Source organism: Haliotis cracherodii, unplaced genomic scaffold, assembly GCF_022045235.1.
Source record: "Haliotis cracherodii isolate W230 unplaced genomic scaffold, xgHalCrac1.p SCAF_7, whole genome shotgun sequence".
NCBI lineage: Eukaryota > Metazoa > Mollusca > Gastropoda > Lepetellida > Haliotidae > Haliotis > Haliotis cracherodii.
Genome location: NW_027266330.1, coordinates 3,830,859 through 3,902,947, shown reverse-complemented (window position 1 = coordinate 3,902,947; position 72,089 = coordinate 3,830,859). Strand labels below are relative to the sequence as shown.

At 40.9% G+C, this 72,089-nt stretch overlaps 2 protein-coding genes across 2 annotated transcripts; one reads left to right on the top strand and one right to left on the bottom strand.

Annotated features, from left to right (window-relative positions):
• Positions 1-793: 793 nt before the first annotated feature.
• LOC139448252 (hepatocyte growth factor-like) lies at positions 794-3,424 on the bottom strand. The gene is made up of 3 exons (XM_071229778.1): positions 3,128-3,424; positions 1,589-1,634; positions 794-1,104 (listed from the first exon to the last, which is right to left on the bottom strand). Exons 1-3 carry the CDS (start codon positions 3,422-3,424, stop codon positions 794-796), a joined length of 654 nt encoding a protein of 217 aa, XP_071085879.1.
• A 27,368-nt stretch (positions 3,425-30,792) lies between these two features.
• On the top strand, positions 30,793-67,423 carry LOC139447968 (pneumococcal serine-rich repeat protein-like). The gene is made up of 7 exons (XM_071229468.1): positions 30,793-30,883; positions 53,171-53,465; positions 53,785-53,817; positions 54,387-54,493; positions 54,835-54,908; positions 55,174-57,871; positions 58,046-67,423. Exons 1-7 carry the CDS (start codon positions 30,851-30,853, stop codon positions 65,897-65,899), a joined length of 11,094 nt encoding a protein of 3,697 aa, XP_071085569.1. The 5' UTR covers positions 30,793-30,850; the 3' UTR covers positions 65,900-67,423.
• Positions 67,424-72,089: the final 4,666 nt, after the last annotated feature.

Below are 72,089 nucleotides of genomic sequence, written 5' to 3'. Positions count from 1 at the left end.
CACGAGGCTGGTCTAAGGGTACGGGGGAGCATGCATTCGCATCCCACTGACCCGTCAACACAGGTATTGTTTTGGATTGTGCTGAAGATCAGGTTGGATCAGTAGAGTTGGAAGAACAGACCTCCATGTCCTACAACAGGGCGTGATGATATGTGTGCGCTACAGAGATGACATTCAGGGACATGTGGATGTGAGACCCTATACTGATGCAATCAGATCAGACCCAACGGGCGATAACACAGGACCTCGTTGTCCAAGCGTCCAGTGTATTATGTAACGAATTTCTATCCCCAAATGATAATGATTTCATGATATGTCATTTGCCTATAACGAGGTTACATTGTAGTGTTAAATGTCATGTAAAGAAGACTCAAGTTCTACATTTAAAGCTTTCGCTTGGACACTGTAAATATGGAAAAGGTCTTACAGCGGAAAAGGTCTTTGCGGTCATAAGTAGAAGATGCGCAAGACATACAGTTGGACGTGTAAAATTAAAGCTTTTACAAGTTTACAGGTATGATTTCTAAAGGCGAAAATAAAGTCACACATTAGATACAACAAAGTCACTCAGGGAAAAGCCCAATTGGGCAATATCCCGGTATGGATTCAAGGTTAACAACCTACGTGTATGGTGTTCGTAACTGCATTCAGTTATGTTACATTGGTCCCACGACTGCAAGGTGCATTCAGTTATGTTGCATTGGTCCCGAGACTGCTAGGTGCATTCAGTTATGTTACATTGGTCCCACGACTGCTAGGTGCATTCAGTTATGTTGCATTGATCCAATGACTGCTAGGTGCATTCAGTTATGTTGCATCGCTCCCATCGCTTGCTGGGATTTGTTGTGTAGCACCACGGTGTGTCCACTGGGTCAGGAAGTACAACACGGCAGTAGTTTGCTACTTCATCCATAGTTTCTCCAGTCCCGAAATGGCCAGGGGAGACGCCACGATCGTAATGTTTGTGGGGAGTGTGTGCAGCCCACATCTGACATTCTCTGCCTGAAAGGGTGACATTTGACGTGCCATTGTAGAAGGCTCTTGTCTTGACAACAGTCCCGTTTTGAAGCAGCTGTTCTGTGCCCGGTATGTAACACTCTTCCCCTGAGCAAAAGCATGACATATACAAAACAAAAGTCAAGGCATGTACACAGAGGTATGTATTTTCACGGTATTAAATCAATCGAATTAACAATTAATATTTAGCCGAAAGCCATGTCGGAATTTACCTTATTCATCCAAAGAACGATAAGGTATATTTATTTGTTTTCCGAAATCAACTTGAAATTAAATTCCGATGATATGTCAGTCTGATCATGGCAGTCTTTCTGTACAAAAACATGGACACAAAGTCAGTCTGCTGTGGAATTCTATGCAGAGTGGTAATAGTTCTCTTGGAAAAAGGAGGCATATATGGCCGTGATCTCTTAGACGCCGTTATTAACCCTTAATATGGTCCGAGTTTTGTCGGCATCATGCCTGTCCCTTTACTCTGACGTCAAACTGACAAGCAGTGATATAACTGAAATACTGTTTGAAGCAGCGTTAAAACCAAAATTCACTCAGTCACCCACATTTGGAAACATACCTGGCGTCAATACTGGAGTTACCGTCACTCGATCTTTTGTGTAGTTCTGCAAGAAGATAAATATAAAGTGAGCATTTTGAATATGCATAATAACGAAAACAAAAGGCAATCTCTGTCACGGTTTTGTACATGATAACGTAAGCAGGGTGTTTAATTATTCTTTTCTCCAGTCTCCCTTATTAAAGTTTCTGTCACGGACCGTTGCGCTGGGATTTGTGGGTTCTGTAGACACATTCTGGACAGAGGCTCAAATTTGTGGTCTGCGTGTTTGTATGTCAATTATCATTGTTTGTTCACATGATTTGGAATATATATTTTTTTTAGTTTTGGGGTCATATATACAATAAAGGCAACTTTAAACAGCTGGAGAAAACGAGACATCAAAAGGTGACATGTGAATGATAGTGGTAGTTTCACGTTCTGGAGTCATGTCAGAGGACGTCTGAGTTGAGTTGAGGGTCGCAGGATGCAATGTCAGTGCTACATGATTTGGATGCACTGTATGCACTCAATAAAAGGATTGTATAAATAAAGTATCATTTTCTAATTGCATGTGGTCAAGTTGTTCTATGGAACAGCCATGGGACGTCATGAGTGAGCGAGGAAATGAGTGAATGAGTTGGGTTTAACGCCGCTTTTAACAGTATTCCAGTTATATCACAGTGTGTCAGCTTAATGTTGGTGGAAAGTGATGCAGGTCTCAGACGTTTACAACTTCGGTGAAACCCACGAGCACGGGTATGGTTCTGACAAACATTGAAACATTATAGGGCCGAACCGGGATTCGAACCCACTATCATAGGTTTCTGGCGTGTCTGAGACGATTGGTGCACCCGTGCACCAGGCTGACAGGACTCTAATGGCAGCGGGGCAGAACCATTATTGTTCATGGCTCTGCTGTCGAAAATGCCGCTACACCAAAATCTTATGATTATGGTCTTTCAGACGCTTTTGTTTTGGCTTTATAAGCACTACGTCAGTACTGAGGTTTCACCAATCATGCTCACCTGCATCGTGTTGGGCTGTCAAACTGTCCATGGTATGATTCCGACAATCTTAACACAAATCTGCTTGTTAAGTACAATTGTGGCCAAAACATTCCAGAAGAAAGATTGCTTTGGTAAATAGATGTATTCACAGAAAGGCAATTCTGGCAAAGAAGTATGCCGTTAGCAGGATAACGTCGACAGGAAACATACTTTGGCAGAGAAACTGTGACATCAGCATGATATCTAGAGTCGCAGCAAAAACGATGTCGACCAAATGAATACACCAGCGAAAGGTATCTCAAATAACGATTATATCGAGAGGAGGACTTTATCAACTGAACAACTACAAGTATTATGACATGAGTACGCATCAGAGATGGAAGCATCAATATTAACAAATTCACAATTCTAATGAGAAACACACAATTGGCCACTTCCTGTCACTCAAATCATTACCTTTGTTTAAGGAATAGTTAAGAAAACAGGACAATTTGAGGTTCCGGACAACATCTTGTTGAATTGACAGACAGGTTATCTTAACATGACATACCTGCACAGTGTTCCAGTCGCTGATAATGGAGGTTACAACATCAATGACGTCAACTTTGTTGGGTGAAGAAAACTCAAACTGGGCGTACATACTGCAATTCCTTGTGTTCTTGTAAGTGAAGGCTTTGCATGTGGCCATCATTTGACATTCTCGCACACAGCCCAACATAGTCTCTACAGGCAGACCGGCCACCGTGTAATTGTTGTTCAGTTTGGGGAATCTGTTCACATCTGCGCAAACGTTTTGTCTTGACAGGCACAAGCAAGAGCATAATACGCCCACAATTATAAATAACATTCTGTTTGTAAACACCGTGGTTCGCAATGAATTAACCTGTCCAATCAGTGTTTAAAAAACATTCAATACCAAAACAATCGATACATATTTCAGTTGTCCATCTAATCGTGCCACAATTATGGTATTAACACCATCTGAGTACAGCCGGAATGGTTTTGTATCTAATTGTGTATCTCTTTGGCGTCATGGCAATATGTTAATACCTACAATGAATTGCAAAGAATGACTCTACAACACGAACGAGTCAAGTCGTCAAGAGAGTAGGTTAATGTGTCTGTTTACCCTCTGCAAATTGTATTATTGTTAGATGAATCAATAAAATCATCTGAATTAACACTGGTAAAACAAACAAGCTCATCACTATAACATGAACGTACAGCTTCAGGTTTGTGTGCCATTTGTTGCCACCACTTACAACCACCCTTTGTTCCCCTGTTTGGATGCCGGGACGGAATTGACTGCGAACAACCTGTGATAGTTGTTCAACACGCCACAATGGAACTGGTGTTCAGGCTAGATGTCACGGTTGATAGCTTCATTTAAACCCCAGGAGAACAGAAACTGATTGTGGTACATTGCTTTGTAAGTCCTTTACCTTTGCCCTATATGCTTATGTTAACATCAATATTGATGTATCAAGAACTAGAACACCAGATTTAATTCATGTTTCATGTCAGACCATCAAGTATAAAGTCTTTATCCAGCATACTACCTACCTGACGAACGTGTTACGATCTGTCTGCTGAATAAGTTGTCGAAGTTATGAAAGCAACTATTTTGAATGAGCGGGCTTGTAAAAGTAAAGCTATTTGACTCATTAACATTTGGTGCTCAACATGCATATGGCTTTCACATACACATAAGCTTCAAAACTTTTTTAAATATCATAAAGGGAATATAGGCTAAAAGTAAAATCCATTGTATGATTCTGACTATATCAAAAGCATGTGTTTATTAATCACTATCAAGTGGTGATTACACCAGGTGTTGGCTCAAGTGCCTATGGCCTTCATCAACCGCCTCATCCATGCCATATAACAAAGTTGAAAGGCAGTTATCTATGCACATGGCAGACACACAAGATACTGACTTGTGATGTCATTTTCTCAGAGACTAGTGTTGTGTTTCATTTTAAGAACATTTGACACAATAATTTCAACATTCTCATATACTGTTAGTGTACTGTTATTCCCAATGAATCTAAAAACAATTATATTTCACTTGTTTCCCTATACATGCTATTATCTGATCTCATTTATATTTTAGTTGCATGAAGATATGAATATTCTGGATGCATTGTAGAGCTTTTTAAACTATTTAGTGGATGTTGTTGATTGGTATGGGATTCACTCTAGTTCTGACTAAGAAAGCTGATGATTGATGGTGATTCCTAGGGTGTATCTAGAATATAGAAAAGTGATAAGCACTGTTGAAGTTACAACATATCTCATGCAGACGTAACTTACCCCTTATTTGCAGTTGGAAGTATGGCTGACGTTCTAAACCTAGAGGTCGATGAAGACGAGATGATGCAATTTTGAAGTTTTTATAGCTGTTCAAGACATGATTATTTATTATTGCATACATGTGTGTAAAATATATGTATATTGTATGTATAAGACCTAAGAAACTGTGATACATCTGACCGGGTTTCCGGTCTAGGCCAGCCCTTGGAAGCTTCTACCTTTTCTGGACAACATCTAAGGCCATTTGCTGAGACTATGTGTCCTAGAAAAGCAACATCAGGTTGAAAGAGCGTACAACTTATAGGTTATAAGCAGACTGAAAATCTGACCCAAAAATGATCACATTGTCCAGGTAACATGGACACTTTTTCCACTTTAATTTTCCCATACCCTGTCCAATAATCTCTTGAAAGTAGCTGGAGCGTTAGTGAGCCCAATCAGCATGACATTGAACTGATGGAGTCCTACATGAGTAGCCAAAGCAGTTTTAAGCTTATCTTTCTGATACATTTTGACTTGCCAATATCCGCTAGCTAAATCAAGGGTACTAAACCAATTACAACCACCTAACGTTTCAAGTGTTTCATCTATTCGGGGCAGAGGATAGGCGTCCCGTAAAGTGACGTCATTCAATTTCCTAAAATCAATACAGAACCTGCTGGATCCATCTTTCTTGGTAACTAGACAAACAGGAGCAGACCAAGGACTACTACTAAGCTCTAGAATGTTTTGTTGTAACATCTTGTCAATTTCCTTCTCTACTAACTGTTTCTTAGTTAAAGGAACCCTCCTAGCAGGTAATTTTATAGGGGCTGCCCCACCAGTATTGATGGTATGAGTAATCTTATTCATCTGCCCTAACAAACAATCTTCACTGATGAAAACATTGTGAAATTCTCCCACTAAATCAGACATAGACTGTTTTGGGCTTTCCCCAAATATGTATCCCCGCTAGCCTGTCTACTCCTTAAACCAACAGCATCTCCTGCAAAAGGCAGAAGTGTGTATGTTTTGTAGATTTTGTATACATATTTTGCCGAGGTGGTGGTAACTCACTTGTCAAATCGATAAGTGGTTACTGCCGATTACCACTGGCACTACCAAGAAAATGTTCATCATCAGTCTTGGACAAAACTGACCAATTTAAGCCTAAACCTTCAGTCATATTTTCACTTGAATTTTAATTTAGTTTTCAGAAGCAGACTATAACTAGAAATTGAAAAATATAACCCAATACTGACCTCGGGGTCCCGTCTATGCAATCAAAATGGTTTGGTTTCCTTGATCTATCAGCTGAATTTATATCATGTCCGTTCCATTTTGGAAAAGGGAAATCAGAGAGTTCGCCAAAGACATTCATGTTAACTGTACCACCCTATACTGAAGATGTGAAAATCAACAAACTCAAATCTGCTTGCATGTCAGTGACAACTTCGAACGATCGAAGGGCAAGGTCGCCACCGAAATAAGAAAAGACAGCTGCAATCCACTCACAGCGTTTTACGCTAGATATAGGGAATGTTATTGTTCACATTTGGAATGTTTGGGGCCACAAAATCAGAAGTCAGGCACACTTCCACGGAGATTTCGAATTATTTGTATCGGAACTGTGAACTTTAAGTGATCTGGTCGTGCTGTCGTGTTCGTTCATCCATGAACAACACTTATCTGTCCAGATAGTTTAAACAGACTTCATTTCACCACGCTTATCCTTTTACGTTAAATCAAATTGAAAGTTGCTCAAGGGACACGCTCGATCGGCAGTCGTACATTGTAAATCGATTTATAGATCTAGCTCAATTATATGTCTGTAGAAGCTCTATGCATAACTTATATAGAATGCAAACCGAATTTGATGCATGTGACTATCTTGTTTGGTTTAATAAAGTGTTTGTAAATATCTCTCGTTCTCATGAATTTCTTCAGTTCTGCCTTGTAATCGCAAAATGATTGACGTCTCACGATTTTTTATGAATAAAAAAAGTAGTTCCGTGTGACAGAGGTCACGGTTATCCAATCAAAACGAATAAAACTAGGTCAACCTTGTACGACACACGTGTGACGTACGGATTTAGTATCTTACCACCTGTGTCCTCACCACGTGGGTAATAAATCTGCATATACCCTGGTCATGTATAAATGTCCGCCTGTCATGCCTGTCTGTATCTCCGCTGATAAAATATATCCAATATATCATATTGACAGATGAATAACCACCAATGTATCATATTTAACAGGAATAAAACGACAATTAATGAATATGCATGACACCCCAACAGCCGACCGGCAGACTACGGCAAATACGTATTATAATTTGCACCAATGTTGCTAATTAAACTATTGAACTCGGACCCATGAAACCCAACGTGCTTAGTGCTAACGGACTAGATCTAATAATTACTTACAGTTGAATCTTGGTGTGTAAGACAGTTGCAGTTCTCAAACGGTGCATAACACACGTGTAACTAAAAGACACAATCACTGTCGCAAGTTAGGTAAACTGCCTGTGGTGGTGATGGTCGTGGTGAGAGTGGTGTAGTGGTAGTAGTGATGGTGGTGGTGATGATCGTGGTGAGAGTGGTGTAGTAGTAGTAGTGGTGGTGGTGGTGATGATCGTGGTGAGAGTGGTGTAGTAGTAGTAGTGATGGTGGTGGTGATGATCGTGGTGAGAGTGTTGTAGTAGTAGTAGTGGTGGTGGTGGTGATGATCGTGGTGAGAGTGGTGTAGTAGTAGTTGTTGTGGTGGTGATGGTCGTTTGTTTGTTTGTTTGTTTGTTGTTTAACGCCACACTCAGCAATATTCCAGCTATATGACGGCGGTCACATGATTCAACCAAGTCAGCGAGCCTGACCACCCGATACCATTAGTCGCTTTTTACGACAAGCACAGTCGCATTTTACGGCAAGCATAGGTTGCTGAAGACCTATTCTTTCCCGGAATCTTCACGGGTCGATGATGGTCGTGGTGATGGTCGAAGTGACAGTGGTTGTGTAGTAGTGGTGGTGGTGGTGATGGTCGTGGTGTCCCAGGTGTAGTTGTGGTGGTGGTAGCAGTAGTGGTGGTGATGGCCATGGTGACAGTGGTGTAGTAGTATTGGTGGTGGTAGTGATGGTCGTGGTGTCCCAGGTGTAGTAGTGGTGGTGGTTGTGGTGGTGCTGGACGTGCTGACAGTGGTGTACTAGTAGTGGTGGTGGTGGTAGTGATGATCATGGTGACAGTGTTGTAGTAGTAGTAGTGGTGGTGGTGATGGTCGTGGTGACAGTGGTGTTGTAGTAGTAGTAGTGGTAGTAGTGGTGATGGTCGCGGTGACGGTGGTGTAGCAGTAGTGGTGCTGGTGTAGTAGTATATAGACAGAATCTCGTTAGGGTTTTCGATTTTTACATTTGCCCAATGACCATAGGGGGTATTGCTGGGCATACCAAACGTAACAGTTTATTTGTTAGAGGTTGTGAGTACCTATACCACTTAGATAGGATATCTTTAGGATTTTAATCCTTCTTTGAGAGGCATTTAGAAGTTGGAGTACTACGTTAGGATAAGATTTATGGGTGACTTTAATCCTTTCTTTCTCTGTGGGTAATCCTTTCACGTTGATTGGAGGAAGTCACTCAACCAGGTCATGACAATGGTTATGCGCAAGGCTCGGGATCGCGAAAAGATCACTAGAGGTGTTGATGGAGGCTGGACATGCAGCATACAGCATTTCCTGTGTGTGAGGGAACCTCGTCTGTGTTTAAAACGGTACTTAAAACCTTAATACAGGGCTACGGCCACAACAAGGTTACGCCAGTCACAAGTGCATTTATCTATTTATATATATTATCTCAACATAGTAACGATGCTCACTCACTCACTGTTAATCTTCTGCAGTTTGCTGGAAAAAATGGGGATAAACCTCAGTGTCAAAGACGATCAAACTTAGTTCGAATCCATGATTATCTGTGACATCTCCCAAATGGTGATATTTTCATAAACTTGGCAAGTGATGATGAATTTTAAAATTATTTTATTATTGTTTATGAAATTGTTAATAAAACTTTAATAAAATTGTGCTTCACTCTCACGAAAAATATATTGTCTGTGAGTAAGTTGATTTGTCGCGTTACATCAGCATCATTCAGTGATATTGCGAAGAAATAATTACCAGATTTGGGGACTACATGAAACATGGCTGGTTTTACATTTCTGATACAGGTGCTTGATTGACTGAGTAGTGCATGATCAATTAGTAATTCTTTAAATCAGTCAAGTTTGCAACAACAGATGAATAAGTTGATACAATTGGACCGCAGTTACCGATTAACAACTTAAGACATAGAGACAGGGAGGAGATATATAACCAATCCTATGGTCCTGTTGAGACAGTTGACAGTTAGAACGTTGGATTAAATGACAGTAACTAATTTGAACATTCCCCAGTAATATCATAAAATACATCATAACTCACAACAGTCCTAGAGACAGCTTCCAGCTATATACTAGTATTGAAGGGGCAATCGCTTTTGACAGTTTAAGAATAAACTCACCTTAAGGTGCTTGGCAAGTCAAAACTGACCTCCCTGAATATGTTTTTTAAGTTTGACAGCAACTATGCTATGGATTTCAGAGATAGGCATGATTGGTTACCCAGATGTTATTACAATAAGCGAAAATGTCTTAAAAGTCCTCAGTTTGTTTAATAGTACAAATAGTGTACTATAGATCTATCAAAGTTTTCTTATATTGAACATAATATTTGCACTATATTGCTGTAAGCTGTAAGCTGTAAGCTGTAAATAATCTAGCCTGCTCTCCATCTAACTCTAACATATATTTATGTATGACCACAAGAGCAAATAAAGTTCTTTGGTATGACGTCTTTTATCCCTGCTGACGTTAACCTAATGTTCAATTTCAGTCTGCCTCACCAAGCGTAAGAAAGCATTGTACATGTGTTGATAAAGCACACTCATTCAATTAAGCAAATGAATATTGCTGTGGGCAAATATCTAGTTTGTATATATATTTGTAGATATGAAGCATTCTAGTTAATTGTGGATACACTGGGCACACATACATAACAAAAATGCTTGACAGGTGATTTCGTTCCTTGTCAACAAGACAGAATTGTGTTTATTTCCAGGCCATCCTGATCGTCGTTTACTACTATTAGGTGTATGGTTGGAGGCAAGATCAAAGGCGCCGCACAGCATATATTAGACAACAGACGGGGTCGTCCGTTTCGCTTTGAACAACCACCCCACTCTTTCTGTAGGAGTTATATAATCGGTGCGCAAATAACTGTGTCAAGTCCACTGCGGGGCTGATGCGGTGTCAGTGTCGAACGATTTTGTGATAGTTATGAAAATACATTCGTTATATATCGTATATCATTTGTTACTAACTATCCTCCTATTTGCTAAAAGAAAACGGAATTTACGGACAATAAGTCAGCTGACTGGAAGATCCACTGACTGCTACATTCCTTATATGGGCTAAACGGTCCTGTTTGTGTATACTAGACGTACCATCCGAAGACTAATAAAGTCAAGGTTAAGCAAGCACAGGCTATGGAACTGGAAGACAATATGTCCAGAGCGAATCTGTTGTATGTAATATGCACTGAAATGTTAGAACGTTAGATCGCGAGGGCGAAACATTAAAGTGGATACACGAGAATTTGGGACACTGGCTGTGTAACATCAAGACATGCGGGTAACAAATTAGGTTAATTAGATTCTAAATAATTTGAACACATGTATATCAACAATAAGTAAATATAACAAGTCCTTTGGTGTACTTTTTTTCCACTTTGACATAACATATGTCACACCAGAGTACGAAAAGGTTTGGGATTGAGTCGTTTGTTTGTTTGATGTTTTACGCCGCACTCAGCAGTATTCCAGCTATATGACGGCGGTCTGCAAATAATCGAGTCTGGACCAGACAATCCAGTGATTAATATCATGAGCATCGATCCACGCAATTGAGATCGATGACATGCTTCAACCAAGTCAGCGAGCCTGACCACCCGATCCCGTTAGTCGCCTTGTACGACCTCACCTTTACAATTACTAAAATAAACTGTTGTACTGAACACATATTTTTTTTATAATAAAATACATTGACTGTTAATTTCTTCTCTCATTTTCCAATGTAGTTCACTTCAAATGTCGGCTGTTCTTCTGGACTGTTAAGAAAGACGTTAATGAAGTAATGAGCCTGTTGAATGTTACCCTGTGAGATCTGTCACATCCGTAGATATTGCTTATTTAAGAGTTCATATCGCCGTTGGTGAAAAGCTTCACATCGGAATAAAGAATGCAATTCATCTCCCACAGCGATAGAATCACAGAGTGGACACTGGCTGTCTTCCCTGGGAATGTTCAGCCATCGACCAGTTTCATCGGGTTATTACTGGTTAGAAGTTCTGATATTTAATATTGGGAGAAATACTGATTTTGAGAGCAGTAGATATTTCTCAAATGTAGGTTGATTCTTCAGGTAATACGACCTTTGGATTTCCGCTTGGGCTCACTAGCTGCTGTGAGTCAATTTGCTCGCTAACAAGAGACAAAGAGAGCGTGACAAGAGACTGGGTTACCAGTCTGCAAGGACAGCTAAATGAACTTACGCATTTTTTAAAACTGATTGGTTACCCGTGATCTATGAAGATTTCAAAAAAGAGTGCATGGTAATTAAGCTCATCGGATGTCGTTATTTGGAAATACCCCTGATGGTTACAGTTTAATAATAAAAAAAGTATCCCTGAGTGAAAGCATTTGCGGATTTCGGATTGCGTGGATGATACAATTACTACTCCCTTGTTGTCATCCACATTTTCTGGTACAACCCTACACTTGTATATTTGTTATAATTCACTTGCTCCTCAGTTAATGAATTTATAACATGTATACTTAGTTGTAGCACCACTCAGATTACCCGATAAAGGTTCCAATTTGGTCTTTCTTGTACCTGGGGAAATTACTCAATCTAAATCCAGGTTTTAAGTGAGGTGGAATGTGAGTTATGTGATATGCACATGGCAGCCCAGCAAGAGATGTATGATCAGTTGCTTTACTTTTTTGTAAATCAACGGATCATTCCCAGCCATCAAAAGGTCAACAGGAAATACGTTGATTGATTAATTACTGTTATCTTGCACAGTGGATATGTAACAAATTAGTGTTTACATGTGAAGGTAGGTTTGCTAAACCCAGGGAATACACTCATATCATGGCGTGAAGTGCAGATGTAAAAACAACATACTTTGTTCAAAGGGTAACCGATAATACACTGACTGGTTGTTCATTGTTATCTAACTCAATGGATTTTTTTAAGAAACGTGGCCAAGGCTCGCTAAATACAATGTTTATTCCTAATACAGGATATTTACCATCCCCAAACACACAAGCGTGATAACCTCTTTATCATATAATGTCATTCTTTAATTCTGTGCTTCAAAATCGCTTTCCCTCTGTCACAAACATTACGAGTTTTCCTGGAATAGGCGCATTAATATTTAATACGTCACAGGGTAAGTGATGTGTCAGTGACAGTAGCCAATATTGTTCCAACTGAAATATGTTTCTTATACAGTGGCGAAGCAACATATACGCAAAACAACAATTGTTTTTTAATTGCCTCTCGCGGCAATCCATCAGTCTGTCCGCTAGAGTTAGTTGCTCTTTGTCAAAGGGAAGCTACTCTAGGCCTGGTCTATGAGACGTCACGGCCACGATCAGACGTTGTTGACTGTCGGTCTGTCCTGTCATAACGTCAAGAAGTGTATTCAGATTGAGTGAGTTATGATTTTACATCGCATCGGCAATATTGCAGCCATATCGCGATGAGAACAAGTTTATTATTATAAAAATACCTGTCGACAAAGGACAGTAAAACAGTAAGGTAATTATCACAGGGTAGACATAAAACTTACCTGAGCAATATTAAAACAAAGAAGTTTTCAGTGTATTAGTTATTAGAAAGTAGAACCAGGCTATAGACCACTGGTAACCAAAGCTAAACCACCTAACTGGGGATCATGGGGACTTACAGTACTTTTGCTTCCTGCATGATTCCCAGCAGGATTTATGTCATCACTTTGGTCACGTGTGGTTGTATGAAATATTAACCAATATTAAAAAATTAAAACACTAGTTGATATTAATTACTTCAGTATAGATGGAATTATGTGCCACAGTCAGGGGGACAATAATTTTACACTACTTTAACCCCCTGAGTGGCACCGCCTTCATACATTTCAGTTGACAAGAATATCCAACTATTCTAAAACAATTCAAAATTTATCAAATAATAGTATTTCTTTTAAAAATCCGATTATTAAATGAGCACTGGTATTATAAAAAAAGATCCTTTAAAGACGTTGAATGTTAATATAGTTGTCCCTTATGAGAGAAAAATCAACACAGTCAAGCAAAACATGCTTGACTGTGATTCTCTCATCACAAGGGACACAAAATGGAGGATCCTCACCTACTTGTGTGTACATCGACTGTGTCCAATACGACATCGTTGCAAAACAACTTCGTCATGTCTCGAATGGTATACCCTATTGTTGGTTTTATAGCATAAAGTTTGTTTATACCTACTTGGGTGTTCCACTTCTTTTGTATTATATCTTTGATGTAGCATCTAATTATTGGCCTGTAATCACTGTAAGGTAAAAGAAGTGGTGTGACTGATTTGTTGAGCGCTGCTGCCTTTGCAGCAGTATCAGCCATAGTGTTACCAGCAATTCCAACATGACTGGGCAGCCAGCAAAATACGATGTCGTATTGGGTGGTGGCGAGGGTATTATTCAATTCTAAAATATTAAGAATCAGTGGATGATCTGAAGAACAATTATGTATGGCCTGAAGGCATGACAAGGAATCAGAAAAGATGATGAACTGTTGAGACGATTAGTTTTGAATGTATTCCAATTCTATAAGAATAGCATTGGCCGCAGCTGTAAAAATAGAGCTAGTACCAGGAATTATCGAAGACACTCTTTTAGATCCAATGACAGTGGCACTTGAAACTTTGCCACCATCCTTTGAACCATCGGTAAAAATAGATCGATGAGAATCATATTTGGACCTTAATTGGGCATATTCTTGTTGATATACCAATGGGTTGGTGTCAGATTTCTTTAGGGTAGTTAGAGTGAGGTCTACCTCTGGTTTAACTAGTTGCCAAGGAGCTGTAGACAGTAGCCGGGAAGGTGAGATAATAGAAAGATCAATATTAGCTGCTGTAATATGAGGCTGAATTCTGAACCCCAGAGGAGGAACAAGTTTTGGTTTGGATTGAAATAATTTGGCATACATGGGATTAAACACACACTCATATGCTGGATTCGAAGGGTTTGAGTACAATTTAGTCACATATTGTAACGAAAGTTTGATTCGACGTTGTTTTAGAGATGGCTCATCGGCCTCTACATATAGGCTATCGACTGGTGAAGTTCGAAAGGCTCCAAGACAAAGTCTCAGGCCTTGATGATGTACTGAATCTAATAATTTTAAGTTGCTTTTACAGGCCCCACCATAAATGATAGAGCCATAATCGAGTTTGGAACGGATGAGAGAACGATATAAATGAAGGAGAGTAGTCTGATCCCCTCCCCATTTTGAATGAGAAACGACTTTCAACAAGTCAATTGCCTTCAGACATTTAGTCTTCAGATATTTAATATGTGGTACAAATGTTAGATGATTATCAAATATAATACCCAAGAACTTGGCTTCCTTAACAACTTTAATAGGAAAACCAGCCAAAATAGTTCAGGGTCTTCATGCGGCTTATATTTGCGGCAAAAATGGATACAGTTTGTTTTGACTTAAACATAAACCCATTCTCTAGACACCATTTCTGTATTTTATTGAGGCATAATTGTAGCTGTCTCTCAATAGTGTGCATATTTTTACCACGACAAGATATATTATTATCATCTACGAAAAGTGATCCATCCACTGCATCATTTAAAACCTTTGAAAGACTATTGATTTTAATACTAAATAGAGCAACTGACAAAATACTTCCTTATGGGACACCCTGCTCCTGATTATAATGGTCAGACAGGGTTGAACCCACTCGGACTTGAAATTGCCTGCCGGTTAAAAACTGTGATATAAAATGTGGTAAACGGCCTCTCAGACCAAACTCGTGTAAATCTTTTTAAATGCCATGTTTCCAGGTAGTGTCGTAAGCTTTCTCAAGATCGAAAAATATTGACACTGCTTATTGTTTGTTAACAATAGCATTTTTCACAAACGATTCCAATCGTACTAAATGATCAATAGTACTACGATTTTTACGGAAACCACATTGAATATTTGTTAGTAGGTTATTGGTTTCTAAGAACCAAACTAATCTATTATTTACCATTTGCTCCATGGTTTTACAGACACAACTGGTTAAAGATATAGGACGGTAGTTAGATGGATCTCTATGATCCCGACCCGGCTTTGGGATAGGGACTACAATGGCAATGGCCTAGAAGGAGGAAAATTCCCCGACGTCCATATTTGGTCAAATATATCTAATAGTGTTTTTAGACATGATTCAGGCAAATGTTTCAGGAGCTGATAGTGAATATTATCAGCACTAGCCGCTGTATCATGAGCTTGCCCTAGGGCTGTATGTAGCTCATGGAAGGAAAACACTTCATTATAGTCTTCCCCGTTATCAGAGTTAAAATTAACATTTTTCTTTTCCTGTTCTTTCTGATATTTTATGAATTCAGGGGCATAATTAGACGATGACGAATGTTTTGCCAATGTTTCACCAAGTTTATTGGCAATGTCTGATTTATCAGTTAATAACTGATCACCTTCCTTCAGATGGTGAACAGAAGATTTTGATCCTTTGCCTTTAATTTTTTGGATCATGTTCCATACTTTGGATATAGGAGTACGGGAATTTATTTTGGAGACGTAGGCCAGGTCCTCCAAGATTGACGCTTATTTTGTTTATAAGCCCGCCTGGCTTTTGCGTTTGTAATGTTTACTTGATCTAAATTATGAACTGTGGGTTGTCGGCGGAAGTACTTTTCCGCTTTCTTCCTACATTTCCGTGCCTGTTTACATTCGTAGGTAAACCACGGTTTGCGAATATGAGGAATTGCAGAGGACTTAAGAATTGTTTGATCAGCTATTTCATTGAGCTGATCTGAAAACAATTGAATCGGATCTTCAACATTTTGAAAATGATGAGGGGTTAATTTTGCAGTGCACAAAATTTCATATAATGACCAATCAGCCTTTTTAAAATTCCAATTTAATGCACAGGGCTTGGCATGACCAGCCGATTGATAAGACCCGGGCCCATCCTACCACCCGTCTAGGCGAATAAGGGTCAAAGTAGTGTGTTGGACAAAGGAACACTGTTCCTGGAACCAGTACCCTCAACTACCAGACTCCCGTCCTCCGCCGACACAGGGACGCAACCCACGGCAAACAGGTTGCCCAATTTTGTCGCCTCATACGACAAGCAATGGGGTGCTGTGGAAATATTCTGCCCCGTATCCACACGGGGGAAGAGCTATTAGCGCTACCCAGCACTCACCACGAGGAGGTTGCTGTTCATGAGTGCCAAGTGTATTCAGATGTACACACAGTGGCAAAACGAAACAAGGTAACAATTCAAACATATTTCGGCCAAATCCAACTATTTTAATTTGTGGAGAAGGTTTCAAGCCGCAGAGGTCTACAAGCACAGATATGGCTACTGATCCCGCTTGGCTAGACCTCTGCCCTCGCAAAAAAATTCGAAATTTAAAACTCCAAAGTTGCCAAACAATGCCTTAGCTACGTCACAGTTAGACATTGATTTTCAGTATATTAGACTGTTCTTTTGATAATGATAGCAATTATCCCTGTAGTTTATCCAGATTCCCGATGGTTTATTCTGACTGGATCGTGGAATGACGAGGGCGACGCCATGTTTGTTTATAAACAGTGAAAGTAGTCCCTACTTGACCTTTGATATTTGCATCTCTATCCGCATATGACCCCAACGGATATCGTTTTTTATCCGGTGGCTTTATCTTGCCGAGAAACCCACCCATTATATGATAAATATAAATATTTTCATATATTTCATATATATTCCAAATATTGTTTCCAAATAATTGTTATTTAAGTATTTGATTCTCACAGAGACATTTGCATCGAATTAGTATATTTGTACAGCTGCATACACGATGGATATTGTTTCTTTATGTTGATATTCACGGATACATTATAACTTTGGTAGGTTGTAATAACGATATTTGCATTTTGTTTTCATTCGTTCGCTGCTGATTTGAACAGAATGATTCTTGTTCCTTACCGTTTGGTTGGGAAGTTCTTCGATGCGCGATAGACGCTGTTTTCACAAGTATTTTTTTTGTAAGCGTGTATATGTTGCAGCCAACATGTAAAATATGATTCACTCAGGCAATTTATAAAATATCTAAAAATGTCAGTCATTTTACAAATTGACTGAATAGTCTGTCCATTTATTTAACCGAATGATTAAAAATGATTAAGACGATCAAAAGAGCTTAAACACATCACAGTATATTAATTATGCTAAGAAAAGAAGCCACACAATACAGAACTGTACTTGGGGATGATATTAAACATAAACAAATATTTGGAATTCGTTATCATATTAATAAAGATGGACATATTTTTAGTCAATTTGTAAAATAACTGAATATTTAGGCGTTTACTAAATTTCCTTAGTGAAATCTGTTTACATTTTGAGTGTAAACATATACACACGGTAAAATAAGAAATGCTCAGATGAAATATTTACTTAGTGTTGCAAGTCAAAACAGTGTACACGAAGATCGCACAATTACCAAGCAAGTGGATTATCAAAACTTCATCACCATTACCGATACTACCCACAAATATACCTACATTCCCAAAACTGTATTTCTTTTCTGTTGATCAATGTGACCATACGTCCTTCTACTATGAATAAAAATGTACTTACGAATGGCGAGCACAGGTCGCGAACAAGTCTAAATTTTTGCTATATCATCCGGGTACTCACTGGGAAAATAAAGAAATGTAAAGGCGACAACCACTCCCGCGGAATTGCTTTAGACCAGTGCTCCTTTGTACGTTGAAATACTATATATTGTGAATGCCAAAATGATGTATCAAGGATCAAGTAGAAGATACATTGACAATAGCGCTGGGAGTTTATTCAACAGACCCGTGAAAATAACATTGTTGTATCTTATTATTTATTTTAGATGACACAGTCAAAGCTTACTGTCCCAGTCATCATAAAGTAATTAGGGTGTGCTCCCATTAGTTCGACGTCCCAATAGTTAGACAGCTTGTAACAACACTTTAAACGGTTGAGTGCACACTAATCCTTATGCTTGTTATCTCAGACTTTAAGATGGAATAGTCCAGATAAGATCTGACAAACAAAGCAATGCAGCTTTAAATAGATACTTTAATATTATACTTAACATTTAATGACACTTTACATTTGATAAATTTTATACAGTTTGTAACAACACTTTGTGACAGTTTTTGGTAATGTACACTTTACATTTAATAACTTTTACAGTTTATTTATCCCAGAAGAAGCATGTGCAGGTTTGCCTCTCGCGGTTTCTGTTGTAAATATATCTATTTAATATCAACTGCTTACTTCCCCGCCGAGGGGTGATGTACTCTACTTTCCTTAAACCAGTCATATCGATACTGATAATGATACGTACCCCAAGATCATTTTTATTTGTTTGATGAGTAGATAATCTAACTTTCAACTGATCATACAGTAAGACAATTTTAGCTACTCCATAGTTTACATAGTTATTCTCATGCCTATTGAACCTGTGCTGAGAGTAATGTAATTTAGGTTAATTAATCGAAATTGTAACGGATATACTCCCTAAACTGTGAGTCCCCTATCCCTACTCAGTACTTTAATCTAATAAGGACTGATCCATTACACCTGTAGGTATATTTCCTATTTGCCTAAATAAAAATGTCTAAACAATTGGGACGTCTAACTAATGGGATATAACCGTAATTAGGGTCCAATAAAAACAATGCGCCGCCAAACCTCATACATATAATCCACTGAAAGTCGCACTACAGACGGTTAATGTCAAATCACAATAAAAGCATTTCAATGGCAATAACATGTACAAAAACTTAAAGCAGAAGCCAAACCTACCAAAGAACCAAATAATGATAACCTCGAAATAAACAAACCTTACTCAATGGAAGAACTCCTGTACGTACTCCAAAATAGGAAAAAGGGAACTGCCCCAGGACTAGACCTAACATCCTACCAAATAATAAAAAAAACTCTCCCCTAAACTGCTCCAGGCACTACTTAAATTATATAACCTAATCTACCAAAACGGACAGGTACCAACTCCCTGGAAACAGGCACTTGTCATCCCAATCCCCAAACCCGATAAACCAACAAATCAGGCTAATTCTTATAGACCAATATCCCTAACCTCAAACCTATGCAAAGTAATGGAATCTATGGCCAAAAATAGACTACAACACTACTTAACTCAAAATAACATCATTAACCCAGACCAAAGCGGCTTGACTCCTGGCCGCTCAACCCTAGAAAATCTCGCCCGACTAGAACACGACATTAAGACAGGACAACTCAACAAACAATACACAACAGGCATCTTTCTGGACTTCTCCAAAGCATTCGACATGGTTTGGCACAACGGGCTAATACAAAAACTTTAAAAAATAGGACTTAAAGGACAAATAATAAACTACATCCAGGTCTTTCTAAACGATCGTAAAATAACAGTGGGTATAGACCATACACTATCGGACCAGTGTCCCCTAGAAAATGGCACTCCCCAGGGCAGTATCCTCAGCCCCACACTCTTTAATATAATTATAAATGATCTCTTCGAGGGCCTATCCCCTAATATAAACACATCCAAATTCGATGATGACGGAGCTCTCTGGATCTGCACTAAAAGTATCAAAATATCCCCAAATCTACTTCAAAAATCCCTAAACAAAATACAGCAATGGGGTGACAAATGGGGCTTCTCCCTAAACTCGGAAAAATCAACAGGAATAGTATTCAAACACAAAAACATGAAACCGGCCACCCCGAATCTTCAGCTAAACAACAAACCAATCAAATTCCAAAAACAAACTAAATTCCTAGGCCTAATTTTCGATCAACATCTCTCATGGGATGCTCACGTAAAATACCTAACTACTAAATGCAGCAAAGACTTAAACACACTAAGATGTCTCATTGGCTCCAACTGGGGGCCTTAAAAGATGCCCTCTTCTCACTATACATTTCACTAATTAGATCTAAACTGGACTACGGCTGTGCCATCTACGTTACTCTAAACCAAACTCTAACCCAAAAACTAGACTCAATACAATATCAGGCTCTTAGATTAGTCACACGTACCCAACATGGCACCTCTCTCACTTCACTCCAGGCCCTTACAGGAGAAGTGCCACTAAATCTACGCAGACAACACTTAAACTTAAACTTCTGGGCCGCGTCCCAATCAAACCCCCTCATCCAAAACCTAATAAACCAAAATATCCGACCTCAAAACCATGCTCTAACTAGGAAACACCCTCTACATATACCAATATTCCAACGAATAATCAACTACCTAATCGGACACCAAATAAACAACCTAAAACAAAACTGCAAACAATCAAATATGTATACCCCAAAACTCAAAATCCCAAAAATAGACATATCTCTAGCCAAGTCAATAAATAAACAAACTGACCCAAACATAGCTAAATCCACTACACTAGCATACATACACGAAACTTGGCCAAATTGGTGTCACATCTACACAGACGGATCCTCTGATCCGATCTCCAGCCACACAGGTTTCGGAGTCCACATCGCACAACCAGCCAGAAATACACAATCCTTTCGACTCCCAAACAACCAATCTATCTTTACAGCTGAGCTAATGGGCATGGCCTCAGCCCTCCATAACCAGCAATCTAAAAAACATTTAAAAATCCTAATACTCACAGACTCACTAAGTGGACTGCAGGCCCTCCAAAATAAAAGCACCAAAAACTGCCCCAAAATCATAAACCAAATACTAAAAAGCGCAAACAACTTAACAGGGGCAGGCAAACAAATAGTATTCATCTGGATCCCCGCCCACGTAGGAATATACGGCAACGAAAACGCCGACAAAGCTGCTACACAATCCCTCAAAATCCCTGAAATAAGCTTAAAGCTACCCATATCCAAATCAGAGATCAAAAGTATCAACAAACGAAAAATCACCAAAAAGTGGCATTACCTCTATCTAAAATCAAATAGCCAAATTAAAAAAGTTCTCAAAAAACCCTTAACCAAACCAAAAACCCTTCATCCATCCAAAAAAATCGATAGAATAATCACTAAACTCCAAACAGGACACACCAACCTAAATAGCCACCTCAAAAATATTTAAAAAAAACACGCAACAGGAAAGTGCCCACACTGCAAACACCTAGAAACCCCAGAACACGCACTCATACACTGCATCCACTACCAAACACACCGAGCTACACTACAAACAACCCTCAATCTAAATAAGGCTCTTACTCTAGAAGCAATCCTAAACCCACAAAATAAAATAGAAAAGTTTAAAGCCCTAGTCGTATACTTAATTAAAACAGACCTAACTAAGCGCATCTAATATCCAACAAACTACCAAAACAAACCACATAAACCAACAATCACACCTTAATCAACTCCCTTAGTCCGCCCACCATACCCCCTTGGCATCTATTCCAAATCTAAAAAATTCCAAACTTTTCTATATAAGCAACAACTAAATTCCCCCACTGGGTTGCCTTTTTTCGTTTCCCTTTTCGGAAATACACTAAATGGCCCGGTCGGGCCCGTGTGCGAAATACGCTACAGTCGGAAAGCGCACGTAAAATTTCCAATGTAAGTAAGTAAGTAATAACATGTTCCAGGACCATGTATTCTCTTAACACCATCGCATTTAGAAGGAATGGTCGTATTAAACAAGACAGATCTATTTAATCACAATTGTATTTATGTTATTCCCACAAAATCACATCTAAAAAGGAGACATTAGCAAATACATGTGTCTTATCATTTTTCGTCAGGATAACAAAATTTTCTCTCCTTGTTATCACCTCCAGGTTCAGCTTAACACGGTGTCAGTGTCACGCGTTGCACACGAGTGCAGAAAGCTGCATCCCACGTCATCATCCCCGTGCGCAGTGGGGTACCTGCACTTGCCTCCATTAAAACCCATAGAAAAGCGGCATCCCCGCCGGGAGAAGGATTCAGTCTCACATTTTATGAGAAATTGAAATGTGTAGGCATAGATGTTAACATTCTTTCATGACGTTCATTTTTATTCAAAGGAAACATAACAGCAAATTGCATTCAGTGGGCATATTTGTTGTTTACATCTTCCCATCAGGCAGTCTCTCTCCATCACCAACTGGAACGCACGGATATGTTGTTTAACAACATTCTGCATCTGTAGCAAGGCGTATTAGTGAGTGAGTGAGTGAAATTTAAGGTCATAGAGGCAATATTTCCGCCATATTGTGACGAAACATTTATAATAATTACTTTGTGATCTAATAAAAAGCTGTCAACGATGGACAGTAAGATAACTAGAGTATCACAGTTTCAATTTAAAAACTAGTTTAGAACATTTAAAAGAATACATTTTCAATAAATAATACAATATAAAAATAGGCTATAGATCACCAGCAACCAAAGTTGGGCCACCTTATCAGGGACAGTGGGGACTGACATTACTTCTGGATATAACCACTAACAATCTAAGTTACAAATTATACATTACCAATATAAAATATAGCTATTTGCACAATACAAAATTTATCAATAAGTTCAATTTCTTTTAAAAAACCTATAATTAAATTAGAATTGATTCTATTAAAAAGATCCGTTATTGAGGGTGATTTGAAATATTTATCCCTTATCATGGAAAAATCAACACAATCAAGCAGGACGTGCTTGACCGTGATTCCTTCCTCACAAGGGATACAAAATGGAGGATCCTCACCTTTCAATAAATAATTATTTGTATACCTGCAATGGCCAATACGACTGACAACTCAAGTAGGTGTAGCCAAGAGTTGGTTTAATTTCATGTAACTTATTTATACCTACTTGAGTGTCCCACTTCTTTTGCATTAGATCACGGATGTAACATCAAATAAGGGGTTTAATCAGTGTATGGGATCAAAAGTGGTGTCACAAATTTGTTGAGTGCTGCCTTCGCTGCAACATCAGCCATTGTGTAACCAGTTATTCCAACATGGCTGGGTAACCAATAACAGACGATGTCGTACTGGCCAGTAGCTCGATCGTTATGAAGTTCTATGAAGTCACGTTCTAATGGATGCTGACAGGAAATATTCTTAATGGCTTGAATGCAGGAAAGGGAAAATTTAATGAAAGGTGTATGCTTCGATTGAGTATTTATATATTTGAGAGCTGTTAAGATTGCCATTAATTCTGCTGTAAAATTCGAACTGTCATTTGGTAATCTGGATGATATGGTTCTAGATCAAACGACAGTGGCGCTAGCAACTGCGTCATCATCATTGTATCCATCTGTAAAGATAGTGTTGTATGTATGATAGTTGTTTCTTAATTGATGATATTCGTGCTTGGACATTATTTCATTGGTGTCTGATTTCTTTAGTTTAGTTAATGAGAGTTCTACCTGAGGTTTTACCAGTTGCCACGGAGGAGACGGCAGAACTTGGGTGGGAGATATGCCACTGAGCTGAATTTTGGCAGCAGCGTAGTTTGACGGATGGTTCATCAGCCTCTACGTACAGATAATTAATTGGTGAAGTTCTGAAAGCACCAGGGCAAAACCTCAGTCCTTGATGATGAATTGTATCTAATAATTTTAAATTATATTTACAGGCTCCACCATAGACGATGGAGCCATAATCATGTTTTGATCGGATCAGTGTTCTATAAAGTTGAAGGAGCGTTGTCTGATCCCCTCCCCACTTGAAATTAGAGACAATTTTTAACAGATCTAGGGCCATCACCTATTTACTCTTTTAGTGTTTAATGTGGGGCAGAAAGGTCAAATGATGATAAAAACATAGACCTAAGAATTTGGCTTCGATTACAACTTTAATGGGAGTGTTATCTAAAATTAAAATTTAAAACCATTTTCTAAAGACCATTTCTGGATTTTATTAAACATAGCTACAGGTGCATTTCAATAGTACACATGTTTTTGCCACGACAAGAAATATTAAAATCACCCAAAAAGAGGGATCCATCAATCAGATCATTTAAAACTTTAGACAAACTATTTATCTTAATACTAAACAATGTGACAGACAAGATACTGCCTTGTGGACACCCTGATCATGATTATAATGATCAGACAGTGTAGAATCAACAGAGACTTGAAATTGTCTGTCAGTTAAAAATTTGGATATAAATTGAGGCAAACTACCTCGTAATCCAAAATCATGTAAATCTGTTAAAATACCGTATTTCCATGTAGTGTCATATGCTTTTTCCAAATCGAAAAAGATGGACACAGCATGTTGCTTATTTATTATTGCATTTTTAACAAATGATTCTTAGCGAAACAAATGATCGATCATACTTCTGTTTTTTCGGAAACCACATTGTATGTTTCTTATGAGATTATTGGTTTCTAAGTACCAGACGAGTCGATTATTTATCATGCGTTCCATGGTTTTGCAAACGCAGCTTGTCAATGATATTGGTCGGTAATTTGCTGGGTCAGTATGATCTCAACTGGGTTTGGATATCAGGACAAATATAACATCACGCCATGAAGCAGGAAACTTACCTGACGTCCAAATTACAAAGATATTCAAAAGTGTTTCTAAAGATACTGTGGTAAGTGCTTCAGGAGTTGATAATGTATGTTAATTTTAAGGTCGTTTTAAAGATTAATATCAGCTAGGAATAAGCAAGAACTCATGTTTTCTTCTACGTTGACGAATACGTCACTGTCACTGCTGTCAGATGTTGACTTGTGATGGTCGTCTCTTCACTTTAGTCGACTTCCTCGCAACACCATCCTCTGGATTCCAGGTAACGGAGTTTCAGTCTTTGATTTTTACGTTTAAATATAATGAAAATAGATTATTGCTTTCTGTATTATTCTTCAACTGGTTATAATACAGAAAACTATTGAGTGCCGGCACATATATTCCGTATGTCCTGTTAACACGTGTAGCAGAAACTGGTTTGAAAACGTGAACAAATCTTGAGAAGGTTATACGGGTTGGTGGTTCTGTGCTCAAAGAGCTCTACAACCAGACTGAGCTGATTTGTTTGGGTGTCTAAAAGTTTTACCCAAGTTTTGATTGGCTCGGTATGGATGCTGCGTAGCGGGTAGTTTGACTAGTCAGTTTCTCAACTAGTCACGTGACGTGCTGATTGTTCCTTTTTTCGCCCTGAATGAGACCTCTTGCTGTCGCAGAAACGCTCGACTGATTAGGCTGATAGTCTTCAGACAGAGAAAGGGACACTTATATCACTGTTGTTGTTGTTCACGTAGTCATTTATGTATGACTGTTCAGAGTATGTGTATTGCCAGAACAATATGAGAAGGTGCTAAGTAGTATAGACAATGAGGGTTCCGACACAACCCTACTAGAGCCAGATTTATATACCTAAACTTCTGCTACAGAGGGATTTTTTTATGCAAATATGATGATGTGATTCAACGATCGTCATGATTCGTATTAAAAGAAACATCAATATTAATTAATACTTGATAAAATTTACTATAGCCCACTAGGATATTGGAAAGGTATAGGAGCAATACAAAAGTTAGCCACTGCGATTTAGGTATCTAAGATGTGGAAAAGCATTGGCTAAAGAAACAAACGATGTGGCAAATATACTTACCAGCACGGCGTAATATACCGAGGAAGAAGTTTGATATTTTTACAATGAATGAAGTTCATCAGGCTGACCTCTTGTTTCTTCCCGATGATAGGGTAAGACACAAAACATATAAATACGCTTTAACCATAGTGGAGGTGGCTAGTCGCTACAAGGAGGCTGAACCATTAACCTCAAATGATTCAACAGAAGAAGCTAATGCACTGAGCTGTATATATAAACGCGGACCACTAAAATGGCCCAAGTTATCTCAAGTAGATCCTGGTCGCGAGCTTATGGGATCAGTATCTGAACTATTAACAAAGCACGACACCACAATCAGGCCTGGTGAAAAAGAGGCCCACCGTAGTCAAGCTATCGTTGAAAGATTTAACCGGACATTAGCGGAACATTCGTTTGGATATTAGTATGGGATTTAAATGAAATCATAATGAATAAGATCAACCGAATGGGTGACACGATTATCAGCTGTTGTATCAGCGCTAAATAGTGAAGTAATGAGATTAATAGGGAAGAAACCATCCGATATGATTAAAATCAAATCTGTGACTTCCGAATCTTCAGCACCGAATCTGCTGATGGCAATCCTTTCAAACTAAATCCTTTTGCTATCTCGAAAGGCATTCAAAGTGTCTGTGGAGAAGTAACCAATGTTACACGTCTTTGTTCTGGTTCCATTCTTGTGGAATGTGCACGGAGACAACAATCTGTCAATCTGCTGGGTCTACAGCAGTTTGTTAACAACCATGTTGTTGTTTCGGTGCAAAGGACACTGAGTTCAAGTAGAGGCATTGTCAGGGACTGCGCTCGCTGTCTTTCTGACATGGCAGAAGAAGGGATTGCTGCTGACCTGTAGCCTAGAGGTCCTTGTCAATTGTAGCCCTCCCTCCTTTAGTGAACATTAATAAACAACCGGTATTGATACATAACATGTTCTCTGGTCTCGAATCATCGTAACAAGTTAATTAAATACTGCGTAGCAATCCTATTTCAGTGAAGGAATGTTTAGAACAAGACGACAAAATGACTGCATAGTGTAATGTGTTTGAAGTCATTGTTCTATATTCTAAGCAAACACGATACCACAGGATATGTGAGATGTTGCTGACGAAGAAATCTGATCTTGTGTCAACTCAATTTAATTCTTTATTTCAATTCAAGTCTTTATTTTTCAGTATAAAGGCCATAGGCCCACGTACAAATACTCACTGAAAAATACAGTATACATGTAGATCTTGTGTCACGAATATATGGTAATCCTTGTTGCTCGCACAAACCTATCGATATCGTTCATATCTGTTGCTCTTCCGTCCTAATGACCATGAGTATTACATATGTTCTTTAATGTAAAAACGTCTTAAATGCCACTGGTTAACGCTACTATTCAATTGCCTGCACAGCTGAATCTGGCCTACTCCTACAATTTGCTGGAAGGTGGATTTCATCCTCCACGTTTATGATGTTATATAACGCATGACTCTTCCTGTTATTTCGTGCACCTGCTTAGCATTGTGAGTAGACAATGTAATTAACTATCCGAGTTGTCTCGCTATAAGTTACATAATAAACTGTGGGGTGTTTTTTTTTATTGGAGTAGATATTCTGAGTATATTCGTTGTGAATAATGTTGCAGTCTGGTTCGCTCTCGAATGTCTAGAGAATAAAGAATTCATCAAATCACAACTATATCTGCAGACCCCGCCACCAAAAACCCTAATCCTTTCAGATTCATTAAGTGGGCTCCAGGCTATAAAAAACTAAGACACAAAAAACGCCAAAAACTAATACAACAGATAATTAAAAGCGCCAACAATCTACTTAAACTAGGTGAAGACATAGAAATAGTACGGATCCCTGCCCACGTTGGAGTGTTTGGCAACGAACATGCAGACAAAGCAGCCAAATCTGCACTAAAATTAGAAGAAGTAAGCATCAACCTACCAATGTAAAAAGATTAAATTAAAAGTAATACAAAAGTGGCAAAAATACTATCAGAAATAACTAAACTACAAACAGGCGACACTAAGTTAAACTCCCACCTACACCAAACTAAAAAAACACCAATCCGGGAAATGCCCCCACTGCAACTTAAAAGAAACCCCTGAACACATAATACTATATTGCACACAGTACCAGCAACATAGAACAACACTCCAATCCACTCTAAACTGCAACAATCAAATGACACTAGCAACGGTATTAAACCCCTAAATGACTTACAAACCTTTAAAGCACTAGGCATATATCTAATCAATACAGGCCTACTCAGCCGCATCTAACAAAGTACAACAAACAAGCTGCCAATAAACCTTAAAATTCTAAATCTACAAAAACATACTTAGAACTACATCTACTAAAACTACATTTAGTCCAAGTTTAGCAGTAGTTTGTCTGATTAACGAGCAGAAACTCATCTTACAACTTACCACTATGTGGAACAGATAAACAACACAGTATTTGACCTATCATTTTAAAACCGTCTATGGATCATGTCTTTGAAAATCATTTACAAGTTCAACACATAAGGAAGGCATCTTTAATTTGGGGAACACAATGTTTTGGAGTGTATACTTACTCCTTCATCTGATGAAAGAGTAAATATTACTTCGAAACAGTGTGTTCCTCATAATAAAGTTACCATCCATAAATTCTCTTCCTTTCGTGTATGTATCATCCGTGTATCACCTGGTTTCTACTTCGTTTTGAGGAAAGTTATTCCGTTTTCATAAGCACATCAAAGCGAAATGTATTTTCATATATTTAATCCTGAATGCTAAATGCTAAACAGAGACTGTGATGGCCGCTGTTAACACTCAGCATTTCAGGCATTTACGGACGAACGCAAGTCCTTATTGTGTATGAATCAGATGAACTGAGGACCTAAATCGGGGTGAATCTAGAAAAAAAGTGTATTCAGGCACCACTGGGAATTGCGTTCTCATACACTACTCCCAATTCCGAAGACTATTGATAACTTATACAAATGAGTTACTCACATCAGGGAATATAAACATTTGTCCATTAATTTCTTATTGATTAATATAGAATAGGTCATGCATCCTTGCGGAAAAAATACAGTTTTAAGAACATAATTTATTATCCATGTAAAGCTTTATACTGTTAATGGACCTACGACCTACACCTCTTTAAATATAACACGAGCAACATGCTTATATAGCTCCAGGTTAGATTGAACATACATCCCACATACATGGGGAAGTAACGCACGACAGCATTTCTGAAGTGTACATGCAGTGTACCAATATGCCGCCACTTTCATGGCACTTTCACGGCACTTTTGTGCTACTTATGCGAAACTTCGCGGCATTAGCGTTCAACTTTCGCGGCATTTTCTAGGCACTTTCGCGGTATTATCGCGCCACTTTCGAGTCACTTTCGCGATACCTTCACGGCACTATCGCGAACGTATAGCGAAATAGTTTCGCGATACAGGGGAAGTGACTTTTGAAATGTAGTGTAGGTGTAACCAATAGAGAATTTAATTTCAAGTAATTTATTGTCTACTTGGGTGTCACGCTTCTTCTGCATTAAATCTATGATGTAACGTCAAATAACAGGTTTATTATCACTATCGGGCTTACGAAGTGGTGTCACAGATTTGTTGAGTGCTGCTTTTGCAGCAGCATCGGCCATTGTGTTCCCAATAATAACAACATGGCTAGGTAACCAACAGAAAAACAATATCGCATTGGCCAGTAGAAAGAGCATTTAATAATTCAATAGTGAGTGAGTGAATATTTAAAGTCACATTGGCACTATTTCAGCCACATCGGTACTATTTCAGCCACATCGGCACTATTTCAGCCATATCAGCACTATTTCAGCCACATCGACACTATTACAGCCACATCGGCACTATTTCAGCCACATCGGCACTATTTCAGCCATATCGGCACTATTTCAGCAATATCGGTACTATTTCAGCCATATCGTGACTCGAGCAAGTTAAACATTTAAATAAGATATAAAAATCCGTCGTCGAAGGACAGTACAACAACCAGCAATCTACATCACAGATTATAATTTTAAAAACTAGTTTTAGAACAATAAAATGATCAAATTATATCAGAGGACACATTATAAAAACGGGCTGTAGATCGCCAACAACCAAAGTTAGGCCACCATACTAGGGACCAAGGGGACTTACAGTACTTCTGCTACCTACATGGTACTCCAGCAGGATTTACACCATCCATCGGGCTACTGGCGATGATCAGAAAGATATGACAAACAGTTAAAATCAACAAAAATACTACAATTAAAATCACAGCGAGATGAAAAGATACCTTGAATGATACCGGACTTACGTACCTTCAGAGGGGGGCAATTGTTTTACGAAACTTCAAATCGACAATATTGTCAGAATGTTTTATGTTATTAGTAGGTTATAAGCACTGGATGTAATGTATTATAACATTAAAGGACAATGACGTCAGCTACACACTGGCGTCATATGTTTGTCATGTACACAATGTTTATTGAGTATTATAATATCAACGAGATAACACAAGAACCTGTAAATGCTTCTTATTAGCACATGAGGACGCGACACAATGAGAGGCGACTATTACAAATAAAAGAACCGGCCTATTTTCGTGATATATGAATCATTAAACAACGTCAGCGCTGTAAAAATATGAGTGAATGCAATATAATTTCTCGGATATCTGTAAACCAAAACCGTGACATCACAAACAGGACCGAGCCTTCTCACATTATTCTGGCAATACATATACTCTGTACAGTCATACATAAATGACTTCGGGTTCAACTATATGTACAACAACAGTGATATAAATGTACCTTTCACCTCGGGGAAACTCCTCCTCTATCTGAAGACAATCACATTCAGTCTTATCACTCGAGCGTTTCTGCCACAGCAAGATGTCCCGTATGTAGGGCTCAGTTGCCTGGAATCCTTGTGATCAGAGGACGGTGTGGCTAAGCGAGGAAGTCGACAAAAGTGAAGAGCCGACCATCACAAGTCAACATCTGACAGCAGTAACGGTGACGTACTCGTCAACGTTTAAAAAATATGAGTGCTTGGAGATCCCGCTTCCACGATAAGGTAAGAGTCAGTCTGCTCCCCCTAAGCTAGCCATGTGGACCTACTACTACCGCAGAGACCGGACACCCCCGTGGGTGATGCCCATAGCTTATGTTCAGGAAGCACCAGTAAGTACCAGAGATGTTCGCATGAACTGACAAAGATCACCGTTATGTTGAATTAACAAGACAACCATTCTACCAAAGTCGTTATGACAGTAATGTTTCCTTATATTACACATGTTGTCCAGCTGTTATCCTTACTTTTCTCTCTCTTTCCATAATTTATAATATGCATGGAACTATTTTGTTTCTCGGTGAATATTTGCGTATTGTATTTCATTGTAACAGTTTGATATTTATTCTACAAAGGTGATACCATCCCAGGTATATCAAATACAATATTGACAACATGGAAGGATATGAATGTCTTTTTTAACCTATACTTACCATTGTAATGTCAGCCGCCTGTGTTTTTAATTTGATATGCGATGTTAAACGTTCGTATGTTCGTATATTTTGTACATTTGTGCTATCTTGTCATTTTTCTATATAGTTTCATATGTAATAGAATATATAATTCATTTATTTGCGGACGCTCTTCTTACAAATTGAATGAAGAAACCATGAATGAATGAATGAATAATCTTTATTTCCTCCATTAGTATCGGATAGTACAAATATGGAAATTAATCAATCAGTATGTAAATGCACGATAACAGATATGTATATAGTCAGCCTACAGATAGAGAATAGACGTAAGCTGCCATGAGCTTATTTCTTTGCTGACTATGCTTATGAATTGAGCTCATGTATAGAGTGTCATCTCCTCTACAAGATGCGTAATGCCACCAAGTAGTGTCACAACTATCACTTCGTTGTCTGTACAATCTTCTATTTTAAGATGTTGGTTAAGGCACAGTAAATCAAACAGTTTCTCATAAAGGGCATATGTCTTTCTTGCACCAGACTGTAACAGTTTATTAACTGGTGCAGTATAACATCGTTACATTCTTCTTCACACATCATACATGTACATACACCAGTTGTTATGGGAATTTTTGTTAGTTTAACTAGGACATATATTGGCCTGCTATTCATGTTGTAAAGGTCACACATATTCCACAATCTGTGTGGAGCTAGCCTTTCATGTATCATATGGAAACGTTTCAGGTCTTGGCGAGTAGACACCTTTTCTATCCATTTTTGTCTTTCGAATCAAGCTACCATGTTATTAACGATTCCTTTCCATGTTGTCTTTGGTGGGAAATGCCCTTCAGTGAGATACGTTTCTATGAAATGGAAGAGCTTGTACTTCTTTGTAATGCCTAGCAGATCATGGACAACGGATGTATCTGAGAGAAAGTTGTTTAGGTACTGTCCAAGTCTAATGTAAAATAGGGTTTTAACAAAATAATCTGCTTTACATAGGCGAGTTTAGTCTTGTCAGTTACTGCTTCAATGGTCCAGAGACAAAGAGATTGGGTAGTTACATCAGTTGGGGATCGTTTGTGAAAGTTCTGTATTGATCTGGCAAAGTAGTGTTGCAGTAGTTCTAATTCACGGAGTTCATTGGATGACATGTTTGCCCATAGTTCACAGGCACAGAGGGCGCTTGGGAGATCAACACGCCGCCATATTTGAACACTGGTCAGCGGATTTAGACCCCAAGCTTTTAACCCAATATCTCTGAGAGAAGCATGCCTTAGCGCATTCTCATTCTGTGAAGTCATTAGAGAGCCGGCATATATAATCCTGGGTTTTACTGGCAGTTCAGCCCTGTGAAGTGTCAATGTAACGTCTTTAGCAACTTTGTGACCGCTTGTATATATGAGAACATAGCTTTTCCGTCCATTGTATGATAAACGCCATTGACAGGCGTATTGATGAATTACGTCAAGTGACACTGAAGCCCTGTTTGTGTACAACCTACTAATGTTGTATCATCTGCCAGTAATACTGTAGGTAAGCTTTCTAAGCTTGGACATAGCGTCTCTCATCCATCACTAAATGCTCGCTTAATCCACAATTACCGGTGTTCTGAATGAGGTGCCTTGTGTCGGCCAAAGTGGAACATCAGCCCTCCAGGCGTGGTCCCGAGTTTATACTGACAACACCACAGTCTCACTTCAGGCAACAACGCAATGCTGAACCTGTTCCGTGTTACATCTATTATGTCATAATCCTTAAACTCTGTACTCGTGGACCTGTTTTCGTGGCAGACTTATTCAGTAAACAAACAATGACGTTGAATTTAGTATTGAAAGTCTCGTCGACTTAAAGATAAGATAAAGTAAAGGTTTGAATGTATTTCACCCAGTATCCCTGAAACCCCATGAACATGTCTGTTGTGAGGGACGTAGTAATGGTTGTTTGGTTGGTTGTTTTGTTGTTCAAAGCTGCACTCAGCTATAGTCCGGCGGTCTGTAAATAATCGAGTCTGCACCAGACAATCCAGTGATTGACATCATGAGCATCGATCCACGCAATTGGGATCGTTGACATGCATCAACCAAGTAAGCGAGCCTGACCACCCGATCCCGTTAGTCGCCTTTTACGACAAGCATAGTCGCCTTTTACGGCAAGCATGGGTTGCTGAAGACCTATTCTGCCCCGGATCTTCACGGGTCCTGGACAGCTACAGTATATTAATCTGAAGGCCTGTTCATGCTGGCGACACTTTAAAGTAATGATATCTTATACATGGTCGATTGTCATAACAGGAACCTCTATTTATGATGTTTGTGATAGTGATGGTGATGGTGTATTTCGTTGAAGACCTGAATGCTAAGTCTATAGTTTCTGAAACATATTACTATATGTTAAAAACCCATTTCTTCAAGCAACCCTGTGAATAAATCTGTCCTGGTCAAAGCGCATATAAACAGTTATAAATTGGAAAGTGCGCTTAACAAATTCTCGTAATTTATATATGACTATGGTCTATACATAGATATTTTTTTCTCTCAACTTATGAATAGACGCAGTAAAAACCCGGAGCACGGCCATGAAATGGAGACGGCATGACTCTGTATTCAATAATCAAACACAGATATTGAGTTGGGTTCATGTCATTTATTGACATACATTCAGAGATCAATCTTGTGTGTTCTAGCTGATGCACACGGGTCTATATTAGCTTTACCGGAGGCGAACAATGCGTCAATGTGATGTATTAGGTAATGCGCGAGATCTTTGTTTTTGTTATGTGATTTGTGATTGGAGGACTATTAGAGAACTAGATATTACGTGGATGAATGTTCCTGATGCTGTTGTTAATATGTCTAGGCCGGTAGGTGAGCGAGTACTGTGCTATGATGGCCGGCGGGAGGGTCAGGTCACACTAATGTCCTTCTCTATGTTCCATCTTGGTCTTTAATGACGTAACAGAGGGTGGTATCAGACATGGTGACCGTGAGCACAAAACCCTCTCGATATTTATAGCTTATTCCTAGCTGATATCAATATTTAAAACGACCTTAAAATTAACATACATTATCAACTCTTGAAGCAATTACCACAGTCATCTTTAGAAACACTTGTGAATATCTTTATGTAATTTGGACGTGAGGTAAGTTTCCTTCTTCATGGCGTGATGTTATATTTGTCCTTATATCCTAACCCAGTTGAGATCATACTGATCCATCAAATTACCGACCAATATCATTGACAAGCTTCGTTTGCCAAACCATGGAATGCATGATAAATAATCGACTCGTCTGGTACTTAGAAACCAATAATCTCATTACTAACATACAATGTGTTTTCCGAAAAAAAACAGAAGTATGATCGATCATTTGGTTCGCTGAGAATCATTTGTTAAAAATGCAATAATAAATAAGCAACATGCTGTGTCTATCTTTTTCGATTTGGAAAAAGCATATGACACATGGAAACACGGTATTTTAACAGATTTATATGATTTTGGATTACGAGGTAATTTGCCTCAATTTATATCCAAATTTTTAACTGACAGACAATTTCAAGTCTCTGTTGGTTCTACACTGTCTGATCATTATAATCATGATCAGGGTGTCCACAAGGCAGTATCTTGTCTGTCACATTATTTAGTATTAAGATAAATAGTTTGTCTAATGTTTTAAATGATCTGATTGATGGATCCTTCTTTTTTGGTGATTTTGATTATGGATCCTTCTTTTTTGGTGATTTTGATTATGGCTCCATCGTTTATGGTGGAGCCTGTAAAAATAATTTAAAATTATTAGATACAATTAATCATCAAGTACTGAGGCTTTGCCCTGGTATTTTTTTAGAACTTCACCCCTTAATAATCTGTACGTAGAGGCTGATGAACCATCACTCAAATCCAGCCAATGAGTGCGTTTTTAAACCTCTGTATGATGATCTATATAATATGAAACAACCCCTTATTCCACCCTTGGATTCAGAATGAAACCTGACCTTTCTGCTGCCAAAATTCTGTCGTCTCCTCCGTGGCAACTGGCAAAACCTCAGGTAGATCTCTAACTAAAGAAATCAGACATCAATGAAAAAATGTCCCAGCACGAATATCATCAATTAAGAAACAACTATCATGCATACAACTCTATCTTTAAAGATGGATCTAAGGACTATGACGCAGTTGATAGTGTCACTGTCTTGGATCCAGAACCATATCACCCAGATTACCAAATGACAGTTCGAATTTTACAGCAGAATCAATGGCAATCTTAACAGCTCTGAAATATATAAATACTCAATCGAAGCATACACAGTTCATTATAGTTTCTGATATCCTCTCCTGTATTCAAGCCATTAAGAATATTTCCTGTCAACATCCACTAGTACATGACATCATAGAACTTCATAACGATCGAGCTACTGGCCAGTACAACATCGTCGTTTGTTGGTTACCCAGTCATGTTGGAATAACTGGTAAAACAATGGCTGATGTTGCAGCCAAAGCAGCACTCAACAAATCTGTGACACCACTTCTGATCCCATACACTGATTAAACCCCTTATTTGATCTTACATTCGTGATCTAATGCAAAAGAAGTGGGAATATATACATTACATGAAATTAAACCAACTATTTGCTACACCTACTTGGGTTTTCAGTCGTATTGGCCATTGCATGTATACAAATAATTATTTATTGAAAGGTGAGGATCCTCCATTTTGTATCCCTTGTGAGGAAAGAATCACGGTCAAGCATGTCCTGCTTAATTGTGTGGGTTTTTCCATCATAAGGGATAAATATTTCAAATCTCCATCAATAACGGATCTTTTTAGTAGAATCAATTCTCATTTAATTTTAGGTTTTTTAAAAGAAATTGAACTTATTGGTAAATTTTGTATTGTGTAAATAGCTATATTTTATATTGGTAATGTATAATTTGTAACTTAGATTGTTAGTGGCTATATCCTCAAAGGGGGTTGAAAGAACGTAAAATTATTGTCCCCTGAGAGGATATGTGCGACCACATCATTCAAAGTACAGTTATTCTTACCTCGGTTTTAAACGTAGTATATTTGGGTTTTTTTAACTGTTGGCATAATTGCATACCATCACCAGACGCTGAAGGGTTGGTGTAGATCCTGCTGGTAGCAGAAGTAATGTCAGTCCCCACTGTCCCCGGTTAGGTGGCCCAACTTTGGTTGCTGGTGATCAATAGCCCATTTTTATATTGTATTATTGATTGAAAATGCATACTTTTAAATGTTCTCAACTAGTTTTAAAATCGAATCTGTGATACTCTAGTTATCTTACTGTCCATCGTTGACAGCTTTTTATTGGAGTGTTTAGAGGAGTGTGGATAGTTTGTCTATTCTGTAGAAGTGTGGATAGTTTGTCTATTGTAGAGGAGTGTGCGTAGTTTGTCTATTCTGTAGAAGTGTGGATGGTTTGTCTATTGTAGAGGAACGTGGATAGTTGGTCTATTGTAGAGAAGTGTGGATAATTTGTCTATTGTAGAGGAGTGTGCATAGTTTGTCTATTGTAGAGAAGTGTGGATAGTTTGTCTATTGTAGAGAAGTGTGGATAGTTTCTCTATTGTGGAGAAGTGTGGATAGTTTGTCTATAGTAGAGAAGTGTGGATGGTCTGTCTATTGTAGAGGAGTGTGGATAGTTTGTCTATGGTAGAGGATTGTATGGTGGTATCGGACGTGGTGACCGTGAGCACAAGACCATATTGATACCTATAGCTTATTCATAGCTGATATCAATCTAAAATTAAATATTCAGGTGGGGACAGACTGGAACGAATTTGGTTTAGTGAGTGAGTCAAGATTTAACGTCATATCGGCAGTATTTCAGCCATATCGTGACGAGAAGTACATTAATAATACATAAGTTTAAACAATATAAAAAGCTGTCAACGATGGACAGTACAATAACTAGAATATCACAGAGTCTATTTAAAACTAGTTGAGAATATATAAAAGTGATAATTATTTGTGAACAACACATTCTAAAAATGGGCTAGAGATCGTCAGTGACTAAGGGGAGATCACGATACTAGGGACCATGGGGACTTACAGTGCCTTTGCTTCCTGCATGGACAATTTGGTTTAGTTCAGTTTGGATTTGACATTGTTTGATGTTAAACATCTGCGTTCTGTTTAATCGTGCGTCGGAGTTTTTACGAATCTGAGAAGTTGAGACTTGTCGAATCTTCTAGTTTGTTTGTTTGTTTATTGTTTAACAACGCACACAGCAATATTGCAGTTGTATGCCGCCGATCAGTAAATAATCGAGTCTGAACCAGACAATCTAGTGATTGACATCATGATCATCGATCTACTCAATTTGGATACGATGACATGCATTAAACAAGTCAGCGAGCCTGACTACCCGATCCCGTTCATCGTCTCTTTCAACAAGCGTTGTCGCCTTCAGGGTAAGCATGGGTTGATTTAGACCTCTTCTCAAGCGGAAAGTGTACTTGCTTGCCACTGTGAAAACAAAATATCATCTTCTCATATTCCTTCGGCAGTGTTACCCAATGCGTTGTAAATCTTCACTTACCACGATTGGTCGCCCCTCATAATAACTACAAATGTGGCTTAAAATTAGACAAACAAGAAATGGTTATTCGATGAGGAGGTATTTCATACGGGTATCATGGTTGTGTACAGGATCTTACATTTGCGGTATTTCGGCAACTGTTTTCAGTCGAGTATAAGTGACATTTTGATAACAATTGTTATTTAGACAAATATAATTTAAAGTCCCTTCTCTTCCTCCCTCAGGCTCAGTGAATGTATGTGTCGTGTATCCCACGATTGTTAGATTTACATATTGTTCCCACTCACTGAACACACTAACATCATATCAGATTCAGACGGGCGATTATTGCTGCGTGTTTGTGTTTATTGCATATGTTTATAAGTCTCATGTCGTGGCTTGTTCACGCACTGTATCCCGGATGCGCTACCAAGAGGGAAGTGTGTACAGATCAAGGCCATTGCATGTGTGTAAACATGAGCCATGGCACATAGTCAGGTGTTTGTTTCAATAAGATTGCCTCACTCTGGCAGTGTGGTTTCGAATCCCGGATCGGACTCAACCCCAAACGTACTACATTCTGTACATTACTAAGAAAGTGTTATCCTGTAAAAAAAAATTTGTTACATTTGACAACTTTCTAAAATGGCACTGCGTGTTCATAGCTTTCGGCCATGAGAGCCGTGCCAATTTTCACTTAGAGCGATACACAACGTACGTGATCTAGACTACCAGTTGTTGGACTATCATTTTGTGGAAGCCTCGGTGGCTGAGTGAGTTACATCGCTAACTTTGTGTGCTGGCGATTGAGTGCCTAATGACAGTGTGGGTTCGAGGCCCGCAAAAGTACAAGAATTTGTACTTTACACAGAAAGTGTTATCCCAAATATAACATTTGTTACAATAAAATTAGTGTTTTGAGAGAAAAACATATTCAATTGTGTATTGATCACTATTGATATAACATCCCAGCAAGACCTGTGTGACCTGACCACCTCAAAGATCTAGTAGACAGAGTTTGTGCGGGGATAGTGGTAAGTCGGTGGTTCGGTTATCTGCCGCGTCATACCAAAATGGTACTTGTTGTCACCCTGTCTCCGCATTAATGGAATAAAACAAGTAGATTTTGTGTTAAAATGTGGCATGGTATCACAGTGGGCCTGTGTCATAAAACTGCATTAGTCCGGACTTGTACAAGGAGCCACACGCTCACATGTCGTTGTTGTTGTTGCTTTTAGTGTTTAAGAGGTCGCCTTCCGCCTTTGCAATTTCAGCTGCCCTGTCCCTCTTTGGGACTCATGTGTGTGAGTAGGGTACACGTATCTTTTGCGAGATTGGTATTCACAGAATTTCTGTGTTTGTTTTGATATGATTTTTATTTTGGTATATTGATATAATTCCATTTTTATCTTGGGCTGCTCTGTTTATAAACGTTCGAGTAGCTGTCTATCTCTCCTATTTAACCGAGCCTGGGCTGGGGCGTGATCTTGACATTACAGTAACAAGGGAGCAATGGATTCCGCTTGATTGCAAGATGGACAGACCTTGTCATACTGCTTTTTGTGACCGAGTCTTAGGCGTGAGATGGCAATTTTAACTTTCCTTTTATTTGACTATGAGTTTGGCTTTTAATGGATCTTGTGTTGAATTTTGTATAGCGATCTGCCGATCGTATTTGCCTCCCACTGGGCTTGCCATCTTTCGGCTATGAAGGCTTTGCTTTTTATCTCTAGTTTATTAAGGGAATAGGCTGTATATCCTATTTGCCTAGAACTAGCTTCGCCAGTGTGTCTACTTTTTCATTTTCTTGAATATCTATGTGAGAGGGGATCCAACACAGCTCCATCTGGTGCCCTTGGTCCGATAGTTTTGTATATTCGTATAGAATATCTTTGACTGTGACTACAGTCTTGACACAAGTTAGACTTTGTCACTAAGGACTGACCAAATAAGACACCAAATGGTCTTGAAGTGTATGCGAAGATGAAATATGAATTGTTCATCTTCAATTCTGCCTGTGAAAGGAGAAAGGGCTATTATTCCTGAAAGTGGTCATCCGGGGAGAGTAAGGAGGAAACAGAAGTGCTGTGAATATGTATGGTGGCCAGGAATTGTAAGCCAAATTGAAAAGTTTGTGAAGGACTGGGAGGCTTGTGTTCTCAGGGAGAAATCCATGAAGCATGTTGCTGCTCCTACACAATTCATTCCAAGGCAAGAGAAGCCATGGCACCAACTGCAAATATTGAAATATTGCTCCAAGGGACAAGAGATTCCTTGTCGTTGTGCATGACATGCATTCAAAATGGCCCGAGATTGAGGCTACAGGAACAGTGACTTCGAAGACATTCATTGACGTTCTCAACAACCTGTTCACCAGATAGGGCCTATTTTCGGGGCCACAGTTGTGCTTGTATGAATTCAAACAGTTCCTCACAGGTCTAGGAATACAACAGGGGAAGACCTCTTGATACAATCCGCAGAGCAATGGTTGTATTGAACGCTTCAAAAGAGTCATCAAAGAGGGCCTGAAATCAAACATGACAGAAGGGAAGTCATTCACAGAGGCAATCTAAACTACTTTCAAGACATACAGAAATACGCGTCATGCTCTAACCAAGCAATCGCCAGCAGAGCTGATGTTTCGTCGCAACATCAGACTCCCTCTGGACAGACTCAGACCACTGCCACAAAGAGTCAGTCGAAAATTCCGAATGTCCTGGACATCACTTGCGAAGGGCAAATGACAGTTGTACACAGACACCACACCATCATCCAAGGTGTTAAAATTCAAGTTTGGAGATTGGGTTCGCACCAAGCATCCCATTCATGGACACAAGCTTCAGTCAGTTTTGTCCACACCAAAGCAAGTTGAGAAGCAACTGAACGCTTCCGAGCAGTTGACCAATGGTACCACTTGGACGTCAGGCGTCTGATTCCATCGAAACAGGAAGTTTCAGACGCCACTGACTCGTCAACATTCGCAACTTGTGATACAAGTAGACCACAAGCAGAACATCCTGGAATCAAGGTGCCAAGACGCCTATCTGGCTGAATATGACTGTAGTGGTTAAATTGTGTTTCCTAAACAGAGTGTTTGAGTCAGCCATACACTACTGCCTAGAAGTTATTTCCCCTTACACGCATGGGCAACGCGTTACGCAACCAGTGTACATCGTATCGGTCACTCGCGTGGAACCCGTCCGCCACGCGTGTGATACCCGTGTGCAACGCGTGACACACTCATTAGAGGGGGAACAAACTTTTGACCAAAGGAGGACCCGTGTTAAGCTGAACCTGGAGGTGGTAACAAGGAGAGAAAATTTTGTTATCCTGACGAAAAATGATATTACACATGTATTTGCTAATGTCTCCTTTCTTTACGTGATTTTGTGGGAATAACATGAATACTGTTGTGATTAAATAGATCTGTCTTGTTTTATACGACCATTCCTTCTAAATCCAATGGTGTTAAGAGAATATATGGTCCTGGAACATGTTATTGCCATTGAAATGCTTTTATTGTGATTTGACATTAACCGTCTGTAGTACGACTTTCAGTGATAATATGTATGAGGTTTGGTGGCGCATTGTTTTTATTGGACCCTAATTACTTTATGATGACTTGGACTCTTTATCTCAGCTCCATAGCCGTGAGGCTGGAAAAGAGCAGCATGTAATTAATGAGGGTGGGTTTTATCATTGAGGATACACTTGAGGGAGAGAATACTAATTACCGTACTACAGGAAGAGACCTGTAGACGTAAGCGCGGGGTTGTGTTTTAGCTGGCCGTTCGATAATGCCCGTCAGGAGAAGTAAATAGTGCGCTTTGACTGCGTCATCTAAAATAAATAATAAGATACAGCAGTGTTATTTTCACGGGTCTGTTGAATAAACTCCCAACGCTACTGTCAATGTATCTTCTACTTGATCCTTGATACATCATTTTGGCATTTACAATATATGGTATTTCAACGTACAAAGGAGCACTGATCTAAAGCAATTCCGCGGGAGTAGTTGTTGCCTGTGCATTACTGTATTTTCCCAGTGATTTACCCGGATGATATAGCAAAAATCTAGACTTGTTCGCGACCTGTGCTCGCCGTTCGTAAGCGCATTTTTATTGATAGTAGGACGTATGGTCACATTGATCAACAAAAATGAAATACAGTTTTGGAAATGTAGGTATATTTGTGGGGAGCATCGGTAATGGTGATGAAGTATTGATAAGTCACTTGCTTGGTAATTGTGCGATCTTTGTGTACATTATTTTGACTTGCAACACAAAGTAAATATTTCATCTGAACATTGCTTATTTTACCGTGTGTATATGTTTACACTCAAAATGTAAACAGATTTCACTAAGGAAATTTATTAAATGCCTAAATATTCAGTTATTTAACAATTTAACTGAAAAATATGTCCATCTTTATTAATATGATAACGAATTCCAAATATTTGTATATGTTTAATATCATCACCAAGTACAGTTCTGTATTGTTTGGCTTCTTTTCTTAGCATAATTAATATATTGTGATGTGTTTAAGCTCTTCTGATCGTCTTTATCGTTTTTAATCAGTCGGTTAAATAAATGGACAGATTAGTCAGTCAATTTGTAAAACTATTGAAATATTTAGATATTTAATAAATTGCCTGAGTGAATCATATTTTACACATTGACTGTAACAAATACACGCTTACAAAAGAAAATACTTGTGAAAACAACGTCTAACGCACATCGAAAAACTTCCCAACCAAACGGAAAGAAACAAGAATGATTTTCTGTTCAAAGCTGCAGCGAATGAACGAAAACAAAATGCAAATATCATTATTACAACCTACCAAAGTTATAATGTATCCGTGAATATCCATTGCGTATGCAGCTGTACAAAAATACTTATTCGATGTCAAATGTCGCTGTGAGAATCAAATACTTTAATAATAATTATGTGAAAACAATATTTGGAATATATATGAAATATATTAAAATATTGAAATATATCGTTTTTAAACGTTATTTAAATGTATCGGATATTATAACCGTGTTCGTTTCTTAACTGATCACTTAGTTTGTTTCAGTTGTTTCACTTAGGTGCCAAGTCAGCTGAGAAAGCCCACGTGACAACTATATTTATAATGTCCACGGTTCTTAAAAACATCCATTGAGTTCGATAACAATGAAACAACCAGTCAGTGTATTATCGGTTACCCTTTGAACAAAGTATGTTGTTTTTACATCTGTACTTCACGTCATGATATGAGTGTGTTCCCTAGGTTTAGCAAACCTACCTTCACATGTAAACACTTACTTTTGACATATCCACTGTGCAAGATAACAGTAATTAATCAATCAACGTATTTCCTGTTGATCCTTTGATGTCTGGGAACGATCCGTTGATTTACAAAAAAAGTAAAGCAACTGATCATACATCTCTTGCTGGGCTGCCACGTGCATATTACATAACTCACATTCCACCTCACTTAAAACCTGGATTTAGATTGAATAATTACCCCAGGTACAAAAAAGACCAAGTTGGAATCTTCATCGGGTAATCTGAGTGGTGCTACAACTAAGTATACATGTTATAAATTCATTAACTGAGCAGCAAGTGAATTACGACAAATACACAAGTGTAGGGTTGTACCAGAAAATGTGGATGACAACAAGGGAGTAGTAATTGTATCATCCACGCAATCCGAAATCCGCAAATGCTTTCACTCAGGGATACTTTTTTTATTATTAAACTGTAACCATCAGGGGAATTTCCAAATAACGACATCCGATGAGCTTTCGCCGTTATTTGTCTGTGTGTTTAGGCTAAAGAAATTAATTACCATGCGCCCTTTGTCGAAATCTTCATAGATCACTGGAAACCAATCAGTTTTCAAAAATGCGTAAGTTTATTTAGCTGCCCTTGCAGACTGGTAGCCCAGTCTTTTGTCACGCTCGGTTGCGTTAGCGAGCAAATTGACTCACGGCAGCTAGTAAGCCCAAGCGGAAATCCAAAGTTCGTATTACCTGAAGAATCAACCTTCATTTGAAAAATATCTACTGCTCTCATAAATCAATATGTCTCCCAATACTAAAAGTCAGAACTTCTAACCAAGGATTACCAGTTGAAACTAGTCGATGGCTGAACATTCCCAGGGAAGATAGCCAGTGTCCACTCTGTGATTCTATCGCTGTGGGAGATGACTTGCATTATTTATGCCGATGTGAAGCTTTTCACCAACGGCAATATGAACTTTTAAATAAGCAATATCTTAAGTTTCCAAACATTTAAGAAAATTATGACCACTAACAGTGTAAGAGATCTAAAAGGCCTATCTAAATTCCTTAAGAATGTGTACAATACAATTGGTAAAATGTATTAGTATCCACGTATCCTATTTTTATTATTTTTGTTAAATTGTAAATAACAAAAATTGTAGATAATTGTAAGTCATGTTTTTCTAAGGATAAATGAGTTTGAGTTTGAGTTCGAAACCCGAGAAGAAGCCAGAGATTAGTGCCCCTTTTTGAATAGTTTACAATCATGTGTTTTAGGGTTAGCTGTGTTGGCTTCAACGTATTTTTATTTCAAAAGAAATCTGGATCGGTAAACGAGCAAAACTTGCTTATGTAAATACTTCTCCAGGTAACAACTTAACAACAGCTGGATATATAAGAGAGTGCTGAACATAAACATACAAAATGCACAAATGAAAGACACAAAGCCAATACACTGAAGCAAGTGGTGTCTGTGAAATAAGGTAATGCAGTTTTCCTTTACTACATGCATAAACTTAAGCTACTCAAACCTTTTGCTTTTGACAATGATGTCGTGAACTGATTTAAGAAGAGAAATGTTTGTAGAACTGCTTAACTACTGCAATGTAATATCATTTTTAGACCATACCCATGTGTGTAGAAATACACAGTGTTCCTGATATTATCGTATTTTTGGACAGGTATAGAAAAAGTGAATTGCATCTTCAAGGTGATATCCACAAGTGCAGTCTGGTATGTCTGATACATGTCGTCTAAAGTTATCAACGTTTTAGTCACTGTAGCCGAACCTAAGGCGACGGAGGACAATTTGGCAAGATCTATGAAAATATTTGAAGTCAAAATTATTAATAATTGCATCAGAACGATTAATTAAGGATTTGATTTCCTTCAATGAGCGAGCATTAGTTACTTCATCGGATAGAGGGTTCCGCAGGTTGATCATATCCAGAAGAAATGATTAAGCATACATGTAGGTCTGTGTTCTGCATTTGATTGTTTGTATGAATCTATTTCTAAGGTTATATTTGCTGTTATCAGAGAATTGAATATACACTTTTCAAATATTTTGGCTAAGCAACTTGTGAGTGCTACAGGTCTATAATTTGAGCATTCATGTTCATCGCTGACACTGACACCGCATCAGCCCGGCAGTGGACTTGACACAGTTATTTGCGCACCGATTATATAACGCCTACAGTCAGGGTGGGGTGGTTGTTCAAAGCGAAACGGACGACCCCGTCTGTTATCTAATAAATGCTGTGCGGCGTCTTTGATCTTGCCTTCAACCATACACCTAAGAGTAGTAAATGACTATCAGGATGGCCTGGAAATAAACACAATTCTGTCTTGTTGACAAGGAATCAAATCACCTGTCAAGCAATTTTGTAATGTATGTGTGCCCAGTGTATTCACAATTAACTAGAATGCTTCATATCCACAAATATATATAGAAAATAGATATTTGCCCACAGCAAACATTCATTTGCTTAACTGCATCAGTATGGTTTACCAACACATGTGCAATGCTTTCTTACGCTTGGTGAGCCAAACTGAAATTAAACATTAGGATAACGTCAGCAGGGATAAAAGAGGTCATACCAAAGAACTTTATTTACTAGTCGAAAAGTCAGACATTCCGATCAACCACTACAAGGCCGACCCGGATCTCCAGGCTGACCAGGTCAACACCCCAAAGGAACAGCTCTACGCCAAACAAGAGTCCCTTTCGTCATTGTGCACAAGAAGGGGGGACAGGACACCGAGTACGACATCACAAACTACATAGACTTGTACCACTTATTCCAGAGTAGTGGCGTACCGAGCTCAAACTTCTTCGCCAATACCGCCGCCCTCTTGCCAAGAGTCTCTACCAGAATCCCGACCCCCAGGAAGAGAAGCTGACCGAGAAACTACTACAAGGATACCGCCGCTAGACTTCTAGCCACACACGCTCGCCAGCCGACGCCGTGCCTTCCCAAAAAATGTAGTCCCAAAATCTGGTAATTATTTCTTCGCAATATCACTGAAAAATGCCGATGTAACGTGACATATACATTTACTCACAGACAATATATTTTTCGTGAGAGTGAAGCACAATTTTATTAAAGTTTTATTAACAATTTCATAAACTATAATAATATTAATATTAAAATTCATCATCACTTGCCAAGTTTATGAAAATGTCACCAGTTGGGAGATGTCACAGATAAACAAGGATTCGAACTAAGTTTGATCGTCTTTGACACTGAGGTTTATCCCCACTTTGCCAGCAAACTGCAGCAGATTAACAGTGAGTGAGCATCGTTACTATGTTTATACAAGAAAAGATGTCATGCCAAAAATGATCACAGTAGTTAGTGAGTAAACTCACGACCTGTCATGGCCTGGTTGAGTGACTTCCTCCAATCAACGTGAAAGGATTACCCACAGAGGAAGAAAGGATTAAAGTCACCCACAAATCTTATCCTAACCCCTCTCATCCAAAACTTAATAAACCAAAATATCAGCCCTAAAACCAAGCTCTAGCTCGTAAACACCCCTTACTTACTCCAATATCCCAAAGAATAACAAACTACCTAAATGAACACCAAATTAAAAATCTTAAACAAAACTGCAAACAATCAAATATCTTCACCCCTAAACTTAAAATACCCAAAATAGACACAACACTAGCTAGCCAAATAAATAAACAAACCGACCCAAACATAGCTAAAACCACCACACTAGCATACATACACGAAAATTGGCCAAATTGGTGTCACATTTACACGGGCGGATCTTCAGATCCGACCTCCAAACACACAGGTTTCGGAGTCCATACCACACAACCAACTAAAACCACACAATCCTTTCGACTCCCAAACAACCAATCAATATTCACGGCAGAAGTAATGAGCATGGCCTCAGCCCTCCATAATCAAGAATCCAAAAATCACAAAAAATCCTAATACTCACCGACTCTCTAAGTGGCCTTCAAGCCCTCCAAAACAAAAATACCAAAAACCGGCCTAAATTAATAAATCAAATACTTAAAAGCTCCAACGACCTAACTAAGGCAGGCAAACAAATAACCTTCTTGTGGATACCCGCCCACGTAGGAATATACGGTAATGAAAACGCCGATAAGGCAGCTAAACTATCCCACAAAATCCCAGAAATAAGCTTAAACTTACCCATCTCAAAATCAGAAATTAAAAGCGTAAACAAGCAAACAATCACCAAAAAAATGGCATAATCTATATCTAAACTCAAATAGACAAATCAAAAAAGTACTCGGCAAACCAATAACCAGACCAAAAATTCTTCATCCATCAACAAAAATCGACAGAGTAATCACTAAACTCCAAACAGGACACACCAACCTAAATAACCACCGAAAACTTAAAAAAAACCACACTAAAGGTAACTGCCCACACTGCAAACAACTAGAAACCCCAGAACACGCACTCATCCACTGCACACACTACCTCACACATCGAACCGCATTACAAACCACCCTCAATCTAAACAAGGCTTTCACTCTAGAAGCAATACTAAACCCACAAAATAAACTAGAAAACTTCAAGGCCTTAGGCGTATTCTTAATCAAAACGGAACTAATAAAACGCATCTAAAACACTATAATCTACCAAATCAAAATGACATAAACAAACAAACATCCACCATACCCGGCTCCCTTAGTTCTCGGAAACACATTAAATGGCCGGCCGGGCCCGTGTGCGAAATACGCATCAGTCGGAAAGCGCACGTTAAATCTCAAAAGTAAGTAAGTAAGTAAGTAAGTAAGTAAGTAAGTAAGTAAGTAAGTAAGTAAGTAAGTAAGTAAGTAAGAAAGTAAGAAAGTAAGTAAGTAAGTAAGTAAGTAAGTAAGTAAGTTATCCTAACGTAGTACTCCAACTTATAAATGCCTCTGAAAGAAGGATTAAAATCCTAAAGATATCCTATCTACGTGGTATAGGTACTCACAACCTCTAATGATAAACAGTTACGTTCGGTATCCCCTGCAATACTCACTATGGTCATTGGGCAAATGTAAAAATCACAAACCTTAACGAGATTCTGTCTACATGGTCACACCCGGTGATTGTGAAGATCTCAAATTCTATCAACAGTCAGACAGCATGGCTGTTCATATTCATTTCCAACATCCTCTTATAATTAGTATAAAAGTGTCCCACACAAAACTTTCTTTTATTTATTCTTTCAAAATACAAAACAGAAAGTGGGGTGTGGGGAAATGGGACATATTCCTACGTGAAATAATGAGACATTAGTAGTGGTGACGGCTATATCATAATTGTACTGTCTAAAGCATAAATTTGGTGAACGAAAAACGTTATATTTGCAATCAAGTGGAATGACTCGTGTGGGCAAAATGAATATGTTCGCAATCCACAAAAAATCATTTTATTAATGGCGAACATTTACCAACCCGCGACAATCGTGTCAACACGGGGATTCCCCTAGCAATAAACTCGCATCTAAATTCACTACTGTTCTACTGTCGGCTAGCCACAATGGCTAGACTGGACCCTAGTGGAATGGTTCATGCCATACAATTCTAGCAACCGAACACTAATTAAGACGGGCCGACCTTGTATTTATGGTCTGGTGAACACAGCTCAGTGGCCGCTCATTAACTCAAGTTTCACATCTCACTGTTGTGTTTTATCTCACTATTCATTTGATAAATTTGTCAACTTCAACTGGAACCCGGTCCCGTGTTACACGCGTGGCACACGCGTGTGCAACGGATTGCACACGCGCTGCACACCCGTTGCACCCGTGTCCAACGGGTGTGCAACCCGTGTGCAACCCGTAACGCGTGTTAGGGGAATGAACTTCTAGGCAGTAGTGTATATCATGAACTATCCCTAGACTTTCCCAGAGGAGAAATATGTGGTGTATATATATAAAATGTAAAATATAATGTAAAATCATTTTGCCTATACAGGATATGTAAGAATTCAGTTGGCTCTGGCGTCAATCTAGAATTCAGTCCCTTGGTTGTATGATTCCTTTCATTTCGTTCATGTACACAAAACCCACACCATGACACTACCGCCACCGAAATTGTCAAATTCACCTACTCAATGTGGGACAAAACTCTCATTTCAACGACGATAAACACGTTTTCTTCCATCTCGCCAGTGAAGACGAAATCGTAATTCATCACTTAACCACACTCGTCTCCAGTTTCTCAAATGGCACCAACGCAAGCATCACTGTTGACTGATCTGTTACAAACCAGGGACGATAACAGGTCTTCTGAGTCAGATTCCAACCTCGCAAAGATGGCTTCTGACAGTCTGGTTCAATATCCTCCTCAAACCATTGACACGTCCTGCCGTCTCCGTAGCTGTGGCATTGCGATGACATAGAATAGATAGATCATCTTTATTTCCTCCAAGTGATGAAGACACATTAATATGAGATATTACGGTATTCTACAAATGTATATAAAAAACGGGTGATATATTGTATGTGTTCATACTTGTTTACTAGTGATAGCATGTGGTATACGGGTGACATGTACTGAACAAGTCTGTGTTGTAAGTCTTTTGAATAGTCTTAAATGTTTAAGTTAATGCCAGTATTACATAGTCTTCCAAGGAATAAGAGAGCTAATTGATCAATGTACGTCAGGAGAGAAATTAAGCCAAGACAATTTCTGGTGACGACGAAAGGAGTGCGTCTAAAAATCCTTAAATCTTTGTATAAAATAACGTTGAAAAATTTCAAACATTTCGTATTCCTTGTTGACAGTTTACCCCATAAACTACGAGCAAATAATCCACATGGTAATATTACCCTTTCCCATATACAAACAGCTGGGAGAGGATTTAAACCACCAAAATATAGCCCATGATTATAATTGGCTAACATTCTTTTTCAAATATTAAAAGGGTACGTTCTAAGGTTTTCTTTGATGTACTTGAAAGCAATCCAACATAATTTACATTTTCCTTTTTTGGAAGTACTTGTGAACCAATGTACACACACTGACAGACCGATTTGCGAATATTCCCAAACAGTAGATGGTATACTTAGTTTAGCTTCAGCATTGTAGAATATAGTCGTGATAATTTTCCGTGTATTCGTGAGGAGATGCTTACTGAGGCTCGCCAAACTGAGCACATCTAAGATAGTTTTCAGTTTCTTATCGGTATAGCATAAAGTCTACGTCATTAGCCTTACGCCAGTTAAGATGTTCACCGCTATAGGGGCGTGGCTGGGAATAAGTACTCAGAAATAGGAATATTGGACAATGGTCAGGTACTGAATAAACACCATGGTTAATGCAGATTTATTGCAGATAAATATCTCTGCTGCATCATATATAGATTAGCGCTAAGGACATGAGTGGTAAGTAAGGGGAGATGGCATATTTTGTTATAAACCAAGAACAAATAGGCGCTTATTTTTCAAACATATAAGAGGTAATTTTATACCTGTTAATAATGCTTTTAAAAATCTATCGCACATGTACCACACCAGTTAAGCTCGTTTTCGGGTGAACACAAAAGACGACATTGTTCTCGAGTGTCATATCACTGTTCCTTGCTGTACGTCCTGCTATATAATAGGATAAATGCAATATCACTGAACTTTTTTACCGTTACTTCAATACAAAATATATATGACACAAGGCGAAATGTTAATGTCTTGGATGTTGATGATTTGATTGTCCTTGGGACACACGCGAACGTTTTTGTCAAACAAATGCATCTCTTGAAGAAGGTGTCCGCTTCGCTAACCGTCCACCCCACCTTGACGTATGCCGGATGCCGAACCTTCTGAAGTGGAATTCCAGTTCTAGATGCCATGAAATGTCTATCTGGAAAGCGCATGCCAATATTTCAGTGTTGACATTTATGTTATGTTGTCTTTTTTGCTCTTGGAAAGAGTGACAAATCATTATATTTGGCCCTTAGCTTATAAACATGCATAGTCGTACATTCAAATTGGAAATCCCTGCCTAATGTACTTGTACAAGGTGTGCACACCCAATTGAATTACGATTTCTTAAAATGTGTGCAAGATGAATTAAGTGGTATGCCAAATGCCTGGAGCAAGGGGTTGGTACCCTCGGACGTTCCGTCACTAATCCCTTGTGTCCTTCCTCCAGTATATGTTGTAGCTGTTCCGTCATATCTGTTGCATGGGACAAACGTTTGTTTGTTTGTTGTTTGAGGCCGCACTCAGCAATATTCCAGCTCTGTGACAGTGGTCTGTAAATAATCAACCTGAACCAGACAATCCAGTGATTGACATCATGAGCATCGATCTGCGCAATTAGGATACGATGACATGCATCAACCATGTCAGCGAGCCTGACTAGCCGATCCTGTTAGTTAACCCGAGTTCTTCATGGGTTGCGTGAGACAAAGGAGTCGAGGAAACTAATGCATTCTACTTCACAGCACTGAAGAAACTGTCTATATTACCACTCTAAATACTGAACTGTACAGTTTGGAGAATGTATTTATGCAGCATCTATGTATAACTACTATTTAAATGCATTCGCACTTTGGAGGATTGGAATCTGTTGTAATAGATTGAATTTGGTTCTTCAGTTTAATACAGTTTCACCGCAGTGAAGCCGTTCGGGTGTACAAGAGGTCTTCAGATGACCAAAAGGCATCAGTTTCCGACCTGTTGTGCGTTGTCCCCGACAGAAAGAGAAAAGTTGATTTTGAACCAACTGCTCAAACTTCTGAACCAGAATCAAAAGTTTCTGTTAACTGTGGAAAATGCAAAGACAAGCAGTTTTCGTTAACTATTAATTTCAACTGAAATAAAGAATTGTTGAAAATTTGGTTTATTTTTGTCGTTGAAGGATTAAGAAAACCGGGTATCTGAAACGGGCTCCGATTTCTCGAAACAAACTTGAGAATTCTTACTCAAAATTGTTGACTAAATTTCTCTACATGTTTCCAACACTAAAGTCTGAATTCAACCTATACTGTAACTTTGTACAAAATATCACACTAAAGCGTTCATGTGGGCTAAATTTGCTAATGTCGTAAATCCGGTTTTGACTGTAAACTTGGTTTGTGTCGAAATCAGGGCAAGGTTTTACTTTAAACAGTAAGACCCGATAAGAGGTCTTACTTTCAAAAGTAAGACCCGGTAATAAGTCTTACTTTCAAAAGTAAGACCTGCTACTGGGTCTTACTTTTAAGAAGTAAAACCTCCAACTCAGCAAGAGGTCATTACATGAAATTCTAGTACCTCCAGCATAATGGGACATATCAGTGATAAGTTTATATGTACACATGAAGTGCACGTGAACAACAGATGACCTACCAAGCACGATATAAGATATATATTAAAAATTCAAACAATGTTGGTTCTGTCTTCTTACCTGACGACGTACTTCCTTCTTGTCACTAAGTAAGGATACGATGTATGGATGAACAAGTTCTTTATGTCAATAAGGCGCGACGTTTCGATGGTGGTTCTAACACCGTTATCATCTTCTAAATGGCTCTCAAAGAAGTTCTTTCTTGTCGTTTATAATCCTTACAACCAAACACAAAATAGACTTCGTCATGATTCAATACAATCAAAAAACACATCTTGTAAATTGGACATTATTTTATTTCTTCGTGGGTCAAAAATAAAAAAAATGATTATTTTTTTCGCAGCATCATACCCATGCTCGTAGTAAATGTCTTAGATCGGCAACATTTGCCTCGCACATTGTCGTGAGAAAGCTGTTCAAACCCAAACGTCTCACGCCAACATGTATGCAACTCCGAAACCGACATCCGTATATGAATTCCTGGTGGACAGGCGTGGACCAAACAACCTTGTCGCCGCAGTTCGTTGTTCAATCCTGGTTGGTCTGAATATGTTGTTAAGGTTTATCAGCACCATATCCGTGCTCGTGTGTTTCACCAAAGTGGAAAACGTCTAAGACTTTGATTACTTCGCGCTTTTTTCACGGACGTGATATAACATAAATTATTTTCAAAGGAACATTAAACTCACTCACTCACTCACTCACTCACTCACTCACTCACTCATCCACCAACCCACTCACTCACTCACTCTATCAATTTTAGTGGCCACATCTGACGAACCTGAACTTTAGCTCGGAGGACCTCAACACGAAGGAGGACAAGTACTTCAGCCATATGCTGGCCTACGACAATGGCGCGGACTACCAGGAACTACAGGGCGCGTACCGATTCTACTACGTGCCCACGTATCACGCCACGGACGATGTTGTCAGCACCACCGACGCCTCCAGTGACGACTCCGCCAAGAGGAGATCCAACCGGAAATTCTGCGTTTTCCTCATCCTCCTTTTTCTTCTCATCAGCATCATCATCAGCTCCATCGTCGTGTCAGCCATACGTGAGTGTACCTGTGTCGTCAGTTGTAACGATGTTGTAATGCATCGAAACTTTATTACGTTTTACATCAGCATCCGTTGTCAAGAACTGACTATCTCTCTATTCCAAAGTTGACACAATTTATGGATAACAATTTTTTTAATACTGTAAATGTTATGTTATGCATAAATTGTGTCCACTGTGTCATCCGTCAACTTCTAAGTAATGCCTATCAAACAATATCACTCTATTGAAAGTTTAAGTGTCACTGATATATTAGCCAAATGGACGTTCGATTAATTATTAATCAAATCTCTGACTGTGATGCCTGTATTTTTCAGTTACACAGAAGTCATCTGGTCCAGTTCCATTTGGTAAGTACAATAGTTGATTCGTATCTTGAAATTAAAATGAAGATATTTTTAGAAATATACATATTGCAGAACGAAAACGTTTGCCAACAAGAACAAAAGCTTGTACAAACAGAATAACTTGGAATTAATAGCACCAGTGTGTTCCGAATCTACCACTTGGCGTACCGATTAGAGGTGCCTGTACACTTTGAATGAAGCCTCGCTACGTCAGCGCGCACCATGCACACATGGATCTATCCATAGTCCGAGAACTATGATATAACATCACAGTGTTGATGTTGCTGGGACCGTCACGTGAGTAAGGGAATGTTCTTGCTATCACGGCAGCTTGTAATACCCTATTCCGGGAGAGATAACCAGTGGATGATATTATGAGCAACGTCTCACGCCATACCCTGGTCAGCTTATCATATTCACTTGCCTAACCGGGCCCCCACGACAGTAGATCCGTCGATCTGAAAGATATTACAATGTTTCGGTGTAACGTAGTCGGAATTATTGAAGTTTCCGCTTATACTGCGTGGCCCTGCGGTATTCCCACGTTCTGACCCCTGACCTCCTACTTCAAGGGCGCGTGCAGACCAGTCTCCGAGTGACAAATAGGACATATACCCCGGAACTCGCCGACCCCGCAAGCCCTGAGTTCAAGGAGGCAGCCACCGAGTTCTGCAACCAGGTAACACGAATTGATTGAACCGAAAAGCAGTAAAATAAAATATGGACGTTTCCCAAAAATGTAAGAATATCAATTTAAATAGTACGTTATTATACATATTGTTAAGAGGCGACTAACGGGATCGGGTGGTCAGGCTCGCTGACTTGGTTGATGCATGTCATCACATCCCAATTGAGTGGATCGATGGTCATAACTGTCTGGTCCAGACTCAATTATTTACAGTTCGCTATCATGTAGCTGGAATATTGCTGAGCCAGACGTTTAACAAACAAACACAACACTATTTAAGATTCACAATTACTATAACCGTGGGACATAACAGCGGCGCGTTCCTTTTTCAGCTGAAGAAGACGTTACTCCTTGACGGCTCACCATTGAAGGGCAAGGACTTTAGCTGTAATGTACTGGAGATAAGGTAATATCAACACCTAATGTGACTGTGCACAAATCTCAATTTATGACACTATCAGTTAATGAATTAAGTTCCAACGCCTCCTTGCATATTATCAAGGAACTACCACTAGCCACAGTGTTTTCATTCGGCATATCCAGCCTTCATATTTCTTTGTAAAATCCCGAGACATTATTAGAAATGCCAATCAAACAATTGGTCTTTTAATGTTGAGATGACCTCCCATGACCCTGGCAAAACTTTGTTAATACTTTCCGATTCTTTTCAGAAACTGCAGTTTAATCTTTATCTACGAGCTGTTAGTGTCAAGGAACGGAGTCAACCTGGGAACAATGTTCAATGACCTCTTGGCGCAGTTCATCATTGCCCAAGCAAAAGATGGAAAAGTCGGAACGTTGAACGTCGACCCCGACAGGGAGTGTTGGGTATTAACTACATCGTCAAGCGACGTAAACGTTGATGCAGTATGTCCTCCAATACCCAGTTCTACATCATCGACTACATCAACGCCTCCATCATCAACCACAGTTCAGTCGTCCCCAGCTGCAGTTTTAGCTTCGGTACAGGTGTCATCTACGTCGACAGAGCCTTCGTCATCAGTTGCTGGGCGGTCTGTAATACAATCTACTACGCCAGTAACGTCTTCGTCGTCAGCCGTGACACAATCTTCAACAGCTATTGCCCAGTCGATATCTGCCTCAGTCGAAGCTTCCGCAACGTCGTCATTGCAGTCATCGTCGGCCGTGACACAATCTTCAACACCTGTTGCCCAGTCAACATCTGCCTCAGTCAAAGCCTCCGAAACGTCGTCATTGCTATCGTCGTCGGCCGTGACACAATCTTCAACACCTGTTGCTCAGTCGATATCTGCCTTAGTCCAATCGCCAGCAACGTCGTCATTGCAGTCATCGTCGGCCGTGACACAATCTTCAACACCTGTTTCCGATTCTACATCGGCCGCAGTCCAAGCAGCTGCAACGTTGTCATTGCAGTCATCGTCGGCCGTGACACAATCTTCAACAATTGTTGCCCAGTCGACATCGGCCTCAGTCCAAGCCTCCGCAACGTCAACATTGCAGTCATCATCGGATGTAACACAATCTTCAACACCTGTTGCCCAGTCGACATCTGTCTCAGAGCAAGCCTCCGCAACATCGTCATTGCAAATGTCGTCGGCCGTGACACAATCTTCAACATCTGATTCCCAGTCGACATCTGCCTCAGTCCAATCGCCAGCAACGTCGTCATTGCAATCATCGTCGGATGTAACACAATCTTCAACACCTGTTGCCCAGTCGACATCTGCGACAGAACAAGCCTCTGCAACGTCGTCATTGCCGTCCTCGTCGGCCGCAACACAATCTTCAACACCTGTTACCCAGTCTACATCTGCCTCAGTCAAATCGTTAGGAACGTCGACATTGCAGTCATCATCGGCCGTGACACAATCTTCAACACCTGTTGCCCAATCGACATCTGTATCAGTCGAAGCCTCTGCAACGTCGTCATTAGAGTCATCATCGGCCGTGACACAATCTTCAACACCTGCTGCCCAATCAACATCTGCCTCAGTCGAAGCCTCTGCAACGTCGTCATTACAGTCCTCATCGGCCGTGACACAATTTTCAACACCTGCTGCTAAGTCGACATCTGCCTCAGTGCCAGCCTCAGCAACGTCGTCAATGCAGTCCTCGTCGGCCGTGACACAATCTTTAACACCTGTTGCCCAATCGACATCTGTCTCAGAGCAAGCCTCCGCAACGTCGTCATTGCAGTCTCCATCGGCCGTGACACAATCTTCAACACCTGTTGCCCAATCGACATCTGCCTCTGTCCAAGACTCTGCAACGTCGTCATTGCAGTCGTTGTCGGCCGTGACACAATCTTCAACACCTGTTGCCCAGTCGACATCTGCATCACAGCAAGCCTCTGCAACGTCGTCATTACAGTCATCGTCAGCCGTGACACAATCTTCAACACCTGCTGCCCAATCGACATCTGCCTCAGTTGAAGCCTCTGCAACGTCAACATTGCAGTCATCATCGGCCGTGACACAATCTTCAACACCTGTTGCCCAGTCGACATCTGCCTCAGTCGTAGCCTCAGCAACGTCGTCAATGCAGTCCTCGTCGGCCGTGACAAAATCTTCAACACCAGTTGCCCAATCGACATCTGTCTCAGAGCAAGCCTCCGCAACGTCGTCATTGCAGTCGTTGTCGGCCGTGACACAATCTTCAACACCTGCTGCCCAGTCGACATCTGCATCAGAGCAAGCCTCTGCAACGTCGTCCTTACTGTCATCGTCGGCCGTGACACAATCTTCAACACCTGTTGCCCAATCGACATCTGCCTCAGTCGAAGCCTCTGCAACGTCGTCAATGCAGTCCTCGTCGGCCGTGACACAATCTTCAACACCAGTTGCCCAATCGACATCTGTCTCAGAGCAAGCCTCTGCAACGTCGTCATTGCAGTCGTTGTCGGCCGTGACACAATCTTCAACACATGTTGCCCAGTCGACATCTGCCTCTCTCGATGCCTCTGCAACGTCGTCATTTCAGCCGTTGTCGGCCGTGACACAATCTTCAACACCTGTTGCCCAATCGACATCTGTCTCAGAGCAAGCCTCTGCAACGTCGTCATTGCAGTCGTTGTCGGCCGTGACACAATCTTCAACACATGTTGCCCAGTCGACATCTGCCTCTCTCGATGCCTCTGCAACGTCGTCATTACAGTCATCGTCAGCCGTGACACAATCTTCAACACCTGTTGCCCAATCAACATCTGCCTCAGTCGAAGCCTCTGCAACGTCAACATTGCAGTCATCATCGGCCGTGACACAATCTTCAACACCTGTTGCCCAGTCGACATCTGCCTCAGTCGAAGCCTCTGCAACGTCGTCATTGCAGTCATCATCGGACGTGACACAATCTTCAACACCTGCTGCCCAATCAACATCTGCCTCAGTCGTAGCCTCAGCAACGTCGTCAATGCAGTCCTCGTCGGCCGTGACAAAATCTTCAACACCAGTTGCCCAATCGACATCTGTCTCAGAGCAAGCCTCCGCAACGTCGTCATTGCAGTCGTTGTCGGCCGTGACACAATCTTCAACACCTGCTGCCCAGTCGACATCTGCATCAGAGCAAGCCTCTGCAACGTCGTCCTTACTGTCATCGTCGGCCGTGACACAATCTTCAACACCTGTTGCCCAATCGACATCTGCCTCAGTCGAAGCCTCTGCAACGTCGTCAATGCAGTCCTCGTCGGCCGTGACACAATCTTCAACACCAGTTGCCCAATCGACATCTGTCTCAGAGCAAGCCTCTGCAACGTCGTCATTGCAGTCGTTGTCGGCCGTGACACAATCTTCAACACATGTTGCCCAGTCGACATCTGCCTCTCTCGATGCCTCTGCAACGTCGTCATTTCAGCCGTTGTCGGCCGTGACACAATCTTCAACACCTGTTGCCCAATCGACATCTGTCTCAGAGCAAGCCTCTGCAACGTCGTCATTGCAGTCGTTGTCGGCCGTGACACAATCTTCAACACATGTTGCCCAGTCGACATCTGCCTCTCTCGATGCCTCAGCAACGTCGTCATTACAGTCATCGTCAGCCGTGACACAATCTTCAACACCTGCTGCCCAATCAACATCTGCCTCAGTCGAAGCCTCTGCAACGTCAACATTGCAGTCATCATCGGCCGTGACACAATCTTCAACACCTGTTGCCCAGTCGACATCTGCCTCAGTCGAAGCCTCTGCAACGTCGTCATTGCAGTCATCATCGGCCGTGACACAATCTTCAACACCTGCTGCCCAATCAACATCTGCCTCAGTCGAAGCCTCTGCAACGTCGTCATTACAGTCCTCGTCGGCCGTGACACAATTTTCAACACCTGCTGCTAAGTCGACATCTGCCTCAGTGCCAGCCTCTGCAACGTCGTCAATGCAGTCCTCGTTGGCCGTGACACAATCTTCAACACCTGTTGCCCAATCGACATCTGTCTCAGAGCAAGCCTCCGCAACGTCGTCATTGCAGTCTCCATCGGCCGTGACACAATCTTCAACACCTGTTGCCCAGTCGACATCTGCCTCTGTCCAAGACTCTGCAACGTCGTCATTGCAGTCGTTGTCGGCCGTGACACAATCTTCAACACCTGTTGCCCTGTCGACATCTGCATCACAGCAAGCCTCTGCAACGTCATCATTACAGTCATCGTCAGCCTTGACACAATCTTCAACACCTGCTGCCCAATCGACATCTGCCTCAGTCGAAGCCTCTGCAACGTCAACATTGCAGTCATCATCGGCCGTGACACAATCTTCAACACCTGTTGCCCAGTCGACATCTGCGATAGAGCAAGCCTCTGCAACGTCGTCATTGCCGTCCTCGTCGGCCGCAACACAATCTTCAACACCTGTTACCCAGTCTACATCTGCCTCAGTCAAATCGTTAGGAACGTCGACATTGCAGTCATCATCGGCCGTGACACAATCTTCAACACCTGTTGCCCAATCGACATCTGTATCAGTCGAAACCTCTGCAACGTCGTCATTGCAGTCATCGTCAGCCGTGATTCAATCTTCAACACCTGTTGCCCAGTCGACATCTGCATCACAGCAAGCCTCTGCAACGTCGTCATTACAGTCATCGTCAGCCGTGACACAATCTTCAACACCTGCTGCCCAATCGACATCTGCCTCAGTTGAAGCCTCTGCAACGTCAACATTGCAGTCATCATCGGCCGTGACACAATCTTCAACACCTGTTGCCCAGTCGACATCTGCCTCAGTCGTAGCCTCAGCAACGTCGTCAATGCAGTCCTCGTCGGCCGTGACAAAATCTTCAACACCAGTTGCCCAATCAACATCTGTCTCAGAGCAAGCCTCCGCAACGTCGTCATTGCAGTCGTTGTCGGCCGTGACACAATCTTCAACACCTGCTGCCCAGTCGACATCTGCATCAGAGCAAGCCTCTGCAACGTCGTCCTTACTGTCATCGTCGGCCGTGACACAATCTTCAACACCTGTTGCCCAATCGACATCTGCCTCAGTCGAAGCCTCTGCAACGTCGTCAATGCAGTCCTCGTCGGCCGTGACACAATCTTCAACACCAGTTGCCCAATCGACATCTGTCTCAGAGCAAGCCTCTGCAACGTCGTCATTGCAGTCGTTGTCGGCCGTGACACAATCTTCAACACATGTTGCCCAGTCGACATCTGCCTCTCTCGATGCCTCTGCAACGTCGTCATTTCAGCCGTTGTCGGCCGTGACACAATCTTCAACACCTGTTGCCCAATCGACGTCTGTCTCAGAGCAAGCCTCTGCAACGTCGTCATTGCAGTCGTTGTCGGCCGTGACACAATCTTCAACACATGTTGCCCAGTCGACATCTGCCTCTCTCGATGCCTCTGCAACGTCGTCATTACAGTCATCGTCAGCCGTGACACAATCTTCAACACCTGCTGCCCAATCAACATCTGCCTCAGTCGAAGCCTCTGCAACGTCAACATTGCAGTCATCATCGGCCGTGACACAATCTTCAACACCTGTTGCCCAGTCGACATCTGCCTCAGTCGAAGCCTCTGCAACGTCGTCATTGCAGTCTCCATCGGCCGTGACACAATCTTCAACACCTGCTGCCCAATCAACATCTGCCTCAGTCGAAGCCTCTGCAACGTCGTCATTACAGTCCTCGTCGGCCGTGACACAATTTTCAACACCTGCTGCTAAGTCGACATCTGCCTCAGTGCCAGCCTCTGCAACGTCGTCAATGCAGTCCTCGTTGGCCGTGACACAATCTTCAACACCTGTTGCCCAATCGACATCTGTCTCAGAGCAAGCCTCCGCAACGTCGTCATTGCAGTCTCCATCGGCCGTGACACAATCTTCAACACCTGTTGCCCAGTCGACATCTGCCTCTGTCCAAGACTCTGGAACGTCGTCATTGCAGTCGTTGTCGGCCGTGACACAATCTTCAACACCTGTTGCCCTGTCGACATCTGCATCACAGCAAGCCTCTGCAACGTCATCATTACAGTCATCGTCAGCCTTGACACAATCTTCAACACCTGCTGCCCAATCGACATCTGCCTCAGTCGAAGCCTCTGCAACGTCAACATTGCAGTCATCATCGGCCGTGACACAATCTTCAACACCTGTTGCCCAGTCGACATCTGCGACAGAGCAAGCCTCTGCAACGTCGTCATTGCCGTCCTCGTCGGCCGCAACACAATCTTCAACACCTGTTACCCAATCTACATCTGCCTCAGTCAAATCGTTAGGAACGTCGACATTGCAGTCATCATCGGCCGTGACACAATCTTCAACACCTGTTGCCCAATCGACATCTGTATCAGTCGAAGCCTCTGCAACGTCGTCATTGCAGTCATTGTCAGCCGTGATTCAATCTTCAACACCTGTTGCCCAGTCGACATCTGCCTCAGTCGAAGCCTCTGCAACGTCAACATTGCAGTCATCGTCGGATGTAACACAATCTTCAACACCTGTTGCCCAGTCGACATCTGCGACAGAACAAGCCTCTGCAACGTCGTCATTGCCGTCCTCGTCGGCCGCAACACAATCTTCAACACCTGTTACCCAGTCTACATCTGCCTCAGTCAAATCGTTAGGAACGTCGACATTGCAATCATCATCGGCCGTGACACAATCTTCAACACCTGTTGCCCAATCGACATCTGTATCAGTCGAAGCCTCTGCAACGTCGTCATTAGAGTCATCATCGGCCGTGACACAATCTTCAACACCTGCTGCCCAATCAACATCTGCCTCAGTCGAAGCCTCTGCAACGTCGTCATTACAGTCCTCATCGGCCGTGACACAATTTTCAACACCTGCTGCTAAGTCGACATCTGCCTCAGTGCCAGCCTCAGCAACGTCGTCAATGCAGTCCTCGTCGGCCGTGACACAATCTTCAAAACCTGTTGCCCAATCGACATCTGTCTCAGAGCAAGCCTCCGCAACGTCGTCATTGCAGTCTCCATCGGCCGTGACACAATCTTCAACACCTGTTGCCCAATCGACATCTGCCTCTGTCCAAGACTCTGCAACGTCGTCATTGCAGTCGTTGTCGGCCGTGACACAATCTTCAACACCTGTTGCCCAGTCGACATCTGCATCACAGCAAGCCTCTGCAACGTCGTCATTACAGTCATCGTCAGCCGTGACACAATCTTCAACACCTGCTGCCCAATCGACATCTGCCTCAGTTGAAGCCTCTGCAACGTCAACATTGCAGTCATCATCGGCCGTGACACAATCTTCAACACCTGTTGCCCAGTCGACATCTGCCTCAGTCGTAGCCTCAGCAACGTCGTCAATGCAGTCCTCGTCGGCCGTGACACAATCTTCAACACCAGTTGCCCAATCGACATCTGTCTCAGAGCAAGCCTCCGCAACGTCGTCATTGCAGTCGTTGTCGGCCGTGACACAATCTTCAACACCTGCTGCCCAGTCGACATCTGTCTCAGAGCAAGCCTCTGCAACGTCGTCATTGCAGTCGTTGTCGGCCGTGACACAATCTTCAACACATGTTGCCCAGTCGACATCTGCCTCTCTCGATGCCTCTGCAACGTCGTCATTACAGTCATCGTCAGCCGTGACACAATCTTCAACACCTGCTGCCCAATCAACATCTGCCTCAGTCGAAGCCTCTGCAACGTCAACATTGCAGTCATCATCGGCCGTGACACAATCTTCAACACCTGTTGCCCAATCGACATCTGTCTCAGAGCAAGCCTCCGCAACGTCGTCATTGCAGTCTCCATCGGCCGTGACACAATCTTCAACACCTGTTGCCCAGTCGACATCTGCCTCTGTCCAAGACTCTGCAACGTCGTCAATGCAGTCGTTGTCGGCCGTGACACAATCTTCAACACCTGTTGCCCAGTCGACATCTGCATCACAGCAAGCCTCTGCAACGTCATCATTACAGTCATCGTCAGCCTTGACACAATCTTCAACACCTGCTGCCCAATCGACATCTGCCTCAGTCGAAGCCTCTGCAACGTCAACATTGCAGTCATCATCGGCCGTGACACAATCTTCAACACCTGTTGCCCAGTCGACATCTGCCTCAGTCGAAGCCTCTGCAACGTCGTCATTGCAGTCCTCGTCGGCCGTGACACAATCTTCAACACCTGCAGCCCAATCAACATCTGCCTCAGTCGTAGCCTCAGCAACGTCGTCAATGCAGTCCTCGTCGGCCGTGACACAATCTTCAACACCAGTTGCCCAATCGACATCTGTCTCAGAGCAAGCCTCTGCAACGTCGTCATTGCAGTCTCCATCGGCCGTGACACAATCTTCAACACCTGTTGCCCAATCGACATCTGCCTCAGTCGAAGCCTCTGCAACGTCGTCATTGCAGTCTTTATCGGCCGTGACACAATCTTCAACACCTGTTGCCCAATCGACATCTGTCTCAGAGCAAGCCTCTGCAACGTCGTCATTGCAGTCTCCATCGGCCGTGACACAATCTTCAACACCTGTTGCCCAATCGACATCTGCCTCTCTCGATGCCTCTGCAACGTTGTCATTGCAGTCTCCATCGGCCGTGACACAATCTTCAACACCTGTTGCCGAATCGACATCTGCCTCTCCCGATGCCTCTGCAACGTCGTCATTGCAGTCGTTGTCGGCCGTGACACAATCTTCAACACCTGTTGCCCAATCGACATCTGTCTCAGAGCAACCCTCTGCAACGTCGTCAATGCAGTCTCCATCGGACGTGACACAATCTTCAACACCTGCTGCCCAATCAACATCTGCCTCAGTCGAAGCCTCTGCAACGTCAACATTGCAGTCATCATCGGCTGTGACACAATCTTCAACACCTGTTGCCCAGTCGACATCTGCCTCATTCGAAGCCTCTGCAACGTCGTCATTGCAGTCCTCATCGGCCGTGACACAATCTTCAACACCTGTTGACGAATCGACATCTGCCTCAGTCGAAGCCTCTGCAACTTCGTCATTGCAGTCATCGTCAGCCGTGACACAATCTTCAACACCTGTTGTCGAGTCGACATCTGCCTCAGTCCAAGACTCTGCAACGTCGTCATTGCAGTCGTTGTCGGCCGTGACACAATCTTCAACACCTGTTGCCCGATCGACTTCTGCATCAGAACAAGCCTCTGCAACGTCGTCATTACAGTCATCTTCAGCCGTGACACAATCTTCAACACCTGCTGCCAAATCGACATCTGCCTCAGTCGAAGCCTCTGCAACGTCGTCATTGCAGTCTTCATCGGCCGTGACACAATCTTCAACACCTGCTGCCCAATGGACATCTGCCTCAGTCGAAACCTCTGCAACGTCGTCATTGCAGTCATCGTCAGCCTTGATTCAATCTTCAACACCTGTTGCCCAGTCGACATCTGCCTCAGTCCAAGACTCTGCAACGTCGTCATTGCAGTCATCGTCGGCCGTGACACAATCTTCAACAACTGTTGCCCAATCAAAATCTCCCTCTGTCGATGCCTCTGCAATGTTGTCATTGCAGTCATCGTCGGCCGTGACACAATCTTCAACACCTGCTGCCCAGTCGACATCTGCCTCAGTGCCAGCCTCTGCAACGTCGTCAATGCAGTCCTCGTCGGCCGTGACACAATCTTCAACACCTGTTGCCCAGTCGACATCTGCCTCAGAGCAAGCCTCCGCAACGTCGTCATTGCAGTCTTCATCGGCCTTGACACAATTTTCAACACCTGTTTCCCAGTCGACATCCGCCTCAGTGCCAGCCTCAGCAACGTCGTCATTGCAGTCCTCGTCAGCCGTGACACAATCTTCAACACCTGTTGCCCAGTCGACATCTGCCTCAGAGCAAGCCTCCGCAACGTCGTCATTGCAGTCTTCATCGGCCTTGACACAATCTTCAACACCTGTTTCCCAGTCGACATCCGCCTCAGTGCCAGCCTCAGCAACGTCGTCATTGCAGTCCTCGTCAGCCGTGACACAATCTTCAATACCTGTTGCCCAATCGACATCTGTCTCAGAGCAAGCCTCCGCAGCGTCGTCATTGCAGTCTTCATCGGCCGTGACACAATCTTCAACACCTGTTGCCGAATCGACATCTGCCTCAGTCGAAGCCTCTGCAACTTCGTCATTGCAGTCATCGTCGGCCGTGACACAATCTTCAACACCTGTTGCCCAGTCGACATCTGCCTCAGTCCAAGACTCTGCAACGTCGTCATTGCAGTCATCGTCGGACGTGACACAATCTTCAACAACTGTTGCTCAATCAAAATCTGCCTCTGTCGATGCCTCTGCAACGTCGTCATTGCAGTCATCATCGGCCGTGACACAATCTTCTACACCTGCTGCCCAGTCGACATCTGCCTCATTGCCAGCCTCAGCAACGTCGTCAATGCAGTCCTCATCGGCCGTGACACAATCTTCAATACCTGTTGCCCAGTCAACATCTGCCTCAGAGCAAGCCTCCGCAATGTCGTCATTGCAGTCTTCATCGGCCTTGACACAATCTTCAACACCTGTTTCCCAGTCGACATCCGCCTCAGTGCCAGCCTCAGCAACGTCTTCATTGCAGTCCTCGTCAGCCGTGACACAATCTTCAACACCTGTTGCCCAATCGACATCGGCCTCAGAGCAAGCCTCCGCAACGTCGTCATTGCAGTCTTCATCGGCCGTGACACAATCTTCAACACCTGTTGCCCAGTCGATCTCTGCCTCAGTCCAAGCTGCAGCAACGTCATCATTGCAGTCATCGTCAGCTATGACACAATCTTCAACACCTGCTTCCCAGTTGCCATCTGTCTCAGTACAGTCGTCAGCAACGTCGCCATTGCAGTCGTCTTCGGCCGTGGCACAATCTTCCACACCTGTTACCCAGTCGACATCGGCCTCAGTCCAAGCCTCTGCAACGTCGTCATTGCAGTCATCATCGGCCGTGACACAATCTTCAACACCTGTTACCCAGTCGACAACACAACACAACCAACATCATCCACTACATAAATAATCTAACTGTACTTGATTAATTTGCTACATTGCAGCCTTCATCTCGGGACTAATGGAATACAATTGATGTTAACACCAGCCAGCGCAGGACCATCATGGTGAGTCGGCTTCATCGCTGTTTCCAGCTGAGTCATCATCTTAATGACCTGTTGTTTAATCATCAACGGCCAAATCTGCCCACAAGACATTGACTACAATCACGTCTTAAACTGCAAGAAACATAACTGCTAGCAGTTATAGTCACGAGCTTATGTAGGACATTGCTTCTCTCCGGAACTGCTTGTACCACAATGACGCACAGTGAATATTTCACACGCTGCTTGTACCACGATGACGCACAGTGACTATTCCACACGCTGCTTGTACCACGATGACGCACAGTGAATATTTCACACGCTGCTTGTACCACGATGACGCACAGTGAATATTTCACACGATGCGTTTACCACGATGACTCACAGTGAATATTTCACACGTAGCTTGTACCACGATGAGTCACAGAGATTATTTCACAAACTTCTATACCACAATGAGTCACAATGACTATTTCACAAACTGCTTGCAATACATTGACTTTGTTCCAAGTGAATAAACACATGGCATTACATGTTTCGTCTACCATCGTAAACACCTCTGCGATGTTTATAAGATCATCCACGACATCCCCATTAGCAGCAACGCCATCAACAACGGAGTTAATGAGATGACAGGGGGACAAAAAGTTCGACTTAATGAGAATGGGTGTGTACAGCCCAGTGTCATCCTCTACTGCTCATCACGGACTATATGACGAAATGAGTTCCATGTGACAACTCCGTCCATTGTGCCCTGACATGACAAGGATGCAGTGTATCACTGTGTGGTACAAGGAAGTGGAACTGAGGCTTACTCTTTCAGTTTCTATAAGTAGTGATGGCAGAACTCTCGTCTTGGTGCTTCGTGATTCGGCATCATATCGACATTCACTAGGACTCCTGTCACAAGGAACACCTTGCGCTACGAGTAATGCAATCGTCATTTTTATACAGATATCTACAATAGACGTATCGCTACGTTCAGGACCCTATTTCATTATATGCATTGTACATCCATCAGTATTGGATACATGATATATCATTATCATACTTACAGTATTCTGTATATTATACCTTCACAATGTGTGAGATTTCTAGCTAATCTGATATCATCTGAAAGTTGAATCACTGGCGAGACGCCTAAGATTCCTTCGGTACTGTACTAAATGATGAATATCTGCTTACACTTATTAAATAACAAATATAATAGAAGATGTTTATATTCTTCAACCCATGTTGGGATATTTCAGAAATAAATGGCATTTGAATTTGGCACTCTTGGCAATGATAATGTACAGCGCCCAAAAGCCTGCCAAGCTACCACAAAGAGTTGTGTCCCCTAACACTGACTCGCTTGTTTGCTGGTTCGAACTTGGTTAGTGGTTTGTGTCCGCCTGTTTATTGTTGTTACATATTATAAATATGTAAATATGTATATTTCTATACAAAGATGCTACGTCACTATATATACATTATATTAATAAACTATATCATTATTACCATTGTCAACTTTGTTTTCCCTTAAATTGAACAGAGCAAATCTGTAAAAGGTATCCAATGTTTAAGGACCATGAGTCCATGAATGAGGTGAGTATTTCATCTACATAGAGGGGTGTCTGTGTGGGGAGTCAGACCACTGAACCCACTATTTGGATGAAACCCCTTGCCATGGATATTGTGCTGAAAGATCACGAAGGAGCATCTCCAAAAGAATTATGGGATTGGAACACACGAATTGTCACGAAGTATGACGACAGAACGGATAAGTCATAGATGCGTAGATATATCCTGATACATGTACGTCTAATGCAAGACCCGCCGTGAATATTGCTGAAAGCTGCAGTAACTCCTTCTCACTTACTCAGGTAACGTGCGTTCACGTGTACGTGAGTTCATGCGTGACGTCCTCATGGGCAAAAACAAAGATGACAATATACTGCGAACAATATAGTGTCCTGATACTTGCTCATGGTGATGTCCTGATCTTTGCTACTTGAAGACGCCCTGAGAATAAAAGAATAACCAGTTTCCTAAAACAGAGTTTATGGGGCTTAACATTGATGAAATTACATGAATGGATCACTGAAATCAGGGATGGCAAAAGGAAAACGAGTGCTGCTCAACTGATAGCATACGTCAGTTCTGGGAAGAAGGGAGTGACATGACTGCATTTAAGATCCTAGTATGGGATAGCATTGTGGATCAACTGACAAAACGCTGCCTGATAGTGTATACATGTTGATACACTTCATACACAAGATTCCCTGAGACTACACATTTGACATCGGCCTGGTACGTCATAATAACCGTGCCCTGGTTCTGCACCTGTAGATATAGAAGTAACCAGTAGCAAGAAAGAATCCTACACTACACTGTCAGACGTTCAGTGGTGCACATGCTATTTAGGTCACAGCTAGTTCACTTGACAGGACATCCTATACATGAACAAGAACAGATACTGCATATCAATGTCCTGTGTTATCATAACACGGACTCACGTAAGAGGGGAAGGTCATACAGGATTGATTGTTTCATTGTTGTGGTTATAACTTCAGAAACCGACCCTACGATATGTCACTGTTGTATCAAGTATCACAGACATCCTTATATAATCAGTTATTTCATATGCGGTATTACAAGCGGCTTCGTTCTTTGGGGTGATGCTGTAGAAATGTTATTTTTCTCACAAAAAATCTGAACCAATACGCAACCACGAAACATACATCTGAGGATAATGAGAATGCAAAGTATATCCAAATGATGGATTCTTGCGTTTTATGACCTGACGCTTCTGCACTCAATATCAAATGACATATTTTTTCTCACAGCACTCCTCGAAATAAGGACTTTTGAATTTTGTGTGTAGATGTTTCTTTACGATTATATAAAACTTCACTATAAAAATCAGTCTTTAAAGCCAGCGTACGAAAACCAGACACAGAATGAGCTTCACAAAACCTCGTAACCTAAACCTTGCGTTTCCAACTGCTATCTCTATTTTCGTGAGTAGATTACTAATGACCTATTTCATATCTTCACAATGCCCTGTCACTCATACATGTCACGGACTTACAGTATAGATGACAGCGAAACAAATTAGCTTAACAGACAGTGCTATTAAAGGAAATGTAGAAAAAACAGCCCAACCATTATTTTATGAATAATGTTGATAACAAACCAGGTCATGTGCTGTGTTATCAGGAATGTTATCACTAAGCTTGTGATTGTGACTGCTCACCAACATGGAGGAGGTGTGTGTGATGTTGTTGATCTGCTGCAGCATCATGGTTTGGGCGCTAGGACAGACAATGGCCTCGGATGTAACAGACAGAATTAAAGCTGAAGTAGAGGCAAGGGTCGCTTCCCAAATGAAGAAGTTCCGAGATGATCTTCTCATCACGACTTTGCCTGATATCATCCACAGTCAAGTTGAAGCTTCCTTGACTCGAATACTCGCAGAGCGGTCCAAGGAGGCTGTAGGTACCACACAGTTAGTTGTTAAACCCAAAAAACACGGAAACGATTAGCACAAGTCAAAACAGAGAATTTCATCGGACATAACTCCATTTGCTACTTCTGTGGTAGTCACCAATCAACCCATTTATACTTCCAAAAATAGCTTTAACCCTTTTAAAGCTTTTGAGAAATTCAACAGTATGGATTTGGTCTGACAAAGCAAGAAGCACAAATGGGGCATGTTTCGGCCAATGATTAGAGTATTCTTGCAAGTCTAAGGGTCCAGCAGGAGTTATTTCTGCCACATGCTATTTCAAAACCCAAAATTCAGAGGGATATATATGAAAAGAAAAATTGAAATAATACAAATATAAATTCCTTCCAGGTGAAGGCTATCACTTGAAATCAAATTAACAAAGCAGATTTTAGTCATTGACACATCTCTTGGGGTAGAAGTTCATCTCTGTCACCACGCTATGGTATTTCTGGAAAGGAAAGTTAACTTACAAAGTTGTAATATACGTGAAAGGCTTTCTGTTGCTGATTAAGCGCAAAGATAAAACTCTAACTGACTGCTCAGTAACATTCATGTAATATTTGTAATATTCAAATAAGTGTACTTGTTCTAGGTGTGTGACGTGGATACATATATATATATATATATATAAGCGTATAGAAGAAACGTCAACAAACTTGTAACTATGTATAAAATAATAAAAAGGTCATGTCCTTCATATATAACTGATCTTATACCACCAGCTGTGTCACAGAAGGTCAGTCATAATCTCAGAAACCGCCATGATTTTGTAGTTCCATTTGCACGGACATCTACGTTTAAAAGGGTTTATATTATAGATACATTAGGCCAATGGAATAATCTATCATCAGGAATCAGGGATAGTCCGTCAATATGTTATTTTAAAGCTGTCGCATCTGAGCAGCCTACATAAACACCTATGCACTATAATTGCGGTGAGAGATATACAAACATATTGCACACTAGATTGAGACACAATTGTAGCACACTAAATTCCAACCTGTTTCGTGTTAATTATCTGATACTATTTCCTGTAAATGCGGATCTCCTTGTGAAAATTCATTCCATTTCTTCTTCCAATGTACCTTATATGATGATATTAGGGAGACATTACTGACAGCTATCGATACTCTTGGCGGACAAAAAACTCTAAATAGTATTCTTTTTTGTGATCCAAACTTAGATTTTTTCCTGAATACATAAATATTCTTGTCTGTACACAAATTCATTGAAACGACTAACAGATTCAGTAGCTAGCATATTATTGTTTCCAAACTGTTAATCATTAATAGTGTTAAATCTATATACAACACTAACATGTATAATATTAGCATATGTATGAGATGCACACTCTCTTCACTTTCCAGCACATTGTACATATCCTTCATATGAGCACTGTATATGAATTTATATTGCGCACTATGTTTCCACAATGTGATACTTCAACTGTAAATTGTTAATTTTCATTATTGCAATATTATGTATAACTGTATATAGGGAGAAGGTGGTAATACGTGCTGCACTTGTGCCCAATCCCTTTGTCTTTTTGGACAATACAATATGTTTAATAATAATAAGCAACCAATGTATTATGATCAGGGTCCATTGGTATCCCTTCAGCAAGTGCGAATCAGGTCCTAACACATCTGTTTTGTCATGTATCACGCGCTATACAGTCGAACCTCGCTTATCAGGACAATTGCTTTTTCTAAAATGTTGTCCGGATAAACGAGTTTCTGGATATCTGAATACCTTGTTATCTGACCAGAAGTCCTTCCCCTACCTAAATTCTACAGAGGCATATGTGAAATGAATGGCAAATATATGAAGGATCGACCAATTACTAATAAAATACATTGTGCTGTACAGACCTACGCAGCATGCTGTGACAGTGCACTGCATTATTGAAACAGCTGAAGAAATGCATATGTAGCCTAGTTTAGACTATGCACTTGTTTTGTGTATAGATATGACGGCGAGGTTGGGGCAACCTGACACACATGAGCATTAATAGCCATGTTTACCCTTACTAGTTGAGAGCCAAGGTTGAAGTCATTCATGTGTGAAAAATGTTGTCGAGGCATCTGTAAACGGCTAAAGAAATGCAAATGTAGCCTATTTTAGACTATGCACTTGCTTTGTGTACAGATGTGACGGCGAGGTAAGGGCAACCTGACACACATGAGCATTAACAGCCATGTTTACCTGTACTTGTAGTTGACTGCCAAAAATGCTGTCGAGGCATTTGTACATCTTCTTTGTGGAATTGCATTATTAAAGTACATCAAGATGAGACATCATATACATTCATATATATTTGTTGAGCACGAAACCTTGAAGTGTAGCCAGGACATTTCCTCGAAACTATGGGCGGTCATATAGCTTCATTATCTTATAAATTATATCACTGAACATAGGTCAAGGTGTATTCAGTAAACAAAGATCTGAAGGGCTGTATTTCCTTCATCGAACACACTATGCGTTCATAGTGTGTCACAGTTTGTGACGGATTACGGATACGAACGAACTAGCACTTGTTTCGCAGGTAGGTTTTGTTAAGGTTTGTTATCTTGTTCTCTCTCTACCCTCTACTTCCTTAATCACAATATAAATCCTAAAAAGAC

Coding starts and splice junctions, on each gene's coding strand:
- LOC139447968 (XM_071229468.1), top strand. CDS start 30,851: ATGAGTGCTTGGAGATCCCGCTTCCACGATAAG. Junction 30,884..53,170: donor GATCCCGCTTCCACGATAAG/GTAAGAGTCAGT, acceptor TATCAATTTTAG/TGGCCACATCTGACGAACCT. Junction 57,872..58,045: donor AATCAACATCTGCCTCAGTC/GTAGCCTCAGCA, acceptor TCTGCATCAGAG/CAAGCCTCTGCAACGTCGTC.
- LOC139448252 (XM_071229778.1), bottom strand. CDS start 3,424: ATGTTATTTATAATTGTGGGCGTATTATGCTCTTGCTTGTGCCTGTCA. Junction 1,635..3,127: donor GCGACTGGAACACTGTGCAG/GTATGTCATGTT, acceptor ATCTTCTTGCAG/AACTACACAAAAGATCGAGT. Junction 1,105..1,588: donor AACTCCAGTATTGACGCCAG/GTATGTTTCCAA, acceptor GCTTTTGCTCAG/GGGAAGAGTGTTACATACCG.